We start from the raw sequence: 72089 nt of genomic DNA on the forward strand, positions 1-72089 counted from the left end.
GGAGCTATAACTTGCAAATATCATCATTTGAAATGAAAACGATAGCCTCTTCTCTTTTATTAGATGACTGATTACACATCAGACTTCAGGCAAATGCCTTTTACCACTATCAAGTGCTTTTTTGTTTGTTTTGTTTTCTTAAATTCGTGTTTTACAGACAAGGAAAACAGAGCACAGAGAACTGAATTACCTTTTCCTGAACAACCCAGAGAAGCGGAGTGACTGATTCCCTGCCCACTCTGATGTTAATGGGGTTCAAATACTCGTGTACTCCTGTTCTTAAGAGTTTAGCACACATGCTATACAAGCCCATGGTTCAAAGGATAAGGACAGGTTGCCACAGCCAACAGCACTGTCAGATGGGAATGGGGTGGGAAGGTGCAGACCAGTGCTAACTCCAAAGTCATACTGAGCACCCGTATCACCATCTTAGAGCTCTTCCAGTGATATATCACGGTGTCTCTCTTTGGGACGGACCCTTTGGTCTCTTATTCTTCTAGCCTTTGGCTTTTTGTTTCATTTGCAGTTCTGAGGACTGAAGACAAATTATTATGGGTGAGCACTTTACCATTGAGCTGTACCCCTATCCTTCTTTTCATGTTCTGAATTTATTTTCAAGTTACCTAGGCTGACTCTGAGCTCACCACGTAGACCAGGAAGACCTGGAATTTGCAAACTTCCTCTGTCAGCCTTCCAAGCAACTGCAATCACAACCACCAGCCTGCTGTTCCTCCTTTTCTATTGACTTGCAGGATGGCATCTGAGCCTCTGACCTCCTGGGGCATAAGACCTTTCTCAGACAGCTCCCCAACCAGTGTCGTCTCTGAGAATCAAATAACCCAACGTATCAGTCTGTCATCAACACATGAATCTCTTATAAGGTTTAAGCTATGGACTTGGGGGCCATTTCCCAGGACAGCAGTCACACGGTCAGTTCTGTCCTGTGCATATTTCTATATCTGATTTTATTTCTTCGTTGCCACCAACTCTTGCTCTGTTTCAATGCTAAATACTTTGAGCTTATTAGGTTTTAATGGGAGATACCATTCATTCAGTATCAATAATCTGAGCTTTGTCTAGATAGGAAGGTAAGCCACCTCTTAGATTTATGCCGCTAGACACCTGATCGCCAGTTCGTCGCTTAGTTACAAACACACGTTGTCATTCCAGTTCGTCGCTTAGTTACAAACACACGTTGTCATTCACCGATTGTCACTCCTGGTTTCATCTTTTACTTTATTAAGTTGAAGTATTTGTTTCTTTTCGCCCTCCGTGACTCTGAAATGTCCTTATTTCTTTCATTCCCATTTGTTAAAGGGGTCATTTGTTTTGGTTAAGCTTATTCTTAGGACTTTCCAACTACAGTAACAGCCCCTATCACATGATTGTTCCCAGTATTTCTCCTCTAGCCAAAACTCACTGTTATATGATTTGATCTCAACCATTCTCCACTCTGCACTCACTGTGCAGTGAGCTTCAGACAGAGCCCTTGCCAGCAGCTGAGTGGTAACCGAAATGACCTGGGTGCAAGTGAGAAGGAAACAGGAGTCCAAGTATTTTTGCTTCACTGCTCGGCAAACTGACACCCACCCTGGGCGCAGCACAGCCTAGTGACAGGGTTTGGAGACACTGACAGCTTCCCATCTCAAGCACTACTTATCATCTTTTCAGATGGAGGATTTGCTTTTTTCCCTGAAGGCAAAAGCTCTCACTCGGCTACCTGCAGAATATCTCCAGGGTGCTGCCTTCACTAATTCTCTGTCAACTCGTTCTTATGCAATTTGAAATAACATTAGGTATACGCTATTGCATTTTCATATCCTCTCCTTGAATCGATTCTTTCAGCGTTATGAAACATCTTCAGCAATGCTTCTTGTCTTGCACTTTCTTTGCTTAATATTTATTTAACACCACCAGTATTTTTAGTCATTATTTGTCACTTAATTGTTTTAAATTTCAACTTTTATTTTTCTTTACGTTTTAGCTATACTTTTAGGGGGCTGAGTGTATAGCTCAGCAGTAGGGAGTATCCTTAAGGTGTATAAAGACCTAGGTTTAATCTCCAGGGCCATCTGCACATAAACACACACACACACTGAATATATCTTGTTTCTTACAAACAGTATATAATTGGGTCAATTAGACTGCTGTGCTTTCTAGTCCCTTGTGGTATATTAGTCTGTTTACTTTACACAGATTTTTATCATGCTACTTAAATCTAAAATTCGATGTTTAAACAATTTTGGAAAGGATTTAGCTGTTTGTTATGTTTCTGCAGATGCCTGAAACTTCAACTAAAAGCATATCATCTTTTTACACTAGCCTTTCTATCAAGAAACACTTCCTTGAGGTGTTAAAACCACTCAATAGTTCTTTGAAAGCATTCTAGGTGATCTTATGGGCACTGTCTTCAAGTTTCTAATCATGTCTATTGTTATTTAAATCTGTTTCCAATTTCATGTTCATTTCAAATATGGAGGCTCTGGATCATTTGTCTAAAACATAGTATGATTTTATAATCACTTTCCATGTTTTAATTTCTTTAAACACTGATACCATTCACTAATTCTATGCATCTAGCAATTTGAAAAGTTGGATTTTGTTATTTATGCTAGCTTTGCTGCAGGGTGCCATGATCATTTGTGCTTCCTGAGGTTTCTTTTGAGCTCTGCATTCCTCTCAGAACTTCACTGTGATACAATCTTCAGGCACAGAGCGAGCGTGTCTTCCTCCAAATAGTGATTTGAAGATTGTGTTTTATTTTCCGGATACACTATAAATAAACTCAGCCATAAATCCATGGGAGAGCTAGATTCTGGTTTTGAAGCTCAAGAAAAATATTTTTGTTGTTATTTTTTTCTCTCTTAGTCTTTGAAAAAGGTCAAGAAATTCAAATCAAGAGGATGCTGCTCTCTTCCTCCTTCTCTTCCTCCTTTTCCTCCTCCCCCTCTTCTTCTTCTTCTCTTATCTTTCCATGAAAGTGGAAGTTGATAGCTTAACTTGGTCCTCACATCTCTTGCCCATTGGTTATTTCACTTCCCAACATGGTTCCTTGTAATATAATATTAACTGAATCAGGACTGAGGTTCTAATAAACGTTCAGAATTACCTAGCCAGTAGTACAGATATCATCTAACTTCAGATATTCCCTCTAGTTCTACTAGAGCTGTGGGCTTTAGCAGAGAAAATTGGGAGGGAGACATCTTAGCTCATGCTAATCCCTCATTTGGCATCACTGCTGCTGCCTCCTACTGCATATTCTGTGTAATGGCCAGGTAGTTTGTTGAGTGCAATATTTGGTTTTCCTTGTTGTAGATACCACAAACAAGGGACCTCCTTGACATTGTTCTAATGCCCACCTCTCTGAGCTCACATTCTAAGGGATACAAACATTAATCATTTGCATAGAAATCAATATATCAGCCTGGTTTCCATGTAAAAGGCTAGAGTACCTTTCTCCTAAGCATTAGACATCAGACTTACTGAGATGTTTAGGTACTGAGGCTTAGTTAAGCTCCTCAATTTTGGTATATCCCATGTCTTCTTTTTTTCCTTACATGGGCCTCCTATTTGGTGTTTTCTTCAGTTTAGTCTTATTTTGTTCTATATTTAGCATATCTTTGCATGCACACACCCTGGTCATGAGGCTTAGGGGACACTGAGATCTTGGATATAGTTGGTACTATACCACTTTCATGTGAACATCCTGGAAATAGCTGAAATTTCAAGTAAACACCATATATCACAGTGTTATCTCAAGACAGGTAATAAATGGGCAACACATTCTATTGCAGTAGCTCACAGAGAGTGGCCATTCCTATGCGGGCTGAGCTGTTCATACTTATCTCATGCAGAACCATGGCTTGGAATGCTAAAGCTTGAACTGGGTGTGTTGTTTGCAGCTGTGACATAACATTGGAATATTCAGCGGAGTCTAACTTCTGTTTCTTGCAGACTTGATGGAGATACTCAGTGGGATGTCTTCAATGATCTCCATCTTTATATGTCTGTGTCATGATCTCTTTCTATAAAGACAGCAGTGATACTGTAATAAGGTCTGCCCTAAGAGCTTCAGTTGAACTTAGTCAACTACTTACAATTTTTATCTTCAATTATTATAAAGATTATTATCTTCAAGTAGTTACGATCTTTGATACTAGGCTTAAGAACTTCAGTAAGAGATCTGAGAGGGACATACCTCTGCCCAGCAATTGTACATTTATGACCATAGCTACTCTCTCCAATCATGGGAACATCTTCTCGTGTGTATATTCTGCATAGAGGCTAAGAAGTTTCTTGTGCGTAATATGCGGTAGGCCATCTGAGGGCATCACTTGGCATGGGCTGGAATTTACTTCTAGAAGGGTCAGTGTGGTGGTTTGAATGAGAATGGCCCCCATAGGTTTATAGATTTGAATACTTGATCACCAGGGGGTGGCATGATTTGAAAAGATTAGGAGGTTAGAGGAAGTTTGTCACTGGGGGTGGGCTTTGAGGTTTCATAATGCCTATTTTAAGTCCAGAGTTTCTTTTTTTATGCTGTCTGTAGATCCAGATGTAGAACTCTCAACTATTTCTCTACTACCATATCTGCCTGCCTGCTGGCATCCTTTCTGCCATGATGAAAATGGAATAAACTTCTGAAACTGTAAGCAAACCCCAATTAAATGCTTTCTTTTATAAGAGTTGCTATGGTCATGGTGTCTTTTCAAAGCAATAGAACAGTGACCAAAACAGTCAGCAAAGTGGATAAGTGTCCCATTCCACTGCCATATTAAGAAGCATGAGGAACAGTGCAAAGCTGAACACATGGACTCACCTTTACATAAAGTGAGTGCAGGGAAAGACACCAGCCAAAGGAATAGACATTATGGTTTATAAATGCACCAAGGTGGACTCACTGACAAATATTTAGAGGAGCACAATGAGATGCCCAGAAGTGCAACAACTGGAATGCTTGCTGGCCCTAAGTCAGGGTGGAAGGGACAGACAAATCCCACTTAAGCTCTAGCTGATTTGTGGCTTATTTTGCAGTATTCTGTAAGAAACACAAAACTAACATCATTCTGTAGCAGGTTTTATCCTGCTCTAAACCTAATGCACTGACCATGACCAGGGCCCTTCAGAAATTGGCCCATGCCCTCCTTTTCAGTCTTCTCCTGACTACCACTTCCTTTATTTATTAAGGTGCAGATTCACTAGTCTTTCTCAGTGAACACTGTATTCTGTCTGCTTTGACATCTTCATATATAGTACACATTTTGCCCATTTTCTAGTGGGACTATTCCTCCTTGTTTTTCTGGTCTTGGCTTAACACCTCCTTGGAGTCTTCCCTGAGTCCACAGTGTAAGTGCCTGAAAATGAATACTAGCCTTGTTGATTTTTAGTATGCTGTTAATCTGTAGTGTAGTGGTTTTTACGTGTACATACACTTGTGTATTATATATTTTTCCCTCAAATATTTGGCACTCAGTTCTCTCGCAGAATACCTGTATCATGTAAGTCATGTGCTATTTGTTGTTTATAAAATTCTTTTAAAAATTATGAAATGCCACACAGTAATTAATCATTCTCATTATCTTCTACATTCTGATTTGCTGAAAAACGTTTATAAAATATGAAGATTCCCAAGAAGAGAGGAAGACAGAAAAGCAATTCTGGGTGAGGAATTCTCTGTTTATGCAAACACTTGCTTACAGTACCCACTGCTCCCTAGAGTAGGTGAAGAAGTCAGCTAAGGCACTGCTGTCTACACAGCTTCTCCATGGCCCAGAGGCTACACTGCTGCCATTCACCAGGTGACAATGGCTGGAGGGAATCTGCACTTCAGGAAGAAGTGAGAATGAAGGAAGAGTGGGCAGCCAAGCAGTGCAGGCTGCCTGTGAAGAGCCATTGCTGATCTGGTTCTCAGCCACATGTGCTAACTCTTCCTCCCCCTGTTTCACAAAGGAGAAAACTAAGAAATGATAAGCACTCTTGTCTTAGAACTCTTACCCGTGACAAGGAAGGTTAATCCCTTTATCTCCAAAATTGAGCCATAGACATTCATTATAGGCCTGGGTGGACTGCTTGGCTTTTCCTATTTGTATTCATGGTCCTCCAACCCCTGACAAAACTTCTGCTGTGTAACCTGTAACCCTCTCCAATTTGTTGAGTTGATTGCAAAAAATCATTCTAAAATCAACACATTCCTCAGTCTCCCTACATCAATTCTCTTCAGTAGACGTTTAGTTCTAACACAGAGATGGTCTGTTTTTCCCCCAAAGCAACTTAAACTACCCCTAATAGCTTCCTTTATTTCCACATTTAGGCTAAATCAAGAAAATGATGGGGAAGGGTGAGGAGGTAAGGAAGCACTGAGGGAGGGAGAGAGAAAGAAAGAAGTAGGCAGGGAGAAAATGTATGGAAGGAAGGGTGAAGGAAGCAGGGAGGGAAGAAGGAAGGAGGGAGGGAGAAAATAGGGAAAGACGGAACAAGGGGCTGAGGGGAGGAGGGAGAGAGAGGGAAGGAAGAGGGAAAGAAGGAGAGAAATGGAGGGAGAGAGAGAAGGAAGGAGAAAGAGAAGGAGAGAGGGGAAAGGAAGGAGAGAGGGGGGAAGGAAGGAGAGAGGGAAGGAAAGAAGGAAGGAAGGAAGAAAGGAAGGAAGGAAGAAAGGAGAGAGGGAAGGAAGGAAGGAAGGAAGGAAGGAAGGAAGGAAGGAAGGAAGGAAGGAGAGAGGGAAGGAGATGGGGAAGAAGGGAGAGAGGGAAGGAAGAAGAATGAAAGAAGGAGGGAGAGGGAGACGGTGAGTCAAACTAAGGTTATTAGAAACTGGGGAATGTTTCTGTTGGAGGAGGTCATTAGTTTGTTCTCAGCTGCTCAGAACTGAAATAATCACACAGAAACTGTATTAATTAAATCACTGTTTGGCCCATTAGTGCTAGCTCCTTATTGGCTAACTCTTACATCTTAATTTAACCCATTTCTAGTAATCTGTGTATCACCATGTGGCAGTGACTTACTGGCAAAGTTTCAGCATGTCTGTCTCTGGCAGCGGCTCCATGGCTTCTCCCTGACTCTGCCTCCTTTTTCCTAGAATTCAATTTAGTTTCCCCTGCCTATCTAAATTCTGCCTTATCAATAGGCCAGGGCAGATTCTTTATTCACCAATGGTATTCACATCATGCAGAGAGGAATCCCACATCACTTCTCCTTTTCTGTTTAAATGAAAAAGAAGGTTTTTACTTTAACATAGTAAATTTACATATAAAACAAGTATCAAGCAAGAATTATAGTTACAATATCTATATCTACTTTATCTTTTATCATAACTAAGAAAAAATATAACTATCTATTCTTCAACTCCATCAAAGACTCCAGAAGGATGTAATATTACTTAAGTTAAAAGGAAGTGTGTTGTCAGCAACTTCCAAAACTCTAGAAATGACATCTCACTGTGTGGACAGTCACCCAAAGTTCTTCTGTATTGTTGGGGCATTCATCTTCAGCCTACAGGCCCATAGTATCCTGCAGACTTTTTCATGAAGCAGGAAATTTCAAAGACAGTTCTGCCTATATAGGCAGTTTGTCGGTGACTTTCTGTGTCCTGCAGAATGTCTAGCAGACTCTTTCATGAAGCATGAACCTGAAGGATCATCTCACATTTAGGCAAGGTCATAAGTCATTTCTCTTTGGGTTCTGCATGTCCAGTTCATCAAGCAGTCCAGGCAAGAGCAGTTTTTTGCACAAATTGCTAACCAACTCCATAAGGAGCCTCTTTGGTGCCCATCTTCCTCTTGAAGTAGCCTGGTGCTGCCAGGAGCAGATGTGTCTCACTGTCATGAAAAGTTCTAAGTTGTTAAAACATTTTAAATGCTATATTCTGAAGATCTATGAAAGATTTGAAGAATGCCTATCCATTTGAAATACATGTCATGACTACAAGCTTGACTATTGTAGATGACTATTAACCTATATTTCTTAATTATACATTACATTTTAAATGCACAAACACAATATCTTACTCAAGAGCAGAAATATATATATAACAAAATTGACTTTAAATTTGTATCAATAGAGCAAGAGCAATACCAGTGCAGATCTCTATAGCATGTCCCCTTTCCAGGACCTGGAAACAACCTAGATGCTTCTCAACCAAAGAATGGATAGAGAAACTCTGGTAAGTTTACACAACAGAATATTACTTAACTGTTAAAAACAATGACAACATGAAATTTGCAGGCAAATTCGCGGAACTAGAAAAAAAATCAACCTGAATGAGGTAACCCAGACCCAGAAAGACAAACAAGGCATGTCTCACTTATGAATGGATATTAGCTACAAAATAAAGGATAACCATACCACAGTCCACAAACCCAGACAAGCTAAGTAACAAAGAGGGCTCAAGAGGTGAAAAATGGATCTCCCTGGGAAGAGAAAATACAATACATTTTTCAGGTGGACTGGGGGCAGGTGGGGATGGGAACAGGAAGAATCAGGTTTGGGGGGAATGAATCGTGAGAGTTCCAAAAGAGAGAGCATTTCAGGCTGAAGAAGAAACCTAGTGCAATGGAAGGAAACTCCCAGGAATCTACAAAGGGGACCTCAGCTAAGACTCCTAACAACAGCGGATATGGAGCCTGAATCAGTCATCTCCTGTAACCAGGCAAGAATTCCTGTTGAGGGATTGGGTCACCAACCCAGCATATGATCTTCAACCTACAATTAGTCCTGCCCACATTTTTGGGGTAAAGGTGGCACAGAAATTGTGGGAGTCACCAAACAGTAACTGGTCCAATCTGAGACCCATGCAACAAGAGGGAGGCCGCCCCTGACACTGCCTGGAAGGCCAGGACCCAGAGGCTGGAGAGCCCAGAGACCTAGGATAGAACCAACCATAACTGGCAAAAAAAAAAAAAAAGTCAATGTAATGATGTCCAGTGACATTCTGCTATGCTCATAGATTGTCATCAGAGAGACCTCACCCAGCAACTGATGGAAACAGATACAGAGATCCACAGTCAAACATTAGGCAGAACTCAGAGAATCCTGCAGAAGAAAGGGAGAAAGGATTTTAGGCACCAGAGAAGTCAAGGACACCACAAGGAAACCCACAGAATCAACTAACCTGGGCTCATAGGGGCTCACAGAGACTGGACCGATAACCAGGGAATCTACTTGAGACAGACTTAGGCCCTCTGAAAATGCATTATAGCTGTGTAGCTTGATCTTATTGGGTTTCTAACCGTGGGAGCAGGGATTACCTCTGACTCTTTTGCCAGCCTTTGGGACCCCATTTCCCATATTGGGTCACCTTTCCCAGCCTTAAAACATGGGAAGGAGCTTAGTCTCACTGCAACTTGATAAGCCATGTTTGGCTGATATTCATGGGAGGCCTGTCCTTTTCTAAACAAAAATGGAAGAGGAGTGGATGGGGGCAAGGGAGGGAGGTGGGGAAGGGAACTGGAACTGGGAGGAGAGGAGGGAAGGGAAACTGCAGCTGGGGTGTAAAATAATAATGATGTTTTAGAGGGAATCATGAGCAGAAAGTCATAGAAAGCCCATACTGCCCACCATGATGTTTGCTTTGCCTGGGCCAATGCTATGAATCCAGACAACCTTGGAATGAAATCGCTGGAGTCATAAGCCAACATAAACCCTCCCTTAAGTTGGCTTTCTCAGGCATTTTTGCACAACAGAAAGCTGACACCCTTAGCATCCAATCCACTGGATGTACTACTCATGCCTTCTGCCACAAATACCTCTTTCTGGAAATGCACACGGTTTAGGCATATGCTTTCCTGTACAGTTTTCAGTCAGATCTTGAGCAGCCTACAAGTAGCTCTTAAGCCTATTTTATGCTCAGAGCCAGTATAGTGTTCAGCTATCCTTAATTTAGTTGCAATAACCAAGCTATGTCTCCTTAGGGCCAGAAAAAACAACCAGGTCTCCAAGCACCTCAGAATCATTTGCCTTATAATTAAAACGAGAACTCATGGTTGGCTCTGAAAGTGTGTGTGTGTGTGTGTGTGTGTGTGTGTGTGTGTGTGTGTGTGTAGGGGGGTACTTTATAATTTATGCTTCTATATAATTAAGAGGAGTAAATCTCTCTTTAAAAAAAAGCAAAGAACTCAAGTGAACACCCTGGTTCATGTAGCAACCATACAATCATACAATGCTAATATCTTTCTCAGTCATAAATTAGCCATACCATTAACAACAAAAGTTCAGCATTAAAAGTAGATGCAATGAAAATCCTAACAAGGCACTAAGTGTGAGTACAAGGATACATATAATACCGCATTTTTAGAAGGAAAATAACACCAGTCCTGTCCGGGGAGGCTCTGGAGTAGTCTCTAAAAAAATGAGCATGCCACTCCAGCATGGCTTCTTGTCAAATATTGGAGCACTGGTCGCTCATATAAAACTCACTTCGCGTTTGGCGACATATTCGGCAAAAAGGAGAAGACTTTTATTTTTTCTCTTGAAAAGTCATTGTCCCTAGGGCAGAGTACCACGCGATGAAAATCTACGATAGAGCTGCCTTTCACCACCCTGCCCGTTTCTCTGCGACCTGGCACATCTATTTCCAGTGTTCCTACGGGTCCTGCACGGTTACATTATGTGTAAAATCCTGCAGATACGGATGTTTGTGGTTGTGGGGGCTGAGGGTCCACAGCTCTCATCAGATTCTTAAGTAACAGTCGCCACCACCAACTACTGTGAAGTTCCCCCACTTGACACTTTTCTAAGAGCCTCGCCTACACTGATTCACTTAATCCCCGCCATAATCCTCTAGGTAAGTTTTACCATTATCCCCCTTTTACAAAGAATGGAACTGAGCCCTGAGAAGTTGATAATCCACCAAGAGCACAAATGGGGCTTATTATTGTGGAATCCAGAAGAGGAGCCCCAGAGTCTGACACCTCACCTCGGGCTATGTTCTGAATTAGGCGGCTTTCCTGGATTCCTGAAAGACTGCTTGGCTGTGATTAAGATGTCCAAGCAGAGCTGGAGTGGGAGGGAGGTTGCCAGGCTCTGCATCTCTTGGCAACAATAGGACACTTAAGCCATAGCATTTCCAGCACCACCATCAGGACCACCACCACCACCACCCCACACACACACACAGAAAGAGAGAGAGTCACGTACATACTGCTCAGGTGTTCAACTGGGTCTTTATTCAGCTAATTCATTACTTACAGTTTTTACTTTTGTGAACTGATGAGACTACCAGTGTACCGCACACTCTTCTGACAATGTGCTACTATTCCTCTTAAGATCTGAATGCTGAACTTGCTCTTACACCCCCCCACACACACACACAAGGCTTCAGATTTCTCCATCCAGCTCCTAACAGTCTCTCAAGTGGTCCAGATTCAAAAGGCCAGGGCCTCATCACCCAGCTTAGCTAGGAACTCCACCTCACCCCATAGAAGTTTTCTCAAAGTGACTGTTTAGATGTATCCCAACTTTCTCCGGGCATGCTTCTACATATTTTCAATAGTGTACTTTGCTGTGCCCTCTGGGATATAACAGATAGCTGTTACTAAATCTGTGGCAACTCTCCAATATATGAGGAGAACCAGACTTTGCCACCCAGTTTCCTCCTTACTCTTTTTTTGCTTGAGTGTGGTGGCAATTGTTTAATAAACAGGGTCTGATGTTTGCTTATTGGCTATTCAGTGGCCACTGGCTTATTTCTAAGAACTGAAACAGTTGTTGTCCCCATTAAGCCAACAAGGCACAGAAACCATCCTCATCACTGCAGTTTAGGAAAGGTTAAATGCTAGGGAGCTGTGAGTTGTTTTCATTGATGCAGATCAGCTAAGAAATTGAAGATTTAAAAAAAAAAAGGCTTTGGATTCTGTCAAATCAACCAGTACACAAACTTCAAGGTATCCTTTGGAATCATCAAACTGGGTAATTCTACAAAACTAAAAACACAGATTAGAGTGTACAAATAAAGAGCCCAAAGTGGGCATATTTGTGTATCATGGGTCCAATCAAAACCAAATTCGAATAAAATAGAATGGCATAGATAAATGTCCCATACTGGTGCCTCAACATGAAAAAACATACTGATCCTTCTGGGTCTACATCCCCTGACTTCACTGGTTTAGCGCCAAACTTTTGGATTCTCCTGTATCTTCCTGTGATAGAAGCTTGATCTTGGGGGGAAGGGGGACCTTTGATATTCCAGTGCTGAGAATTGAACCAGGGGCCTTGCTCACAAGGGGCAAGTACTCTACCACTGAGCTACATGCCCAGCTCTTCTCATTTGAGAAGTGCCTCAGTTGCTTTCCACCGAGAGATTACTGCAATTGCAGGACATTAAGTAACCCTCAAGCTTTCCTAAAAGCCACAGAACACTGCACCATTTAAGAAACCATAGCTCCCTTACCTGCTTGTCCCCTAAACTCCCCCAGATCCCTTTATGTAGAGGACACCTAGACAACAAGGCATTGACTGTCCCATGACACCTGGGCTTCAAATCAAGTCTGAGGCAGTTCGCCAAGCTGTCATTGGAAGAGATTCTCTACCATCGGGGACCATTTGGCATGGTCAGCTCTGAGAAGGAAAATTTGAAACCGTATGAATCGCCTAGAAAAGCAGGGCTAATTGGAAGACCTGAAATATGGCCAGGTCAACTGACTTCTCACAACCATTCCCAAGGCTCAGGAACTTTTGCTTCGGTCTCATCTAATGGGCACCAGCTCACAGAATAAGGCTGCTAATTCACCAGCAAATACAGGCCCAGGTTTATTTCTTTCACCCCGTCTAAGAGAAACAGCTGCAGGTGAACCAATTTGCAAGGTCGGGCTCGCGCGCAGTTGATGAAAACTTACCCTGATTCCAGTTTTAACAAAGGTTGAAGACAAATCTGACCCACTTCCCCGAGTTCGGCCTCCTGCTGGGTGAGGTGACTCCTCCTACTTCACTGCCAGCATCCTTCCCTACTCCAGCAAAGCCTGCTTTGGACAGGAAAGAGACTTTCTCACAGTTTCTCCTTGCGTCTGCGTGAGCCTCTTCTGCACCTGGGTCCTCCCTGGGGCTTCTCAGTCGACGTCTGACTAAGCCTGACCTCACCTTGGTTTATGAGGGTAATGAAACCCCAAGCCCCAAGTGGAAAGGCTGCAGGTGCACTTGGACGGCCATTCGGAGTCTTGTTATTTCTACAATCTGTCACGTGCTGTCTCCAGCTCGGGGTCGTGCATTACAACTTAACGAAAAGTATTTTTCTCGGTAAGACAAATCTCGGTCCTTGCCAATCCAATTACGTTTATGAAATTCACCTGGAGAATCTTAGCGAGGTGGGCTGCAAAGTAGTTGCTTTGCCCTCTTTGTGGTTTTCTCTTGTTTGAAGCTGCGGAGCCGGAACTGGGCGTGGCTTGGTAAAGCAGAGACTGGTGGGAAAGGTTGAAAGATCTAGTTCTATTACATGGCTCTAAGTAACTATTCTCTCTATCCCTTGGGGATTTGGTCCAATATTAATAAAAGTATCGCATTGATCCTATTAGTGTCGATAGTACCTTTCCGTTTGTCACTCAGTGCTACACCATAGCAGATGTCTGCCAGACAGTACTGCAAGGTGGGTGAAAGGTCAATTGTACAAAGCCGCCAGTCTTCTCAGAAAACAACGGCCTCTAAAATCTGCATGGACACTTCCCAGATTCATAACCTACTTTCTTTTGAGACAGGGTTTTGGGTATCTGAGGATTAGGGTCTTAGTTAGGGTTTCTATTGCTGTGAAGAGACACCATGACCACAGGAACTCTTATAAAGAAAAACATTGCTGGAGAAGTAGCCTAGAGTCCTATCTACATCTTGCAGGCAACAGATAGTCAACTGAGACATTGGGAGGTATCCTGAGCATAGGAAGCTTCACATCTCGCCCCCACACTCCCTTCAAGAAGGCCAGTTATACTCCAACAAAGCCGCACCTAACCGTGCCACTCCCTACGAGACTCGCAACTACGTTCAAGCTACCACAACTACCTCATCATCCTCCATAGCTGGGGGTGACCTTAAACATCTGATCCCCCTGCTTCTGCATCTTCAGTGCATCCCTGGGGGAAGCTATCATACATCTGAGCTGAGCAGTCTCTTTGAGAAAGCTTCTATGAGGCAAGGTGGGGTTCTAGACAGACTAACAGCTAGGGTGGCCATACTGAATCCTCTTAAACCACATACTTTCCCCCCAAAAAAGTGCCAAGGAAACTTGTGTGTTTCTGAGAAGGATCCTACAACACACAGAACTCGGCCCCTTGGAGCTCGGTCTCCTTCCAGGTCCTGACTCTGTCATGTCAACTAATTTCATCAATATTTCTTTCTTTAAAGAATACTATGCTGTTTTTCAACCTGCCTCAAAAGGATATTTGAACTGAGCTGTCCAACCTTTTATTATGAATATTAAAATTAATCTCAAAATTTTGTCACAAAATATTTTAAAGATAAAAGCAAAAGTCTTCCCCATTAAACTATTCCAACTAAATTCTTCTTTAAGTTAAAAGGTTTACTGAAATAGGATATGGGGTGGAAGAATAAAGCAGTCAAAGCTTTATTCTTTTTAAGTGAGTTTCTAAAATGTAATAGAGTCAAAGGAAAAGATCAGTACTTAAAAGAAAAGCATTTTTCTATTGTGACAAAACTCTTATTTTACTTAACAAAAATGTAATTATTAATTTTATTAACAGCAAAACCTATTCATACGTGATATTTTTCCAAACTGAAATTGCTAGGGGCAGGGAACTTGACTCTGTCAGTAGAGTAACCATTGCCTAAGCCTGAGAACCTGAGTTCGGGTGCCCAGCACCCACAGGTTTTAAAAGCAGGTATGGGGGTGTGCGCTGGAACCCTGGTGCTGTGGAAGCAGAGATGGGAAGATCCCTGGGTCTCAGTGACCAACTAGTTGTGTTGATCTGTGAGCTTCAAGATCACTGAGAAAGCCTGTCTCAAAAATTAAGATAGAGTATGACTGGGGAAGATATCCAATATTGACATCCATATTCATGCGAACACACACACTCATATGCACATATACACACACTCATAAGAACAAACTTATGCTTGCAAAGTAGGAATACTGTTATTCATACATATATATTCAGACATACAAATGTCAATAATTTAAATAGCTCCTTCCCCACTCTGGTCCATCTCTATATATTCATAATTTTGGGGATTGTTTGTTTACTACCTCAGACTTCAAGATCTTATTTTATTTCTCAAAAATATTCACTTTAGTCCCTTGTCATTATGCCCAATGGCACACTGCTGCTATATTGAAAACAAAATAGGACCATGATACACAAGGTTTCCATTATATGTATTTTCCAATACTGTCTCTGTCATTTAATTCAGGTTCTCCAAAACAAACGAGAAATTAAATTTAAGTGCCCATTTCTAAGGAATAATAACAATTATACAAGCCAGAGTTTACCTGAGAAAATTTGTAGAATATTTAATATTACTGATTTTATCTAGATAGACCTTGAAATGTCTAGGTTATAATAGATTCTCTTGGGTAAAGTGGTAAGTGATGAAAATAAATAAGTTTTACAAAATAAGCCTTTTTTCAAATGACAAATCTTCAAAACTTGTTTCTTTGGGGCTGGACATTGCAGCAAGAGAGCTGGCCCCAACCCTCACCACAGATGAAAGAAAGGAGATGCAAAGGGATGTTTTGTTGTTGTTTTGTTTGTTTTGGGGGGTCGCTCTTGTTTTTGTTTGTCTGTTTGCTTGGATTCTCATGTGTTTATTAGGGTCAGAAATATGTCAGTAGAAGTGCTGCTGAGGGAAACGGTTGTCTGTCCAGGTGTGCGGAAGGAACAATATCACAAGATAGGATGCCCTCTTGTAATCACTCTTTCAGTTTCATGCTAAGGACACACCATGTGCCTGGTCTGGGCTCCACTTTTGGACGTTGGGGAAATCCCTTTTATCTTGGTTTTGCTGGAAGTCAGCATTTCCAGGTCCTCCTATGCCTCCCAGTAGATCAGACCAAGTTAACATCTGGCAACTAGAAGGAGCGCTAAGGAGCATGGAAGCTAAGCAACAAAAGTAAAAGTGGTTAGAAGTCTTTCATCTGAACCAGATATTGGCAAGCTGTGTTCCGCAAGCCAAACCCAGCCTGCTGCCTGTTTTCCATGGCCAGCAAGCTAAGTGTAAAAGGTGAAGACAATTAGTCTTCAGAGAACAGTTGCCTGATTTTGCCTCTTGGCCTGCAAACACAAGACAATAATTACTTGTTAAAAGCCTAAACAGTAGACTAAACCCTAGCGAGTCCATGCAGCTCCCCGAAGCGTTGCTGTCCTCTCCCAATGACTTGCATCTCCTGAACTTGGACCACTTTGTAGGAGTGGTGCCGTCAGATGCTAGCTGTGACTCTTCCCTTTGACAACGCAGGAGAATTTGCACCTGCCACAGTGATGCCATTAGTTGCCAAATGCTTTCCTTTGGTCATCCAGCCTTCATCAGATTCCCAAGATAGTCCTCTGGCATTTTAGACTCTGGAATTGTACAACTCTGTAAAGTTATGTTACTTTGACTGTCTAAAACACCTGATTGGTCTAATAAAGAGCTGAATGGCCAATAGCAAGGCAGGAGAGAGAAGTAAGTGGGGGCTGCCAGACAGAGAGAATGAATAGGAGAACTCTAGGTTCAGGAAGAGAAAAGGGAGGAGTGAGAAAAGGAGGAGAGGAGGATGCCAGGGGCTAGCCACCGAGCCACACAACCAGTCATAGAGTAAGAAGGGAAGAAAAACATACAAAATAAAGAAAAGTAAAAAGCTCAGATGCAAAATAGAGAAAAAGAGAAACATATTAATTTAGGTTAGAAGAGCTGTCTAGACACAAGCCAAGCAAAGGCCAGTCATTCATAAGTAAGAATAAATCTTAGTGTATTTATTTAGAAGCTGGGTGGCGGACTCCCAAAGAATAAAAAGCAAAACAAACAAACAGAAAACCACAACAGCACTTAGGCCTGTGATGAGCACACTGCCATGCACAACCAGAATGTCACTTTTTACCAGGGCTGGTCAGAATGTTCTCTAGAGCTGCTCCTCCTGGGTTTTAATTCTAAATGCTTAACTAAATGGATCACAAGACCTAAATGAGGTCAAAAAAATCTTTGGGAGGCAACGCTCCCTTCTAATAGATGAACTGCAATGAAAACCATTTCAGAGCTGACATTCGGGAGTAATGAATCCCCTGTTTCCAATCATTAAAGTCAAAATTATAATAGATAGCATTCGGCTCCACTGTTCATGAGATTTAACCCTTCAGAGGTCATTGTAGACACAGCCTGTTAAATAATGCAAGCCAGACAGTGCTGACCGAATAAAACCAAAATGTCACTTGGGGTTTAAATTGATTTTCTTATTTGAAGACCTCTTAGCTTGCAAATCAGAATTGCCTTAGATTCTCACGTCTGATGGAGGTTGGCTTTCCCAGGATGAGTTTCAAAAATGCAGATTGATGGAAAGGGTTTGTGTTGGGTCATGGAACGGCCTTCTCTCTAGGAATTGAATTATTCATAAGCGTTCGCATGTTTTGTGTCTCTTGCCTGACACTATAGAGGGTGGAGATGGAGAGGAAGCTGCACACAGCTTACCTTCTGAAAACAGAGTTGGCAATTAGAAGAGGGTGGGGTTTGCACAAGAATGGGCCAGGGGTGGGTCAAATCTTACAGGAATTCGGATCAGTAACCCTTGAAGCGAAACAACTAACAGGCGAGGGTGATCTAGGCTTAATTTTATCTACCGTTCGTTTTGACAACTGCGGTCCCTCGCGTGCACACCCCTGGCTTTGTCTGTGCACTACCCATCTCTTGGGGCATACTGGAGATTAAACCCAGGGCTCACACATGCTAATCAACAGCTCTAGGCCTGAGCTGCGACCCACAGCAAGCGGTGTACACTGTATGCGAAGGCAGGGAGTTATAAACCTGCCAGCTGCCACCCTCCAGCCCCTCTGATCATGAATATGACGACTTTGGCGGTCTCTTAAGATGACCTGAGGTTTCATGACTGCCTGGAAAGGAGCAGGTTTGCTACAGGAAGACACAAGCCAAGAGAGCCTGGACCACCCCAGCCTGCCCCTCTGGCTCCAACGCTGGAGCACGTCTCCATCATTTCTGGACGTTAGACCATTCTTCTAGAAAACCAATCATTTCAGGGCTCCTTTGAGGTTTTGAAAAGAAAAGTTTAGATGCAGAGCACTTTCCTTGAGCAAGGCATTCCCTCCAGCAGGGAAAAATCAGGCTGCTGTACTGAACCAGGGACAGGAAAGTAAAAAATCAAACCTGCCATTCCCCTGAAAACCAAGAATTCCTAGGTGTGTTCCCTGACCTCTGTGATGGACACAACTCTCTTCCAGAGAACCTAGGGAGGGAGAGAAGGATTGATATTAGGAAATACATAGAAGAAAGGATTCTAGGATTGTTAGACCCCAAAAGCAACCGTTAAAACTAACGTAATTTAGAAGGAATATCAGCTTACACCAACAGCTGAGCACTGGGGGCTGGGGGCAGGGATTTCTTTATGCTCATTTTCCTTGCTATATAAATACCTGTAAGGAACCAGCTGCTTTCTCTAAGGCCAATGACAACATTATTATAGTCATGTAATCTAGGGTCAAGGAGAAGTTGTCTCGGGTCCTCTGGGTCCTTACTATGTTCACAGCTCGGGAAAACAGCACACTTTTATAATTTTTCTTTTCACTTTTTTTTTTGGATTTTTCGAGACAGGGTTTCTCCATAGCTTTTGGTTCCTGTCCTGGAACTAGCTCTTGTAGACCAGGCTGGCCTCGAACTCACAGAGATCCGCCTGCCTCTGCCTCCCAAGTGCTGGGATTAAAGGTGTGCACCACCACCGCCCGGCTAATTTTTCTTTTTGACAAAAAGAAAACATATCACATTTGAGCAGAGTGTGGGTGTTATCTGAGGAATCCGGCCAAGAAAACTATCCAGGGACAAACCTGCTTAAACTCCAATTACAGTAGAAAAAAGACAACAGAATGAAAGTCACCATGACTAGTGACCTTAATACAAAATGCAAAGAGATGGTGGATCCTACAACCCAAATCAGGAACGTCTGAAGTTCAGTTCGTCTGTTCATACTGTTAACTAAGGGCATATGAACAATGGCCTTAAAAGTATGGCATTCCTCGAAACTGGGGGTGGGGGGCGGATAACGACTGGCTCTCAGGATAGCCAGTGAATGGCCCAAACCTGCACTGCTTATATATGCAATTACCCCAAAGTTTGTTATTTTACAAAGCTGAATTCTTCCCTGCTGAAGTCCAGCGCAAAGTAATTAAACACAGAACTGTACTCCATTCCGTCACAGTGCAGAATAGCAGAGGTTATGGAAAGCACTGCGCTCCTGAGCCGTTAATATTCCAGTGCTGTCGGCAGAGGTTAGCAGAGGAGCACAGCAGGTTAGGATTGTACGAATCTATTCAGCCCCTCATAATGAGCCTGGGGAAGAGCGGCTCGAATGTCTGATATCAGTCACTGAGCAGAAAGGGAGGAAACCCTCGTGCCTGCTCTCTGGGCTTTGAAAGAACTGTTTATCTCATGAATTCTCACGGGCTTATAATCATCCCGACTGTGGCAAATTGCTAATAATTGTCAAGCTAAATGAACTCAAGTTCTCTCCCTAGAAACTTTCTCCACGCGTTTGCTGCCACAGAATCTCCACGTTGTAGCTTTCTCGACTGAGGGAATTGGACACAGTCTGCTGGCCAGGAGACTGAGATCCTCCTCCACTTTAATTCTCCACAATACTCGCCTCTCCCGAGGCTCATGTTTATGCCTCTTGAATTCAGTAGCTAGGTGTGATGCTTCAGGTCTTTTTTTACTTACTAATGTGCACTAATTGTGCATAGCAGTGGGGTAACATGATATATTTCTAAACATGCATATCAAGATGTCTGCATCAAGCCCACCACCCTTTTCCACCGTCCCTACCCTTCCCAAATTCTATGAGGACGTTCACATTTCTGCTTTCTTTTCTTTTAACATCATCTTTTCATTGATTATTGGGGAATTTCACATCATGAACCCTGATCACACTCACTTCCCAGTCCTCCCAAGTCTGCCCCCGCACAGCCTGGTGGCCTGCTCCCTCCCCCACCCCCAAGTGTTTTTGCCAAGACTAGGGTGTCTGCCAAGCTTCTATCTAATGTAGAGGTATCATACCTATCTAACCATGAACTAATTAGAATGATTTGGAAAACTCCACCAAGTATGCTGGGTAGTCTTATGTGAACTCTCAACTGAGAAAATGCCTCTATAAGATCTGGCTGTAAGGCATTTTCTTAGTGTTGGATGTGGGAAGGCCCAGTCCATTGTTGATGCCACCCCTGGGCTGACTGTCCTGGGTTCTGTAAGAAAGCAGGCCGAGCAAGCCACATGGAGCAAACCAGTAAGCAGCACCCCTCCATGGCCTCTGCATCAATTCCTGCCTCCAGGTTCCTGCCCTGTTTGGGTTTCTGTCCTGACTGTTTTTCATTGATGAACAGCAATATGGAAGTATCAGCCAATTAAACCCTTTCCTCCCCAACTTGGTTTTTGGTCATGGTGTTTCATCATAGCAATAAAATGCCTAACTAAGACACCAAGGAATAAATGCCCTTTGACAATGAACAGAGTGGCTACCCCAACAGGGAGAAGTTCCATACATAGAGTGAGTTGGTCTCTGGAGTCTAGTCGTATCTGCATAGGCTTCACAGATCCCTGGGGCTGTAGTAAGGAGCCGCACCCAGGTGAGGCCTAAACCACTGTCAGTCTGTCATTATGCCCCCAAGATGCAAAACTATTGCCTATTTGATGTGATGCCTTCCTTTTTGCTCCTATGCACTATATTAGGAGTGAGCCCACATCTGGAATAAAAACTTCTAGGCTAGGGGGCTGGAGAGATGGCTCAGCGATTGAGAGCATTGCTTGTTTTTCCAAAGGTCCTGAGTTCAATTCGCAGCAACCACATGGTGGCTCACAACCATCTGTAATGAGGTCTGGTGCCCTCTTCTGGACTACAGGCATACATGCAGACAGAATATTGTATACATAATAAATAAATATTTTAAAAAAACTTCTAGGCTAGAAGAACTTAAAGTTGTGTGAACAGGAGGCAAAATTTTTTCTTAGTGATTTATGAGTTGTATTACTTCTGGTATACACTTCCTGTCCTACATAGTATAGAATCATCAAAAAACCAGGCCCTAATCTTCTCTGCCTCAGTCAGGAAATCATAGTGTACACCTCATGAGGCTATAGGTGCTTGCTTGGGAACAGAAGGTCCTGTAACAAGAGTGAAAATCATAACCATTTGGAAAATTTCTTCATGTAACTTTCTTGTGCCCTCAGGACCAGCTTGGGTCCAATTGCATATATATTATTTCCATTTGATAATTGATTGCCGCTGTACCCATCCTGTTTTATGGTTTCATGGGTCAGATAATAGCCAGTTCATGATGAGCAGCTCAGGTTACATGGTAACTTGGTGGCCCATTGTTAAATGTTTAGTTTCCACTAAGGCCCAACAGCAGGCCAAGAATCTGCCCTCACAATCTGGGGCAGGAATACCATGGAATTCCTGGACAGCTGTTAGCCTTCAATCTACACTAGAATCCTGAAGACGTAGGTCCTAGTATAAACAATGGAATTTCTCAGCAACAGTATAGATGATTGAACAAGATGGATTTAGGGTGAGTCTTCTGACCCAGATGTAGGGTGACTCCTCTATCTCACATAACCCAATGAAGAAAATTCCCCCACAAGCATATCTAGCTGTTCAGTTTTAGTAGATCCCAAACGTAGTCAAGTCAATGACCAAGACTGCCCACCCCACTCAGAGACACTCAGTCCCCTCCTTTGCAAGCATGACTTTGCATTAGATCTCTCTTCTTGGACAAGCTGCTTTGACTGGACCAGTCACTGCAACACTGAAATTATATGACTTTAGCCAACGTTGAGCTGAAAGTTGTATCAGCGCGATCCATCAATGTTTCACCACCTCCGTCAGATCACCGCTCCCTTAGGACGAGTTTTGATGGACCATGGACATTGTCCTATCAGGCATGTGCTCTTAGCCAGAGAAACAGGACCCTACTTCCCTCAGGAGTAGCTCACAACCAGCCAACAGCTTTCAGGAGTAAACAAACTCCCTACCTCTCTGCTTCAGCTGCACTAATTCCCAGCCTTGTGTTCAACGCTATTTCCGTACCCTCTGAGTAAAATACCATTGGCCCACCATGGTGACCGGCTTCACGGGGCACAGGCCATTTGGCACCTTGCCTTCCCTGCCTCATGTCCACTCAGTGCAGCCCAAATGAACCATTTATATTAAGTGATGTCTCAGCGTAGGCTTCTGAGGAAATCGGAACCAAGAACCAAGACACACTTATTAAACTAAATTGAAAGTAATGTTTCAAGCATTTCTATCTCTTCCCTTCTTTTCATTTCTTTTAAACTCTAGGGACCAGAATGGATAATGACTCAATATTCAGGGAGGTGCCTGGATAAATTGTATGTTATCATCTGACTGTCTTCCCTGCAGAGAAGATAGCCTAACACATCAATATATAAAGACACGGTGCAGCTGCATCACGCACCCAGGAAGTGTTTCATACACGCTCATTTTACAGCATGCTGTGCGATTCAGGAAGGCCTCAGAAGAGCCGAGCCTTGTCATTCACACAGCAAATGCAGTATTATGCCTCTGACTGGAAAGAAAAGAGACAGATCAAGAATTTTCAGCTAATAAAGCAAGATGTTCTTCATGTTCATAAAAGGTAATAATCCTGAGACCCTGAAACATAATGCATTTATAATTTTCTTCTTACTTAATCTATATATACTTATTGGTACTAGAAAATCATATTGCCCCAAGCAGCAACCCCCAAGCGGACAGCTGTTCAGTCTGAACGGCTGGAATGTAGTTGGTTTGAAGAGATGTGTTGTAAGAAGAAACTACAATGTGGCTCAAATACCCAGTACAATGAAAAGTATGTAAGATATTTTTTAACAATTTTTTTTTACTGATTCCTTGTTTAACTTATAAGACTTTGGATATGTTAATTTAACTATTTTATTTTTGTTTCTTTTTTGAGTTTTTGTGCTTTGCCTGTGCATAAAATACGTGCCCCACATGCATGCCTGGTGCCTATGAAGGCCGGAAGAGAGCATAGGATCCCCTGGAACTGGAGTTATGGATGGAGAGGAGCTGGGAAGTTGAATCTGGTTGCCCTGGAAAGCAGTAAGTTCTTCTAATCACTAAGCTGTCTCTCCAGACCTGATATGTTCATTTAAATTTGTTGTTAATGTTCTTCTGATGTTATTCTTTTCCTTTAGTAATATTGTAACACATAATTACCTAAATGGCTCATATTATATGTTATAATGAGACTTAACTTGCGTTATTATGCATTAATAACATGTAACTGACTTCTCAAGAGCAAATTATTCAAGAATGGTTAATTTCTATTCAGGGTCCGTATTGAATAAGTTCACATATACAAGCTCCTGGGAAGAGGGGTGCTCCATGTAATCTCTCAGGGATCTAGGCAGTTGGGGAAACTGTCATTTTGACCAGGGATGTAAATAAAACTTCTTTCACTCATAAAAAAGGAGAGAATGTCGTGTGATCCTGACCTGGTCTAAAAGGCCGTGACTTAGGAGGAATACAGATTACATCTACTCATATCCCACTGTCGGAACATATAAAATACCAGCTGCCAAAGGACAAGGAGAGGGCAAAGAAAATGCCACTGTCCGGTGAATCAGATGATGTGCCATAATGGATAGAGGTGTCCTCTCTAAATGTCCACCACACAGCTTGATTGACCTTTCAAGTGCCAACATCATTCATCGCAGGCTAAATCACAGCAACCTAAATCTGTCCAGGTGGTACTGCAAGATGTTAACCATCCTCGACACCTTCACGAGCAACACCTAAGCGTCCTTTCCGGAAGACTTTGAGACCTGGCAGATGGGCACTGTCAGGTGAGAGAGCGAACCTGCTCTGCATCCGCCAAGTGAGAAGCACGGAGGGCGAATTTTCCTAGCCACTCAATTTCTGTCTGGCGGGATCCCCGGCTGTGATATAAATTTCAGTTGAGCAAAATGAGATCAAATATCACTTAGCAAAGGCCAGGCGTTGGCTCTGACAGAACATGAAGGGTGAATTCTAAAATCTAATTATCAGGTAGCCTTTGTTGGAACACTGAAAATGACTCCCTCTCTCGGGAACAAAGCCATATTTGAACAGAATTCCAATATAGTAGTTGAAGATGGCTTATTATTGGTCTGCTTTGTATTACCATGACAAAACACTTGCTAAAGCTAACTTAAAAAGAAGCCAAGTTTGTTTATCTCACTGTTTGGCAGGCTAAAGAATCCCCCATGATGCAGTCTTGCCAGTTTGGCCTCTGAGAAGCCAATGGATGAAACACATAATGGGAGAAGTCAGTATAAGAAGCTGTGGCCATAGCTTAAGGCCAAGTATATTAGTTACTTCTTGCGGCTGTCATAGAATAACATGGGCAAAAGCACCTTAGAGAAGAGAGGGGTTACTTTTGCCTTATAGTTCCGGAAGAATAGATTTCACCATGGCAGGGGAGATAGGATAGGACATAGCAGGGGAAGCTAGCCAATCACATTTCATCTACACACAGGAAGCAGAAAGAACAGGCAGGGAAAGGAAACATAAACTCTCAAAGTCCACTCCCAGTGACGTACTTCCTCCAGCAAGGCCCCACTTCCTAAAGATTTCATAACCACCCCCATCCCAAACCAGATCCAAATGTTCAAGTACATGAACGCATGGAAGACTTGTCTCCCTCAAACCAACACATCAAGGAAAGGGAGAAAAATGATGCTCACCCATGATTACTGAAGAGACCCCCTCATCCCATGATGTATGAACAAGCCACTGAGGCCTCCCTCTTAAGCTTTCAACCACCTCAAAATAACATTACCCTGGGGACCAAGCTTTCACCGAGTGCACCGTTGCAGGACACGGTATCTGACTTTGGTAGTGGGACAGAAAGACCGTCACTCTCAGACTCACAGGCCCCTCCCCTTATTACAAGGATAAAATTTTAGATAGGAAGTTGCGACTGCTTAACAACCTGAAATATAATCAAATGCCAGGGGAAACTCAGAAATACTTCCCAAAGGCAGAGACTTGAGTTAAGTCCAAGTTTTATAGAACTGGGCCAAGGAGAATGATATTCAAATCTGCTTGGCTGGGACACCACTGGAAGCAGACACCTCAAGCTCACAATGACCCAGAGTGCTATCTAGTCTATGTTTTTGAGACTGAGACATCGCTACCATGGGATTTCTCTGGAGTATGCCCAAGTAGCGAGGTTTCAAATGTGAAGTGCGTTTGCATCCATCCTGGCTGCCTCTCTGAGATGACTTTCCAGAAGGCCTTGAGCGTCCTTCAGGATATCCCCACCTCCTCGAGATGCCTTCGTTTTACTGTGCATTTCTGCACTTGCATTGTGTGTGCTCTCACTATTGTAACTCTGGGGCGCTGCTTGCCTTTACAAGCTCTCAATGGCATTTGCTCAGTGCCTCATAACATAAGGCGCTGCCTGACTGGGTTAATGCGGTTTCTTTATTTCCTATTTAAAATTATGCCGCATTTGGGCTTGGAGCATTGATACACCGACAAGGGGAGAAAATTTAAATTAGTACTAATAATTTTAGACTGTATGAAAGATCTAATCAAGCCAATGATCTGCCTTTCGCTTAAAAAAGTTAATGAAGATAATTTCCCTTTCAAGTTTTTCTTCAAATGCTAATTCATTTTTGCTGAAAGGTATTAAGATTTTTATCTAAATAGAACGAATTAATCAACTGTCTGGCCAGAAACATCTGCCATGCATATATCTACAAGCATTTTCTTTTTTGAAAAAAATCGCACAGTTACGGAGAAATCCTCTGTTGCTTGTGGCTTTTCAACATAACAAAAGTAGGTAAGCGTATTCACCGCTGCAATCACTCCAGACAGAAAATGAACTTCTAGGTATATAGAAGGTAGGTCTGCAGGTATAGAGCTAATGTGAGTCATATTTACGAGTCACAAGCAGTGTTTAATACCCAAAACCGATAGACAACCTCCCTAAAAGATAAATGCATCCTTGGCAGATGTACGACTACTGGTGGCATTCATCCTTCTGACAGTTGTAGAGTCAAACAGAGGAGTCTTAGCAGGACTATTTCACTCTAAAAATCTTGGGTGAAGCACTGTCCTTCGTGGGTCTTTCTGTTTTTAACACCAAGTATACCAAGACTCCATCAAGAGAGCAGTTCTGATGAAAATCCACAGCGAATCCCAGAAAACCTTAGCTATATAAAATTGTAAGATAATACGCTAGCTAGTTTTGTGACAATTTGACACACGCTGGAGTCGTTTCAGAAGAGGGCATTTGAGAAATTACCCTCGCCAGATTGGCCTGTGGGAAAGCCTCTGGTACACTTTCTTAAACAGTGATGGATGTGAGGGAGCCCAGCCTGGGGGGTCCACCCCTCGTATGGTGGTCTTGGATGCCATAAGAAACAGTGAGGAGCGATCTAATGAGATGTACTCTTTCAGGGACTCTGCATCTGTTCCTGCCTTCTTGATGTTCTGCATTAACTGTCACAGTGAGGGCCTGGGATGTGAAACTGTAAGCTGAAATAAACCCTTTCCTCCCCAAGTTGCTTTCGATCATGGTATTTTATCACACCGACAGAACCCCTAAGTAAGACAGATGCCCAGGAAAGGTATACCCAATAGAAACCACGACAGGAAACTTGGCATTATGGGGAATGTGTCATAAAGAAGAGGCGAGTAGACTTTGTCATTTGTTTTCAAGTATTCATCCTTAGCAAAATATTACTGCAAGAAAGTATTGGTGCACTAAATAGAGAAAGTATGCATTTATTCTCCTTTGGGATCCCCATACACACTTGAGTGTACCAGTAACTCAATAAATATTCGTTTACTCAATAGTTACCATTTTTCTGTTCCTAATTATATCCTTGTCACTGCATACATAATACAAAATGAGATACATAATACAAAAGTCTTTGTGTGGTTTCCAAACAATAAAATATACAATTAGATCCCACTATAGTTACAAAAATAAATTACAAAATTAGTCATATTTCTATATTCAAGCAACACATAACCTTAAAATAAAATTCAGGGAAACATTCTACTAACAACATGATCAGGAACAAAACAGTCCTTAAGAATAAATTCAATGCTGGGCGATGGTGGCACACGCCTTTAATCCCAGCACTCAGGAGGCAGAGGCGGGCGGATCTCTATGAGTTTGAGGCCAGCCTGGTCTATAAGAGCTAGTTCCAGGACAGGTTCCAAAGCTACAGAGAAACCCTGTCTCAGAAAAAAATAAATAAATAAATTCAATGAGAGAAGATTTATACTCTAAAAACCACAAAAACATTTTTTAAAGAAATTTTAAAAGAATTAAACAAATAAAGTGAAACTCCATGATCAAGGATCAGACACCCTAATGTTTTTTTCTTTTGTTTTGTTTTATCCTTGTGGAAGCTGCTATAGCTTGTGGTTGATGCTGAGGCTACAAACTGAACATGGTCTCACACAGGAAAATCATTTTCCTGACGAGTAAACTCAGCCCATAGAACCCTTGATACTACTAAGATAGCAATAATTATCAAATTGATCTTCCAATTCAGAGCACACAGAAACATCTTTCAAAATTTGGCAAGTTTTTCTAAAAGCCTTCTGGAAAATCACAGAAACAAAATAAGTAATGTGGTCTTGAAAAAAAGAGAAACAATGATGTAGAATTCACACATTCCTGCTTAGAAACCTACTTCCAAGCTAAGGAAATCAGCTCAGCATAGAACTAAAACAAGGTTGACATATACATCAGTATTAAAGAATTTGCAACATAGAAACAAATACTCATCTTTATTTGTCATTAACAAACACGGTACGGGAATTGGATGTTCAGTAAAATTATTTTTGGAAAGTGTGCTAGGATGAGCTAGTGAAGGAAACACACTTTTCAACAACTAGATAACAAAAATGTATGATGTTCAACTTAGTGAGCATCACTGATAATGATGTGTTACGACCTTGAAATTACTGAAAGGGCATACCACAAAAAATCATAACTATGTGAACCAACACATCCTACAAAGTATACACATTTTATAACATATTTTGCACAGGTATGTGCAATTGTGTTTACCAATTGAAATTAATTAGTTAAAATTTAAGCTAGAATGACTTGGGACCTCTTCTCATGTCATATAGGAAAACTACCTCAAAATGGATCTTACATCATATCTGAAACTATGAAAACATAGAAAAAGATAAGAGAATTTTCATGATTTAGACCTCTAAGTCATAACAGCTATGTGCCACATAATCACATCTGGCCGTCAGCAGAATATGCACACCACAGCTGGAAATTCCATTATCGAGCACCTCAGAGCCAGCTCAGGTTGTACACATACAGTTTATGATTTTTTCATAACGATGAAATCACCTCACAATGCATTTCTCAGGCTATATTCTCACTATTAAATAATGCATGTTTATATATGCATATATACGACTCCATCAAATCTTAGAAATTGTGCTTCCAAGGATATTATCAAGAAAGAGAAAATATAATCCACATAATGTGGTTTACCCATCCTACATCTCATAATGGTTTAGTTCCAGATAGATGGATCAAGTTCATATAAGTCAAAAAGAGAAAAACAAGTACCCAACAAAATATAAGCCAAAAAAAAAGCCATAGGCATCTCTCCAAAAAAAGATGTACATATGGCCAGAAGAAATGCTTAATGTCATTAGGCACCAAGGAAATCCAAGCCTAAACCACAAAGATGCCATTTCAGTCCTGCTACAAGTGGCTGAAGTTGTCAAGGCAGACAATGACAAGCGTTGGTGGGTTGTTAAGCAATTGAAACTCTCATCTATTAATATATGCTGCTGGGCCTTCAATCCCAGTACTTGAGAGGCAGAGGCAAGCAGATCTCTGTGTATCCGAGGCCAGCCTGGTCTACACAGCAAGTTCCAGCACAGCCAGAGATGTATAGTGAGAACGTGTCCCAAACGCCATAAGAGAAAAGTAAAGGAAGAAAGAAGCAAAATGCAGAGATGCGCTGTGTCGTTCCAGGATGGCAGAATCTGTGAGAGTCTTCCCTTCAACATCAGTGAGCAGGCATGGTCCAAAGACTCAAGAGGAAAAGCAAAGCCTATCTTATTACCCAGGACATTTCAGATAATTAGGAACTGCCTCTTAGGACCCAGGAAAAAAATCAGACCTCTCTTTCTGTGAGGCTACTTTCCATAGAGCGGAGAATTATGTCTCAACAAGGCTATTATATCTTTAAAGTGACAGAGCAGCGACTCCAATTCCTAAGGCTGTCTATATGCATTATAAGATGAAAATAAAAGTGCAAGTCACTTTTAAGAAAGTTTCAGTCAGAGATTTCAGAAGGGTCATTTTTATTTTTGAAATGGTGCCAATAAAACAGAAATCTAATTCATTGGGAATTAAAAAAAAAGACAGAATGGTTGCAGAATTGCTACAATGGAAATACAGACAGACAGCCATGGAACATGAGACTTGTGCGTGGCAAGAGGCTCCCAAGAGAGGCTCCCTGAAAGCGCCAACCTCAGAAGTATCTACAGTGTCAAATGACAAGTTGTTAACAGTACACACAGCATAGGAATGAGCTCACTGAAGGCACCATCACCAGCCCAGAGCATATTCAGAGAATCCATATGGAAAGTCTGACATTGCTGAGGGAGGGCAGTCTTTAAATCTCTAGACTTTATGGAGAGGACCCGTCCTAGAGTCAAGGCAGGACCCTGTCTCCAACTGAAGAGCAAGCCACTCCATCCATTATGAGTGAAAGGCTCTGCTCTGTGCATTGTGAAAACTAATGCACTGTGGATCCATTTGGAACACTTGCCTAGTCCCAAAGGAAATTATTTCAGTCATTGATTCCTCTCACAGATATGTGACGATAAATTCTAGGAACAATGACTTGGGGCAGGTTCTTCTTAAGGACTCTATGTGTGCGTGCGTGCGTGCGTGCGCGCGCGCGCGCGCGCATGCGCGCACATACACATACACGGATGCATGCTTGCACCCAGATGCTCAAGGAGACCAGAAGAGGGCATCAAAGTTCCTGGAGCTGGAGTTCTAGGTGGTAACCTAATGAGCTGACTAATGTGGGTGCTAGCAATCAAGCTGAGGTTGTCTGAAAGACCAGCATGGGCTCTAAACAACTGAGCCAAATCTCTGACTCTAAAGAAAGAACTTTAATGGACAGATTTCAGTTAGGAAATCAAAAGTCATATGAGCCCCTGCTTTATCAGAAACTAAGGGACTGAGGAACACGTAGGTCCAGTGCCTCTTGCCTACATCTGAATGGAGTTTATCTTCTCAAGAGTGCTGTTTGCTCTTAAAAACAAACATAAAGGGAAAGTCATTAGTAGAAGGCCTTCCTTACTTCCGTGGTCAAAGGCCTATGATAAATATGCAAAAATAAGAGAGATTGTGAAGTAAAAGTAAAGGGGGAATTCCCTTTACTCAACAACAACAAAGACCTTCCTTTATGCAATCCCAAACCGTAAGACAATAATAAAAAACACTGACCTGAACAATCCTTTTAAAATAAAATGGGCTTGAATGATTGCTGAATTAGTTAAAATATAAATTTGAACATCTACTGATTGTGTAACATTCATGTAACAGGTATTGACACCATGCCTATGAATTAATACTTCATTTAGTCCTTGGTGACACGGAAGTAAATAAGCTAAAAAAAAAACAGAAGTCTATATTTAGAAATTTTATAGCTTGGAGACAACACAGGTAATAAGTTGCAAATGCATGCACTTGTTGGGCATCGATATGTGTTAAGAAAGTAGATTCACACTGTGACATGTCCATCAAGGAAAACAGGTGAAAATGCAGTTCGGAGTGCCCGTGGAGGGGAAGCTCAGTCTAAAATGGGAAAGCCTTGCTGGAGCAGTGACATTTGGATGACATTTCCCGTGGAAGATGGCCAGGCAAAATCGGAGGAAGTGCTTCAGGCAGAGAAAACATCAAGCGGAGCCAGCCAGGGATGGAAAAAAGATGGGGATTTAGAAGCAAAGACAGAGAGCAGTGGCCAAGGTCAACCTGCACAACGCTCATAGGCTACAGGGCAGAGGAGTGAGGGTTTCACTCTAAGGAGCGACGTGATGGACCAGGTACATGACGGTCCCTCTCTGACCTCTCGAGTCTTGCAGTTGTGGGCTCTTCTTCATACACACAACCCATCACAATAATCAAAAGCAACCCACAGACCAAGATACGCTTTAGAAAAAAAGTGCAACCTAGCCTGAGTCTTCATATCCAGGGTACCAGATTCAATTTGAGGCTGGAAGCCGCTTGCAGGAAGTAGACTTCATGGTGAAATTCAAAGGGGAGTTGCAACTGGTTATATTAAATCTATTATTTTTAAAAAATAGATTCATAAGATTCATTCACTTTAATTAAAAATTTTTAAATGGTGACCCTTACGAAGCTTCTGACAAAAGAGAATGACAAATCTCCCCTCAAACTCACCAGGTCCCATCACACATGAAAATTTTATTATCTTTGCAATGACAGATTGATTCACTATACAGGACTTCATAATATTTGAAATTAGGAACATGACATGAAAGTTCATGAACTGATTACCATAATTACAGTTCATTTGATCTTGATTGCTTTTGTAGGGACTCCTGATTAAATCTGTCTGCCCTTGTAATTCTTGAAGCTCGTTTCTCACAAATTAAGAATTTCTTGAGATAATAATTCATGTTCCTCGTCTGGCCCGTCTTTTATTCCCACACCACTTTGTGACAGTTGTTTTAAGCATGGATATATAATTTAAAAACCTAGGATTCTGTTAGTCCTCATTGGCTTACAAAGATTTTTTTCTGAATCTGAAAACAGCTTAGGGAAGACAAGCATTGCTCACTCTGTAAGGACACAGAGAAACAGAGAGAGCAACAAGGCAAAGGGAACCACCCACTTTCAAAGTCACAGGTGCAGAAGAGGCACAGCTGTGCTGGACATGGGTCTTAGACTCCAGCCCCTAGGAGCTAGAAGACACATCTGGTTGTTTGCTGTCATGCTTTCTTAAAGCTATTCCATCAAACTGACACTCTACATAAGGACATGTCAATCAATGTCAGACTACATACAGAAAAGTGGTCTCATTAGACTGTAGTAAACCTGAAAAAAAAATCATGTTGCCTAATAACCTTGTAGCTATGATCACATTTATTGTATGGCACATCAGACTCTATACATAGTTTCTGTGTCTGTAGGGACACTGGTATTAGCAAACAACTACACTGTGGGCTATACAGCAGTATAGCAAGCAATACTTGATAATGAGTGACCATGTTAGCGGTTTATGTGGCTACTATATCTCAGTTACTTTTCTACATTCATGATAAAATACCCTAACAAAAGCAATTTACAAAGAAGGAAGGGAGGAAGGAAGAGAGGAAGGAGAGAAGAAGTTAGGGAGAAAAGGAAGGAGAGAGGAAGAGGGGGAGGGAAGGAGGGATTAATTTGGGTTAGAGGTGGAGAATACAGGGAACATAGCAGAGAAGGGAAGGCAGTGGGAGCTTGAAGCAGCTGGTCACATTGTATCTGCAGTCGGGAAGAACTGGGTGCTGGCTGCAGGCACTCAGCTAGCTTCTCCCTTTATATGCAGTTTAGGACTCAAACCCAAGGGATAGTGCCTTTCTTTTAGGTGACGTTTCCCACTTCAATTTAGTATAAATAATTCCTCACAGGCATGACTGGAGGCTTGTCTGTCTCCTAGGTCATTCCATAGTCAGCCAGTTTGGTAATCAGCTCTAATGCTCATACGACACTATCATTTTTCCATATGTATAGTGTAGTGTATGTGCATGCATGTTTTCATATATGTGAATGAACATGTATATACAGATGTGTATGCATGCTTGCATGTGTGTGTATGCGTGCGTGTGTGTATGCGTGCCTGAGATTGGTGTAGGGAATCTTCCTCAATTGTTCTTCCACCTTAATCTTTGAGGCAAGGTCTCTTCATCAAACCCAGAACACGCCATTACTACTAGTCTTTCCCTAACCATCTTGCTCCAGGAATCCTGTCTCAACCTGAGTTTGCAATCACAAGTGAGCTGCCATGAAACTACACTAATCTTACATTTTGCGAGAGGAAAGACCTAAGGAAATCCCAGTGCCTAGAAAGCAATTACAAAGGAAAGATCACACAAACATAACTCAAGAAGAGGGCCAGGTTCCCTCCAAAGTAAGCTGCAAGGAACTTGGCAGCATCAGTCACCTGGTTCTGGCTTTAGAACCATGAAAGACACAGGAGTAAAGGGGTTGTGAAATCTTCCTCTCTGGCCAAGGAAAGTCACCAAAGCCATGCATGGGGGCACAAGAGGCCACGTGTGAAGCTGTAAAGGTGAAGGATTGTGTTGGAACCCCCAGGATGTTGGAGGTGCCACAGCTGTGGGATATCTGCTGAAAAGAGCTGCATCAGGGGAATAAAACCATCCCAGAAGAGAGACGTGTGTTACCGTCAGCCGACGTGGAAGGGTGGTGCGATGTAAGTCTTTTCACATCAGACATGGAGTTACAGAATTCAATGTTTACTCTACTGGGTTTTGGTCTTGCTTTGGTCCAATATTTTCTCACTATGCCCCCATTCCTCCCTTTTGGAATGGTATTATGCTCTCTATGACACTGTATGTTGGAAGTATGTGATTTACTTTTTGATTTTCATGGGGTTACAATTAAGAGATTGCCTTGAGTCTTAGAAGAGACTTTGCACTTTTAAACAGTTATTGCCCGTGAAAGACTTTTTTTTAAAGTTGGACTCAATCAATTTTGCATTATGATATGGCCACAAGCTATTGGGGCCAGCAAGTAGAATGTGGTACCTTGGTTGAGAATGGCCCTCACAGGCTCACATATTTGAGTGTTTGATCCCCAATTGATGGAACTCTTTGGGAAGGATTGGGTATGGCCTTGTTGTCACTGGAATCAGGATTCTGGGTTTAAAAATGCCCAAATTATTCCCAGGTAGCTCTCTCCGTTCTTGTTGGTGTCTCAAGATGTAAGTTCTTAGATACTGCTCCAGCACTTTGCCTGCCTGCCTGCTTCCAGGCTCTCTGCCCTGATGGTCATGGATTCATCCTCTTGAACTGTAGGCTCCCAATAAACCCTGTTTTAAGTTGCTATGGTGGTTTGAAAGAAAATGGCCCCAAAAGAGAGTGGCACTATTAGGAGGTGTGGTCTTGTTGGAGGAAGTGTGTCGCTGTGGGGTTGGGCTTTGGGGTCTCTTTTCCCCAGCTTTACTCAGTGTGACAATCAGTTGACTTTTTTTTTTTTTTTTTTTTTTTGCTGTTGAGTCAAGACGTAGAACTCTCAGCTCCAGGGCCACATCTGCCTGCATGCTGCCATGCTCCCCATCCTGATGAACCTCTGAAACTGTAAGCAAACCACCTCAACTAAATGTCTTTATTTATAAGAGTTGCCATGGTCACGGTATCTCCCCAGCAATAGAGCAATAACTAAGATACCTACCCATCATTTACTTTGGTTCTGGGGAGCTGAGTTCCTCTAGTCCTCTCATTTGTGCTTCAACTGCTTTGCCATCTCCGCTGGTGCCCAATAATTAATGCCAGCTGATGAAGGGCAGAATAAGGGCACCCAGGTCCTCAGAGGGGAAATTCTGCTCTGCCCTTCCTGGCCATCTGTTCAGTTGAAAGGTGTCTTTCAGGAGACTTGAAAGGAATACTGAATTTTAACATGTACTTCTAGTTATGGAACAGAAAATAATTAACTTTTCACCTCTTTTTGCTCTTCTTAAAGTAAACCTATCCTAGCATCCTCCCATATCTAACCAACTACATTTCTTGGTCACATCATTTTCCCTTGCACTGAATAACCTTACATTGTTATACTCATTGTGGCCCCAGGAGCAATAGGTGCAAGCCATATGAATACTGTACACAATATACAATATGTATGTCAGATGCTCAGCTTGTAGCACCTTATATATATAAGGTTTTTGTGGGTATACTCAAAGATATGTACAACAAATCACCTACTGACTTTTTTCTGTTTGTTTCCTCATCATTAAGTGACATACAGCTAGCTATATTCAACATATATATGACTATTCTTATATATATATATATATTCAACATATATGTGACTATTCATATATATATTCAACATATATGTGACTATTTTCTTTTAAGTCTCTAAGAAAATGAGAGTGTTATTATAATATACACCCCACCCTAAGTGTATTGGGAAAGAGAGATATCAAGTTTGAGAGGCTTATGAGACCCTTGTGTGGGGAGAGGTGGTAAATATGAAATGTGCTTTCTCTCTTTGGTTCCTACAGATTACCTGGTAGAGAGAGACTCGCCTCTCAGTAAAACTTATCCTTCCTTCCTCCTTCATAGTCTGCCCACAAAAGACCATAGCATTATTCAAGTCAACTGTCTCATGTGTATTTGTGGAATAATAGTTAGCCAGGCTATTCACGTCCTTACGAAAGTCCTCGGTACAGGTGGGGGGTAATCTCAGAGACAATGGAGATTAAATGGATGATTCTTTGGTATTGATTTTACCGTCCTGTACTTTTTTTGCTTTTATTTTTGTGTTCAGGATCAGAGCCACGGTAACTATGCAGTTCTCAACTGGCCTAAGTTAGACTTCAGATTTTCAGAAGCACGGGAAGTCAGGCAGTCACTTGAGATATATTGAATGAGAGGTAAAAGAAGAAAAAGAACTTTCGAAGCTCTAGAGGAATGCTGAAGCCACCCATGCTGTGACAGTAACCGGGCTCAGGGCTCCATTCTTTTTTCTGTGTCTCCTAAAGGACAGTCTCCGATGAACAGGTGAGCAGACGGGGCCCAGTGGAGGCTTCTCCTCTGGGGAGCGGGGAGCCCTTACTCTGCCCTTGGCCAGCTGGTATTAATCACTCCGTACCACAGGATTCAGCGAGCCATCACTTGGAGATTTAATTATCATTTCTTTACTCAATTTTCATAATGAACGATTCCAAGAGGTTAATTTGTCATTCTCGATGGGGCATATGAGGGCTACCTAGTCGGAGGTTCTGCTGTCTTTAAAAATTCCATTCGTGCCTGGGGCATGTGGAGTGGATGAACTGTGCATTCTCAGATTAACGTGCTGAGAAGCACTGGGCCTTATATTCAAGGTCTCCTTTGCTTGTGCCCACATATTTGTTAGCATGAATGTATCATACTGGCATCCCAGAACACTGGAGTATGATGTTCTCCAGGGCCCACGTTCTTAAACTATAGATTGTAGCTGCACATGGATTCTTGTAGCTGAATGGTGGGGATCATAGGAAAATGAACAATAATACAAGTTTCTGAAGTGAATAAAAACATTCAGTGACCAAAAATTAACTATAAAGCAAACATATGATGAGTCTGAGGTGTTTCCAGAATCAATCATTCGGGGTGTAACCCAAAATTGTCCCTCAGCCTTGGCTTTGAACAAACAACTTGCACAACTACAATGTGCATGCCACCATGCTGTGCAGTGCTACAAAACCCCGCCTGGACATCCTGACTCATACTCAAGACGATGGCATGTTCTAAAGTGCAGAGTACCAAGTTTTCTGCCCTTCATAGGATGTAATAGAATATAGAAAAAACAAAGAATAAATATCTCGCCATCTTCTTTCCCCAGTTTGTAAGTATCAAATTTAGTATACCTTTGGAAGATATTGTGTTTGAAAATCTGATCTTAATATTGCTCTTTAAATTGTAGACTTCATGAAATTAATTGTAGCTTGTGTGTTGGCTAGGTTTTTTGTCTGCTTGGCACAAGCTACTGTCATCTGGGAAGAAAAATTTCAGCTGAAAACGATACTTCCATCAGATTGGCTTGTAGGCACGTCGGTTGGACATCGTCTTGATTAATGATTGACAGGAGGGGCTAGTCCACTGTTGATGGCCCCAGCCCCGAGGCTGAAGATCCTGGGAGGAATAAAATCATAAGCTGAGCGAGTCAATAAGTACCATTTCCCCAGGGGCTCTACTTCAGTTCCTGCCTCTAAGTTCCTGCCTTGCTTAAGGACCTTTCTTGACTTCCCTAAATAATGGATTGTGACTTTGAACCCGTAAGCCAGAATGTCCTCCGGTTGCTTTTGTTTGTGGTGTTTATCGCAACAATAGACAGCAAACTGGGGGTTAGAACAGAATTTCCAGCGAGTTCTGAAATGGCCCTAAATGCATTCCTGCTGTTTTGTACTACAAAATAACGTGGAGCAGAGTTCTCAGCAGTGATGATTATAAAACCCAGATATCAATTAACTCTAAAAACTGTGGAAGATGCCACGTGCCCTGTAGTATCACATATTCGGTCGAGATTTAATTCTTCGTGTAAAAGTAAACAAGTACACACATCTTTCTTTTCTGAAAGTTTGTTTTCTTTTTTAATAAATTACAAGTTTATGAATTGTTTTAAAATTAAATTTCCTTGTGATTTATTATCATTGCACATTTGATCTATATACCTATTTGTATGTGGCTGGACTCAGAGTCACACACACAAAATACTGGAGCCATTTCACAAATAGAAAAGTTAAGAAGCCTGTGGGGGGGGCGGGGGTAGCTTTTCCAAACAGACCCAAGGAGCTGTTTCCTCTTTTTTCTAGTTGCTACATGTGCATATATGTGTCTTGGTGAACCCATGTGTGTAAATACATGTGTGTAACTTTGCCAGGTTACACACTAGCCACCCAGCAAGCTTTCAGGGAAATCTCTCCCCATCTCATGTCATGGGGTTACAAGCACCTGCGACCACATTTGGCTTTGTATGTGGGCACTGGTTGTCTGGACTTAGGTCCTCAGGTTTACAAGGCGAGTGTTTTTCAGAATGGTCATCTCCCCAGCTATCAGCTTTCTATCTAATGTTCTCCGTGAGCATCATGGCTTCTGACAGTTCAAGACTCATCATCTCACTCTTGCATGACACCCTTAGGCTTCGAGCCTTTCGCCTGAGCCCAACAAGACCAAAATACCTGCAGTAGCTTGGTACATCACACCGGCAAGTCCTTGTGCTCCGCGTGCTCTCCTCTCTGGATCAGGAATGGTTTCCTACATTTGTTCCATCTTGTTCCAACAAGCTAAGTACGAATCTTCACCACAACGAGCATCCCAAGGCTCAGCCCACACTTTCCTGTTTCATCTCGTTGCTTCTTTGTACTAGACTATTCCTTGTACAGGACAGTTCAGCAAGAATACGCTGATGTGCAGTCTGAGTAAAAGCAGGTGTGAGTGGGTTCAACAGAACGAATCATGGATGCCGAAGTGTATGAGTCCATTGGCAAGTTTGGTCTTGTCCTAGCAGTTGCTGGAGGTCTGGTAAACTCCCTTTTACCTAACCTACTGCCAACTCTGATTGACTTCAGAGAGTACAGGACATCATGGTAGGGGAAGGGACTCATTATTTCATCCCTTGCGCGGGTACAGAAACAAAGTATCTTTGATTGCTGCTCCCCAGTGCAGAAGACACCAGTCAGCATTGACAGCAATGAGTTGCAGGATGTCAGCATCACACTTCATACCCTCTTCCGGCCCCTGGCCAGCCAGCTAATGTGGATCTCCACCAGCATCCGAGAGGCGGTGATGAGCAGCACCACCGTCCATCATCACAGAGATCCTCCAGTCAGTAGTGGCTCACTTTGATGATGGAGAGCTGGTGACCCAGAGCTGGCTGGTCTCCGGGCAAGTGAGTGATGACCAAGCTGAGCAAATAGCAGCCTTTGGGCTCATCTTGGCACTCCTAACTTTTGGGAAGGGGTTCACAGAAGCAATGGAAGTGAAACGAGTGGCTCAGTAGGAAGCAAAGAGGACTGGGTTTGTGGCAGAAAAAGGCTAAGCAGCAGCAGGTGTCCATCATCTCTGCCAAGGTTGAGTCCAAGGCAGCCGGGCCAATCACCAACTTGCTGGCTATCTCAGGTAACAGCTGGTTAAAGTAGTATGAGCTACAAGCACTGTGGGTAGTCATTGCTTCTTAAGACCCAATAAGGATACCCTGTCTGCACTTCTTTGTCTAAGCTGACCAAAACCCCAGAACCCCAATCATTGTGGATGCACTTTTCTTCTGCCCTGCCCCAGAAGTCACTGTGAAATCTGGTTAGCTTAAAGTAAAAAAAATAAGTGTCTGTCTGTCCATCTGTTTCTCTCTCTCTCTCTCTCTCTCTCTCTCTCTCTCTCTCTCTCTCACACACACACACACACACACACACACACACACACACACACACAAAGAATATTCAGCACATGCCAGGTACGCTGATTCTTCTCAATTTTCTTAGTAATTATAGCATCAGGTTGCCTCTAGCACAGTGCCCAGTCAAGTAATGTCTTCTCAGAACACACAGTGTGCCTTGGCTCCAGGGCCTATTCTCTATTCTCTAGAAGGATTCCTGCTTACAAATATATTCCAAAACACATTTATTAATGAGTAGAGTGACCTTCCTACCCACATAGGATTGGACAGTCAATATTTCAGGACGAAAATGTTTAACCTTATTAGAACTACTCAAACCTAATTAACACCACTTAAACCATACAAACACGTCCTACCACATCTTCTGCTCAATGCCCTTGAAGAAAGGACTGCCCTACAGAGCCAGTGAAATGGCTCAGGGGTAGAGATGCTTGCCCAGAATGCCTGGTAGCCTGGGTTTAGTCCCTGAAACTCAAATAAAGGGGGAAAGAGAGACCCACTTCCGCAAAGTTGTCCTTTGACCTCCTCACGCTCTCTATGGCAAGCACGCCCATATGCATGGTGCCCAATCACAAACAGCAGTAATGATGGTGGTTATATAAAGAGAAAGGGCTGCCTATGAATCTTCAGTGCCTCTGGGTTGCTTACACCACTTGAGGTCTGCTATACAGGATGAGAAGATTTGACAAGCGGGAGTGCTCAGGAAAGAAAGAAGATAAAATAATCAACCTGTCTCATCTGTCTTACAATGCATAATGACTTACCATTATGACGCTGGGTGTCCAACTTCTCATCCCTCTTTGGTTTCAAGCATTTATCCCAGCAGAATATTATTTTTTTCTTACAAATTAATTCAGTAGTTACAGTAGCTGCATATGTTGACTGAGAAATAATTTGTAAAATAAATCAATTGCTTATGAAACATTATTGGCCTTGAAAATTAAGCCTATATATACATATATATGTATATATATGCAAAACCGAAATTTCATTGTGTATAAAGCAAAACTGAAACTTCGTTGTTTAAAGCCTCTCAATTAACAACAGAGTTGGGGCACAGGTTTCTTAATAATTAATACATGTTTGTCCAGCGTGTGAACAGACTATATTACATTTTTGATATTTATACATAGGGATTATGTGACTCCCCAAATGGTCAGGCACCATATCACCCCTACTTCTCCTTAAGAAAGCAAGATTGTCAAGTGTGAGCCATTACTTCACCGCCCTGAGAAAATCCACGCCACATTACATCTGTGGAAAGTTGTAGATTGCTTTGCTAGTCAGTGCAAGGCTTTCAGGTTGAGGTTGACACATTTGCATGTGAGCAGGTTGCACTGAGAACTGATGATATTCCAATCGCTGCGACTGCTTCCTTACAAGCTGACCCCGGCCACACATTCACACCTCATCTAGTTCCACAGCTGGGCTGCTGGAGTTCAAGTCATTTCAAGTCTCCTGGGTTCCCCTCTTGCTCTGTTTCTGCAGTTATAAACGCATGTTTCTAAAGGTATCTTCACTAGCTGCCCAAATGATCACACGCCCCCGGGAATACCCTACCCTGTATCTGTGTATTTGTTGCAATCTCTTGTGATTTTCCGTCTTGGAAGGTAAAAGAATAAAGGCACTTGCTAGAAGAGTTTTTCATCTTCTAAAAGACATATCAGTTAATCAAAGGCTCTTTAGCAATATAAACCTTTGCCCTGCTTATTTCATTTAATGGATTATGCTCCATAAACGTGCAGGATATGGGCAAAAGAAATCTTAGAGACGGTTTTCATGCTCTGCAGAGTAACCTTACAGACAATGGCATCCACCCCCCAACTTTCCCTCTGTCTTCTTCCTTTTATCATTTTGTCTAATTTTATAACATTTTATCATCTTATTCTTTGAGTGGTTATTGATTTGGTCTTTAGCAGATGCTCTAAATCATCTTGGATGTTTGTCTGTATGATTAGCTTTGTGTGGTTCTTCTTCCGGGGGGCTCTCAAGCCAGGCAAGTAGTGGAAAGTAGAAAGTCCTCTTTCTTTCAATGGGCTCTACACTCCAGGGGAAAGTGTGACAGTTGTCTTCCTGTGAGATATCCTGCACCTGGAGGACAGCAGGAGTTTGACACAAGCAGTCTAAATGGATGGACACGTAAACACTAATCTACGACCTCAAATAGTTTTCTTTCTCCCTTTATGCTTTCTCCTTTCCAAACACCAGTAAGATAGAACTTGTTTGACTTTAAAATAAACAATTATAGTTCTGTGATAGCATTCAAATTACCCCCCTATACACACACACACACTTTTTGGTGGTAATGAATAGATACACAATTTTATTTAATTTCAAGTGTGTGTGTGTGTGTGTGTGTGTGTGTGTGTGTGTGTGTGTGTGTATGGAGATCAGTGGGCAATCTCATATGTCAGTTCTCATCTTCCACATTGTTTGAGACAAGGCCCTTGCTCGCCATTGTATGCTACTGGCTAACTGGAGATTCTTCAATATCCACTTTCTATCTTGCCCCAAGAATGCTGGAACTACACACCTGATTGTATCTAGGTTCTGAGTATCCACACTCAGGTCCTCAACCTGCAGGGTAGCACTTGGCCCACTGAGCCATTTCTGCAGACCTCACTTGGCCTTTCATCTCTGTCCTAAGCCATTCTTTCGGATTTAGGGCACACATGACTGATGTAGTTTTGCAGTGGAGGATGACGTCACAGCTCCCTGAATGATTCCCAAACCTTCTCTCCCCCAGGAACATCTGCATCCAGCCTCAGCACATCCATCCTTCAAAGCCAAGATTAGAATTATTTTCAACCCAATTTCACTTGCTTGGGATCAATCTTGCAGGCTATTACAACTGACTCTGATCCCAGCTCGCAGCACACTCAAAGGGCCATCAGAGACGCTGACAGTGTCATACGCATTACAGTAAGCCCTTGATAGCAGACATTAATGCTTCCTAGGATGAGGAATGTGTTTCAAAGATAAAGAGCGGGCAGGCGAGCAGGCCTCGGCCCAATCAACTTCATTTCACACATGTAAAGCAGCTGATGTGTCTGCAATGAGATGAGGCAACGCTCTTGTGGGCAAACTCGTTATAACTTTTTCAAATAACAAATCCCTCATCAGTTTACAATGTGGCTTTAGTGCATGCAACTAAGGAGAGGAAAGGAAGTACAAATATAACTAAGTCCCAGCAATCCCCCATGGAAAGTCCACCCTTTTCTTAAGTTGGGAGCTTAGGCCCCAGCCCCTTGCATCTTCCTAGCCCCCAGACCCTGAGAGTTAGCACTCTGGACCCCAAATCCCAGCAGGGCAGGTCCTGACCGCCCTCCCTGGGTGGGGGTGGGGGGGCTCAGGACCACTCCCACAGAATATTTAAGTGAACTCCCAAAAGAGGAACATGTGGTCTCTTTTTCTTCCTCTCGGTGGTCGTGTTCCAGCACCTCGGGGAGCCACCCGAGAGCGCAGAACTCCCATTAAACCTGGATATTTTTTAATTTGGCTTGTTTTGATTTGGCTTGATTGGGATTTTGTGTCAGCAGAGGGCTCGCGTTAGGAAATATTCCTAACACCTTTACGAAGGCAAATATGAGAAATGTGCCCACAACAGAAACTGATCTATCTTTTATTCTAAAAGAGTTGGGAAAGAGTCAAGCAGGGCGATCTGCCCCTTGCTATTTTTTCCCCCTTCACAGCTAAGAAGAAATCTTAGGGTATCACAGACTGTGAAACCACAGCGGAGTGGATGCTTGCAGCACCCCCCGTGGTAAGCCTCCTGCTCCTCAGCTGCTGCTTTTCAGACAAAGGCAAGCTCTACTGAGGACAGCAAGCCCCGGATAAAAATAGCCAGGAGAGTCACCTGTGCCTCTGAGATAGAGCAGAGCAGGGATGCAGGCAGGCCAAGGTCAGAAACGTCTTGACGCTAGGCAGGATGGACTCCCGCTGTGGGCAAACAAAAGGAAAAAAGCGTGATTTGTGAAGCCATCAGATTTCGAGAAATTGGCCCCTATCACAAACCTGGATATAAAGGGAGCATGCTGGGAAGACAAGAGCAGCCACGCATACTTAGAATGTGTCTTGAATGCTGATCTCCAGGAGAATTCAGAGAAAGAATAATTGGATAGGACAGAATGGGAAAGGCCTGGAGGGAGGAAAGGCATGCTTGGGGGGGGGGGGGGGGAGGAAAGACGTCAGCCCTGACAGGAGAAAGCAGGAGCACACTGCAGCATACTGTGGTCCCGCACCTGTACTAAAGCCATAGACCACAACAGAAGACAGACTTGCAGGGGAGCATGATTGTAGTGGATTTTTATTGTAGAATGTGTGGCCTGTGGTGTGTTTATTTGATCCTAGGTATCTGTTGCACATCCCCTCATTGAGACAAAATAATTATATGCAGAAGCCACCTGTAGTACAGACACACACCCCTCCCGTGTGTGAGGTGCTTGCTTTCACCAGCACTGAGTTCTATGCTAGCTGCAGTTCCTCGTATGCCTAACAGGAGAGGCAGTGTGAAATCTGAATGGAGCATTATCTTGCTTTATGGCTGTGCTTCCTAATAACAGGAAGAAGTCTCTGAGTCATAATTAATAGCCGTCCTTAAAGATCTCTTTAACTCCCCACAATCTCCAAGGAGTTCGCGTTGCATTAAGTATTCTAGAACGAGCGTACTTTACATTATTAAAGTGCTGCAAGGGAGAGTTTCCAAATTATTCCTAAGCTAATTATTTAAAAAATGATTACTCAAAAAGCTTTCCCCCCACTTTAAATTGTACCTTTAAGTGCCTCGCAGCAAATACGAAGACAGAGCTGAGCCGTAGCCCATAGAAGGAATCTCTGCTTGTGATGTAGCCAATTCCATTAAGTCAATCTCCAGTGTATTCTAAAATGTGCTTTCCTTACAAGTTACGGGGCGCGATACCATGGGAAACAATATGCAAATCAGCAATATCAAACATGCCAGGTAAGATGAGCCGAGCTAACCTAATGAAGGGGGTATAGCCACTATAAAGCTATGTTTTGCTTTTCTTGAAAGGTTAATTAGACTGCCTAATTATCCCAGGCTGGGAGAGTATTATTCTCTTAAGTATAATTAACTTTGAGAGGCTTCCCCGACAAGCAAAAACAAGTAAACAGAAAGCCTCCAATTCAAAGCGGTGAACTTCCACTGAAATCCAAAGGATGGCTTACCGTTCCTGAAAATAATAACAACACACCAGAATCCCACTCGAGGGTGCACATCACACGACAGTGATGCTCTCCTTGTGCTTTTTTGTTTTGTGGTTTCAGCTACCGAGATTCGACCATGATCTCACTAGGTAATTCCAAAAACGGGTTAGAGAAATGGCTCAGTGGTCCAAGCGTTTGTTGTGCAAGAAGAAGGACCTGAGTTCGTATCCCTAGAGCCCAGTCAAAGCTAGATGTGGCAGCTCACGTCTGTAATTCCAGCACTCCGTGGGTGAGATAGACAACAAAGGCAGGGAAATCTTCAGAAGCTTATAGGCAAAGTGAGCCAGACATGTGCAGTAGGAAAGCAAGAGCCTATCTCAGACAGGATGGACTTTAAGGATTGACCCCTGATCTTCTAACCTCCATGTCCATGGCATGGCATGCATGCACCTGCACTCATATGCATGCACACACACGCACACACGCATGCACACACGCATGCACATGTGCACACACGCATACACACACAGGTGTATTTTAAAATAAAAGAAAATATCAGAGATATATAATTCATGAGTTTCAAAATCATTGTTGCCCCCATGACAGCTAGAAATAATTCTAGAGGACGACATCCCCTCTCCCAGTAAAGTTTACCCCTGGGTTTAGGGACATCATTTAGGGGTTGGGAGGTTGGGGGAGGAATTTTATAAGCTCAGGGATCATTTTGAAAAAAAAAGGGAATGATGGGATAATAGATTTATAATTGTGAGTTACTGATTTTAGACAAATATATTGGTATCGATTCTTGTATATTGATACAAAGTTAAATTATATTGATGTATTGATATATATATATATTGTATATATTTACCATATTGCAGTGTACATTTCTACCTCTGATTAAGATACTTATATAATGTTTGTGTACTGATATATATTTACCATATTGCAATGTATATTTGTACAGTGTTTATAGTTGGAGGTCATTATCCTCATTTGTTACACAGTTGTTTATTGTCTTAGTCTTTAAGTTAGATAGATATTGAGAATTATATAGATAAATAGTCATCTAAGTTTGTCATTTATAATTAAACTAATCAGGTTCTCTAGATATATAGAGATTATACTCAGTATAGATAGATAATCTTCGACCTCTTCAAAGAGCTGTAGAAAATGGCCTTTAATCTAACTCAGAGTTTCGTGATAGTGAGACACAACTGCTCCAGGCAACACCGCTCTATTCCTGAGAGAATGTTGAGCACCAAAGACACTCCACCTGGAGCCTTTCTATTTGGCAGAACTGGCCTTTGGGCAAAGAAATGCCCATACCTCAACCACTGACAGAGATACAGAGCACGCATCAATGGATAAAACAGGACTGTCATATCCTGCCAAGACAGGGTAAGATAGTTTTGAAAAGTTCCTTGCCTTAAATAATGGTATGTCAGTTATGTTAGGCCTTAGCCAAAATTGGTTGACTCAACGTTGCAAACGAGACTTTGGGTGATTGCCCAGGTAGTCAGTTGTCTCTGTCAATTGTTGCACATTTTGGATATATCTCGTTTGTTGAGTAGTGTTTATTCCCTTCTCAGATCTTTGACGGAGTTGAAGATTATATAATTGTAGTTACTCTTTACATTATTTGGACTCCTTGAGATAGAATGTTTAGCAAAGCTTTTGTTCTCAATATTGTTTGTTATATTTATTATTTGTTGTTATTGTATGTAGTTGTATTTGGTTTAGTTCTGTCTTATTTAGACAAAAAGGGGAGATGTAGGGATAAGTCCCGCCCTTAGGGGGCATGTTCACCTCGGGCTAATGTCTGCCTATAAATTTGGCCAGTGTGCTCCCAGCTTCGCTTCTGCTTTCCTGGTCTCCGCTGGAACAGTGGTTCTGTAAATCTCATTCGACATTAAAGCTATATATATTGTTACAATCTGTCTGTATTCGTTTACACCGCTACAACTAAGGAACCAGCTCTACTTTAGCTATTAAGGGGTGGCCAACCTATAATTTCTAATCCATGTAAATATTCTCTTCAAGACCTCAGACTATTTCTAGAGAAGTTATAATTGTTAGATAGTCGTTACCTTTGCAACAAACCCCACAACTGTCCCCTTTTCCGTGGGATAATTCTCCCTCTGGGGAGTTACTGCTCTGCAACACTTCTTGCTCAGTCTCACCTTCCTCACTCCCTCAGCGTTACTGAGACAATACTCCAGTAAAAATGGTCAGAGTAACAAGAGAGAGTCTCTTTCCTAAGGAGGTCATCACACGGGATTGCTACCAAGATCGGTCCTAGGGGAACGAATTTTAATGGAGTTTTGGAGTTCTACCTCTCTGGCTGGCAGACAAAAAGGATCACATCAGTGATAGCATGGAGCAAGGAGCCCCTGTTTGCTATAGTGGACGATGCATGAACTTGCCCCAGTGTGACCTGCACTAGACCATGGGAGAGGGACTAGGTGGGTACGTGAGCACGGTGCCTGCCGCAGCTACCTGCACACTGCTAAAGCAGCAGTGAGTAGGAGAACAATGAAATGCATGGCTTTTCTATTTCTGAATCTGAGGAAAACAAGGCAAAGCTGATGATGATTAGTGACTAATTTATAGCCAAGCATGGAAGCCAACGGGCCTCTTGGCAGCATACAAAGAAATTCTCATCTGCTGTGGCCAGAGGCCAGGAAAACCTGAGGATCTGCCCCCAGAATTAATTATAATTATAGTAGAGCTCCAGAAGTTGCCAGTGAACTTTGGAAAATGGATTAAAACTAAATCTGGAATGCCGACTAGGAAAGAATAAGACCCTGAGCCTTAGACTATAGGTACCTTAGAAAAAGGTATCAGGGCAAAGGATTTGTCTGTTTGGTCAGTAGTCTTCAGGGACAAGGAACTCTATGTATGATCCATACAAATAAGTATGCTGGTTAGTAGAAAGAACAATACTCAACTTTATATGGAAAAGCAAAAAACCCAGGGTAGCCAAAACAATCCTGTACAATAAAAGAACTTCTGGAGGCATCACAATCCCTGACTTCAAACTCTACTACAGAGCTACCGTACAGAAAATAGCCTGGTATTGGCCTAGAAATAGTCAGGAGGACCAATGGAACTTAATCAAAGACCCAGATATCAAGCCATGCACCTATGAAAACCTGATTTTTGACAAAGAAGCAAAAAATATAAAATGGAAAAAGAAAGCATATTCAAAAATGGAGTTGGCATAACTGGATAGAAACACATAGAAGAATGAAAATAGATCCATATCTATTGCCATACACAAAATTCAAGTCCAAATGAATCAAAGCCCTCAACATAAAGCCAGCCACACTGAACTTTATAGAAGAGAAAATGAGATGTACACTTGAATGCATTGGCACAGAAGACCACTTCCTAAATATAACCCTAGCAGCACAGACAGTGAGAGAAACAATTAATAAATGGGACCTCCTGAAACTGAGAAGCTTCTGTAAAGCAAAGGACATGGTCAACAAAACAAAATGGCTGCCTACAGACTGTAAAAAGATCTTCACTAACCCCACATCAGACAGAGGTCTAATCTCCAAATTATACAAACAACTCAAGAAATGGGTCCTCAAAAAAAACAAATAATCCAGCCGGGCGATGGTGGCGCACGCCTTTAATCCCAGCACTCGGGAGGCAGAGGTAGGCGGATCTCTGTGAGTTCGAGACCAGCCTGGTCTACAGAGCTAGTTCCAGGACAGGCTCCAAAGCCACAGAGAAACCCTGTCTCGAAAAACCAAAAAAAAAAAAAAAACAAATAATCCAATAAAAAATGGAGTATGGACTTAAAGGACAACCCTCAACAGATGAATCTAAAATGTCTGAAAGACACTTAAGGAAATGTGCAAAATCATTAGTTATCAGGGAAATGCAAATCAAAACAACTCTGAGATTCCATCTTAAACCTGTAAGAAAGGCTAAGATCAAAAACACTGATTACAACTTATGACGGAGAGGATGCGGGGTAAAGGGAACACTCCTGCATTGCTGGTGGGAGTGCAAACTGGTACAGACACTTTGAATATCAATGGCAATTTCTTTAAAAAAAATAGGAAACAACCTTCCTCAAGTAATATCACTTTTAGGTATATACCCAAAGGATGCTCAATCACACCACAAGGACATGTGCTCAACTATGTTCATAGCAGCATTGTTTATGATAGCCAGAACCTGAAAACAACTTAAATGTCCCTCAACTGAAAAACGGATAAGAAAAATTTGGTAACTTTACACAATTAAGTACTACACCGCAGAAAAAAAATAATGACAAAAAAAAATAATGACATCTTGAAATTTGCCGGCAAATTGATGGATCTAGAAAACATCATATTGAGTGAGGTAACCCAGACCCAATATGTTCTCACTCATAAGTGGCTTTTAGACATAAAGCAATGAAAAACCAGCCTACAATTCACAAACTCAGAGAATGTAGACAACAATGAGGACCCTAAGAGACATACATGGATCTAATCTACATGGGAAGTAGAAAAAGACAAGATCTCCTGAGTGAGTTGGGAGCATGGGGATCATGGGACAGGGTAGAAGGGGCAGGAAGAAGAAGGGAAGGGAGGGGAGAAAAATATATAGCTCAATAAGAACAATTTAAAAAAGAAATCAATTGCTGGTTATGCCAGATGCTATATTGTTAGATACACAAAAGAAAGAAAAAGTCTGCTGGTTAGACACAAACTGTGAGGAACTCTGTATTGTAGGTTCATGCTCAACAGAGGTATACACTATGGAAGCTATGAACCAATCAAGTAGACAGAATGACTGCTACATAAAGCAGTTGGTTATTGCTTAGTTTTCTCATTGCTGTGATCCCATACCCGACCAGAAACAACCTAAGCAGGGACATATTCCTTTTGGCTCACAATTTGAAATGATACCACCTGTCATGAAGGGACCACATAGCTACTGTGAACTTGAGGCAGCTGGTCATGTTGTCTCTGCAGTTAAGAAGTGGAGTGGACAAGAACTGAGGCCCAGCTATCAAACCCCACGGCTCATTTCTGGTGGTTCATGTCCTTCAGCAATGTTCTACTGTCTAAAGCCTCTATAGCCTTCCAAAACAACACCACAAGCTAGGGATCCAATAGCCAAACACATGAGCCTATGGAGAACATACAGGAAGTCATTAATCACCCAAGGACAGGCATAGCAGTTGCGAGACGGAAACTGATGAAGCAAGAGCAGAGGCTATGCACAAGCCCAAGTCTCAATATCCAACTCATTGATTCTAACCACTGTTGCTGATGGATCTGTGGTACAAAAACTACTGCTGAACTCCCCAAATAGCACCATCAACCAGGGACTCCAATCAGTTCTTAGTAGTAAGCTGAGGATACTGCATCTCATTTACCGAGAGGATGCAGCACTTCCTGTTAACTGGATTTGACTTGAATTCTCAGTATAGGAAGACACCCAGTACCAACATCTGACCTCTGCATTCAGGCACGCACACATGGGTACACATTCGTACACACTTAGATATGTGAATGCACACATACACATGGTGGGAGGAAAGGACAATGGAAGGGGGGAAGGAGGGAGAGAGAGAGAGAGAGAGAGAGAGAGAGAGAGAGAGAGAGAGAGAGAGAGAGAGGGCGCTCTTACTGCTGGCAGAAAGGCAAAAGAAGTTCCTCTGTTACATAGGATTCTTGGCTCTGATCTTTTTCTCATTTGGGATGGGAGTTTAAGAGACCATAACTGGATCATACTCAGGAGTGGATGCTATGTCCTTGATATTTTTGATCCAAATAGAACATGGATGCAAAGTGTGATAAGCTGAAATAAATGAACGAGAGGGGTGAGAACCTGTTGAGTTCTTGATATCAGTCTTGATCCCAAGAAAGCCTGAGTGTTACTGTTAGTGTGTGGGGTAAGAAGACATTTCGTGGCTACCTGGTGGCACTGTGGAACATTATAATACCTTCCTTTCCACCTCTCCCAATAAGTGGGCAAGAAAAACAACCATGACCTGGGAAGGCCATAGTGACAATGGTTTTGATCACTGGGAGATTAGTCTGAGTCACTCACTGGGCAAACTATCCCAAAGAGGTGTCATCAGAGGTGAAGGGTGTCACAGTGGGTAATACAAAAGGGAGGTGAGAAGCACTCCTTATAGCCCAGTAACAAACACAGGGGCGATTGTTGTAATTTGTCCCACTGACCTTCTCCTTGGAAACTTTCCCACAGAGAGACGCCTAGAGTTCTGTATGGGCTGCTTCCGATGGACTGAACTTACATGCAGCGAATGGTCCGAGCAGAACTATCAGTAGCATGTGTCTGAGTGCAGCAACCCAAATTACAACTGAGTCAGAACTGAGTTACACAGGCCCCAGCTGCTGGGATGCACTTCATATTGACAGCTTAAGCATAAACTCTCCCAGAATTGCTTCTAGGTAACCAGAGCTTGATCAAACATGAGTCTCCTCCATCTCAGAGGCAACTTTCAGTCAACAATGGACAGATATGGGAAGACAAACACGTACCACTGAAGGATCACCCTAACTTCACAGCTTCCCCCACTACCATAGAGCAATACACATGGAGAACACAGTTCTATTTATACACCAGTTAACGTGGTAAAGCTTTGCAAAGTAATGGCTGCCCCTGGTGTAGATGGGTTATCATGGAATAAATTTTCTTTTCCTTTTTCATTAATGAAACCATCTATCCTTCGATTCATGCTTTTAAGTGGGTGTTCATGTTCTGTGAAGAAATATTTATAAGATATGCAAATATAATGCAGGAACAATGTATGTTCCTGGAAGGGGTTCATCATCAATGAACCTCATCAATTTATATCCCTGAAAGGCTATTGCAATTACAGAAAGAAGAGAAAAAAAGGGTTAAAGAGAAAGATGGAGCATGACTATAGAGAAGTTGTGCAATGTCTTAGGTTTGAGAGAGAGAGAGAGAGAGAGAGAGAGAGAGAGAGAGAGAGAGAGAGAGGAGGGAGGGAGGGCAGAAGGAAGGATGGAAGGATAAAGGCGAGGAGGAAGACAAGAAGGGATCTGAGAAAAATGGGAGTTGGGGAAGGGTTACATCAAGTCTAAAATTTTGTTTTGTCAAACTGACACAAGTCGGGATCATTTGTGATGGAGGAAGGTCATTGGTTAAAAAAATAAAGAAACTGCTTGGCTGGCCCTCATAGGTTAGAACACAGGTGGGTGGAGTAAACAGAACAGAATGCTGGGAGGAAGAGGAAGTGAGCTCAGACTCCACAGCTCTCCTCTCGGGAGCAGACGCCTCAGCAGAGACACCATGCCCCGCTCCCGGGAAGACACACGCAATGAAGCTCTGACCCAGGATGGACGTAGGCTAGAATCTCCCTGTTAAGCCACCTCGTGGGCTAGAGCAGAATATTAGAAATGGGCTAGTCCAGGTGCAAGAGTTAGCCTAGAAGAGGCTAGATAGAAATGGGCCAAGCAGTGATTAAAAGAATACAGTGTCCTTGTAATTATTTCGGGTAAAGCTAGCTGTGCAGGTAGTTGGGTGCCGGGGACGCAGCCCCACCGCTCCTACTACTACAATTTGGGAAGAGAAAATCTCAACTTAGAAAACGCCTTCATCAGATTGGCCTGTGGGCAAGCCTCTGGGGCCCTTTATTATTATTATTGGTTGATATGGGAGGGCCTAGCACACTATGGACCATGCTGCACCTGGGCAGGTAGTCCAGGTTTGCGTCTGAAAGCAGACGGAGCAAGCCCAGCTAGGGAGCCAGTAAACAGAGTTCCTCCATGGCCTCTGCTTCAGTTCCTGCCTCTAGCATCTTTGAGTTTCTGCTCTGACTTCCCTTCACGACGGACTGTAAACTGTAAGGTTAAATAAACCCTTACCTCCCCAAGTTACTTCTGAGCATGGTGTTTATCACAGCAATAAGAAGCAAAATAGGAAAGTGGCATACGAGGTGTGTCTTCAAAGATCTAATCTCATTTTCTGCCAATTTATCCTATTGAGTATCTGGCCACAGGGCACCCTGTACTCCACCCTCCCCAGTCCTTGAATCCCTGGTAAGTTATACGAATAAATACTGAAGTTAATTCCTATACTCAAGCTTTTCTATCATCAACTGATAATAACAAGAAGCATGTGGCTCCTGCCCTTGACTGTTGAGAGCTACAATCTAAATATAAATCTTTGCTGGTTAAGGATGGCTGCTCCCTGATTACCAATGTGATGCTGGCTGTGGGTCTTGACGTTACTGCAAAGAGATGAATGTTAAGATGCTCAGCAAGCTCAGGGAAGAATTAGAGATTGGTTTCCTCAATGGAAGGAAGAGTCTTACTGGACTTTGTGTCTCCTCCCCTGCAGAAGGACATACAGGGTTCTATGGCAGAAGACATGGGTGTTCATGTCCCCAGGCCAGGGAACATCAGCTCTGGTCCTTTCCATCTTCTGTCGTGAGGCAGGACAGCACCCTGTGGCATCTTATGTGAACTTAGAAACAACCCAGTTTTCTAGGATTGATGCTAGCACCCTCCCTGCCACCCTTCCTCAGCAAACTACCGTTTTCCAATACTGAGAGAAATTTTCTCTACATGGAGTAGCATGTCCTCCTATTCTCCTTCCTTAAAGACTAGTCTCCTGGCACCATTTACTGATCTCAGTAAACTAGGCACAACAACCTGAATTGAAGAAGTTGAAGTGATGGTTTCTATAGCCAGAGGTCAGGTGCTGCTCAACACCAATAATACAGGACATTTGGGGACAAGAACAAGTGGCTTCTCACATTGACGGGGAATTCAAACAGAGTCGCCACATTGCAGCAACTCACCTCTTACACCTTTCATCAGGAATCTATGCCCTGAGTGAGGAAAAGCCCTCCTACAACCTAAACCCAACCTTGCAGTCCACCAGTGGCTTTCAAACATTGGCATGCATCAGAATGAACTAGTTAGTTCCTTACACCCAAACCATAGACTTCTCCTGAGTTCCTGATTCAGAAACCTGAGACAAGTCCCAAGGATTGGCTCTTCTACTGAGCTTTCAGCAAATGATGTCCCTTCATCCCTTTATTTCCCCACTCTGTGGACCCTGGTGTGTATAATAGTAAAGCCCCCACTGCGGATGGAGCCACAGATTATAACCCAACCAAATGCTTCACCACTGACTTCGTTCAGATGAGGATTTAGAAGTCCCTGTCTGGACTATATTTAAATTGTAATGTTACCACTTGGGGATTTTTGTCTAAATATACTGTGATAACCAAATCAACATGAACAAAAGTGAGAGAAAGGGGCAGAGGGAGCTGAGTGAGAGACCCAATGATACTAGCTTTCTGATCATATCCCCCCGATCTACAACAAACCAATGGGCCAGTTTCAAGGGGATCACTGTGACAAGGGCACCTCAGTTAACATGTGCAGAAGCAAATGTGGTTGCCTGAATATGTGGGGGGTTCTGTAATCTTATCAGCCAGGCTCTGGCAGTCCGGCCAGAGAAAGGTTTTTGATTGTTTTCATCTACTCTGAAAGCAAAATGCTGGGTCCAATGAGAACTCCATCGATTTGTGAACAGTGTTTACCTCCTTCCCTTGTCATCTCAGTCAGCCAATTGATTGCATTAAAGATTAATTAACGGGGAAGCTTGGGCACTGACTGTCAAGGAGAAGGCTTGTCCTTAATTAAAAGTTTAGCAGCCCTTTGTCCTGGGTATCCAGTCCTTCCGAAGGAAGGTAGAAAAGCTTTTTGAAAAGCATCCGAGAAGGCTGAACTGCAAGCCATTCAGCAGCGCCCATCAGCGTCGACTTCGGTGACAAGAGGTTAGCTCTCATCACCAGGGAAGTCACAGGTTTTCTGGGGGTACCCTTTATTCAAGTAGAGCGGCAGCAGATACAATCAGCTCCCTTCCTGCTCCTTCCCTACACTGTCCATCACATCTTATGCCCTTCAACATCTCAGTCTCAAGCCACCCTTTGGGAGCTGAAACTCCCTCACCACTGCAAGCAGTCTACCCTGGACTGAAGTCCACACTCCACGCTCCTCTATCTGCATTCTACCCATGAAATACTCCCTATGGCCTTGCGAAGTGGCTTGATCTTTTCCAACAAACGAGAAAACTGAGCCTAGGCAAAATGACTTGCCTGAAGTTTCCTTGTGAGCAAATAGAGGATTGGTATTCTGCATGGAAGATGTTCACTTTTTGGAAAGTATTTCCAAAGTCCCACCCACGCATGGCCATTTATGCTACAATATATTTATAGGGCTTGTCAGTCATTTGATGGGTGTGGGTAAATGAGGCATTTGGAACCGGCCTATCAGCTGAAGGACTGTTCAAAATCTTCAGCGTTAAAGCCATTGCTGATCTTTTCACTAGACCATAAGGCTGAATGCAGATGGGAATGAGTCAGGATGCCTGTTGGGAAGCGTAATTCATCTATTGGATTCACCGGGCAACTAACTGATCTGTTAGCCTCTGCCTGCATGAGGCTCCTTCCTGGATACAAAGAATGAGCCAAGGGGTGATACAGATCAGTGGCTCAGGATTTGGTAAGCATGTACAAGACTGAATACCCACTGCCGAAAAGGAACAACACAGCAAGAATAGCAAAAATAACCAGACCTTTGCCCCTAGTGAGCTGCACTATTGAGAAAGACACGATCCAATCAAATAGTCACACAGATTGTGGCAATCATAACAGGCCTGCAAAAGAGGGGCATTTCCAACCATAAGCACTGACCATAAAAATGCCTTTTATATTTTGTTTGAGTCACGTTTTAGAGTAACTGACTGTTAAACTAAGAACAAGAGAAAGGAAAGGAAATTGGGTAAAATAAAACTTGAGGAGAAACAATATTCTGGGTTGGTAGGACAGATATGTGAAGACCCAGAGGTAGAAAATCAGAAGACAAGGTGTAGGAAGGAAGGAAGGTGTACCAGGAACTGAGAAGAAGCTGTAGGCTGAAGAAGAGGGAAGCTGGGGCCAGACCACAGCAACTCTATGGGGTTCTTTGAGCGTGGAGAAGCTAATGAACATTTTAAGCAAAGGCATAATGGAAAGATGTCTCATTCAATATTCTGTTGCATAATAACCTCAATAATTCAAAAATAAAATATGCTTTTAATGTTTCCATGTCTACAGGTTAATTGTGATTCCTCTAACTTTTAGTGGGTTTGGCACGTCAAACCATATAAATATGTTGAACTATTTGTATCAAGCCTAGACATGATGCTTGAGTCACAGATTACATAGAGAGTCCAACTTTAACAGAGAGGAGATGAAAAAACAATGATTCCAACCCTCATGATTATCATTGATCATGGGTAAGATGATCAGTGTACACACTGAAAAGCTTTACTTTGTCAATGAGATCAAGAACCTACTATCAGGGCCTAAGTCAGGCAGCATTGACCCCAGTGGTGCAGAGATATTCATAACTGACAACATGGGATAAAAACTTGCTATGCAGGCAGAGGTCATGAAAAATTTGTCCATATGGAATAACATAACTTCAAAGCAACTAGCCACCTAAATAATAAAGTCATGTAACAGATAACTTAGAGATCATTCAAGTAACCATAATTCCTGATTCCAACCAAGGACCATTCTGAGAACAATAGAAAAAAAAGCAATGTGAGTCACCTTGTAATCTTCAGGACTGCAGGGAACTTATTGCCTGGATATTCTGAGCTTTGTGATGTGGGTGCCTTCTAGATTCACAATTCTAAATGTGTGATCTGCGAGGCTGACACAAACTGCCTAGATACTCTTGCCCAAGAACATTCTTCACTGCAAAGCTTTTATAAAAATTAACATGAGACCTATTCAGTCACAAAGGAAGAATGGCATTAATTTAAGCATGGGAGAAAACTGAGTGAAGAAGATGACATTTGTTTTGAACTATGAAGGACCAGAGGATGCATTGGATAAGACAAGATAAAGGATATTTTTAGGTTCAGGGAAATGACTCAGCAAATGATAATGAATACAACATTATTGATGTAGGAAATGTGAATTATACTTGGGGAACAGTGAATAGCATTTCCTGACTTTCATAGCAATTTTTCCATCTCAGAGAATAAATTAATGCTGAATTTACAGTAAATTTATTAGCATATTATAGAATTTTGCTTAGCATGGACAATTTTTTCAAGAAGGTAAATATTTATGAAGTTGTATTTCACTGAAGATAAAAGATAGACACTACTCTAAGTATTATTCAATATAAGAATATGGTACTGATTTAAAAAGTCATTGGCTGTATTGCTTGCTAACACTCAGTGTAATTATCAAGAAGGTTACTGAGCCAGCAAAAGATGCTACTCATCAGTGAAATTCTAGAGATGGAAATGGCTTGGAACTGATAAGCACCATGCTGGAAACAGCAGAGTAAACACATCATTTGGATCCACTGATAACAGCACCCTTCTTATACCATCAAATGCTACAGTTGACATATTTAATTCACCAATCAAATTTACGATACAGGTTGGCAGTGGGGCATGAAGAGATAGGCAGCCTGATTCTGTGCCTTGATGAATAGGAATGTTCCAAAGATGCTGACCTCACCAAAGAGAGAAGAACTTAAGATAATCTTGCAACACAGGTTCAATATGTAAGACGTAAATGCAAAACTTGTGAGTCTAGTGTGAGGCTGAGAGGTATCGGACCCTAGGAAGAAAGGGTAAAGGTAAAAGGATACACATCTGGGGAGATGGTTCAGTAGGTAAGAGTGCTTGCTGGGGTTAAAGAGATGGCTCAGTGATTTAAAGTACTTGTTGACTGAGCAGAAGACTTGGCACCCACATGATGGGTCCCAACCATCCAGAACTAAATTACAAGTAAATTCAGCATTCTCTTCTGACTTCCATGGGTATCAGTCATGAACATAGTCCACTTAAAGATATAAATTATAAAACAAAGATGGCCAATTTTCAAAAGTTTCACAGAAGTAATTAGAAATATTTAAAATATAGCAATTTAGCCAAAACAGCAAAAATCCCCAGACAAGGTAATCACCATAATGCGTACAATTGTGTTTAAATAACAACTTGTTCTCTTGTCTCCATACTTCAGTTTTAAACAAAAATGCTTGTGAAAATGCTAAACCTACAATTATAAACAAACCTTGCTTATTGTTTGACAACTTCACATTGATGACAGACAACTTAATGAGAGGATAGAAGACATACACAGAGCAGCAATTTGTAAAGAAACCTTAATCACTAGTAAATATATGAAAACTTGCTAAGCATTGCTCAATGAGGGAAATGCAACTTAAAACGATAAGAGTTTCATTTCACATACATCAGGTTGGAACAAAATTAATCCTAGTAACACAAACAAGCATTGGTGGAGAGGTGACAATGGGGAGTCCCACCCTATACTGATAATTGGAAATTGCCACGTTTAAATTGCAAAGCAATTTATAATATGTAATCAACACCAGTACTTCAACTGAACATTTCTGTTTGTCACTGGTTAAAAGCTTATATGAAAAGATGCAAGAGAGAATTTTAATACAGCATAATTTGCAGTAGTCAAAGAAAAGGCTAAAATACAGTAATCACTCATTAAGAGAAAAAAACAAGCAAGCAGTAAGTGCTTTATTCATTCATTGCAATTTGTGGACTAAAATTGAAATGAAAAAAAGAGAGCATCAACGTGGTTCTATTTCAAAATTTGTTAAAATGACACTTCAAATTAAAATGATTACTTGCACCATACTGCTCACTAAAAGTTTTAAAGAAATAAGACAATGGCATATATTTCATGGACGTATATACATGTAGAGTAAAAAAAAATAGAATTTCCAATGTGGTTGAAAATCAGAAGCATGGCTAGTTCTGGCAAAGGAAGATAAGGAATTAGTTAATATGAGGATATGAGAATTTAACTGTATCTTTAATGATTTATTTCTTGAAATAAACCCAAAGGGAGATGTATAGAATAAAGGAACAAGATCAAGGTCTCAGAAACCAATGTAGACATACACCATCACGTGGTTACCTGGAGACACTGCCTCTGTGAGGTGAGAACTCTGCATGTGCTGGATGGTCATAAGCAGATGGAGCAAAGAGAAGCACGCGTCCAGTTTAACAGTAAACACAAATCCCAGTGCCCGATAGATTACAGACATACCAGAAGACAAAGCAATTGCATTGTAAGAGGAAAACTACCATAAGAGAACACTGTTGACAGAGGTTTTTCTTTCACATTCGATCCCACAGTCATTCCATTCCAAAGAAACACACAGAGGTCTATATTAGTATAAACAGGTTGGCCTATTAGCTCGAGTTTCTTATAAACTCTTACATCTCCAAAATATACAAAGAACTCAATAAATTGGACATCAAAAGAACAAATAATCCAATAAAAAAATGGGGTACAGACCTAAACAGAGAACTCTCAACAGAGGAATCTAAAATGGCTGAAAGACACTTAAGGAAATGCTTTGCCATCAGATATATTCAAATAAAAACAACTCTGAGATTCCATCTTACACTGTCAGAATGACCAAGATCAAAAACACTGGTGACAATTTATGCTGGAGAGAATGTGGGACAAAGAGAGCACTCCTGCATTGCTGGTGGTAGTGCAAACTGGTATAGCCCTTTTGGATGTCAGTATGTCGATTTCTCAGAAAATTAGAAAATAACTTACTTCAAGACCCAGTAATACCACTTTGGGGTATATATCCAAAGGATGCTCAATTATACCACAAGGACATGTGCTCGGCTACATTCATAGCAACATTATTTGTCATAACCAGAACCTGGAAACAACCTAAATGCCTCTCGACTGAAGAATGGATAAGGAAAATGTGGTATATTTACACAATGGAGTACTACACAGCAGGAAAAAAACAATGACATCTTGAAATTTGTGGGCAAATGCATGGATCTAGAAAACACATATTGAGTGAGGTAACCCAAACCCAGAGAGACAATTATCATATGGACTCACTCATAAGTGGCTTTTAGACATAAAGCAAAGAAAAACCAGCCTACAATTCATCACCGCAGAGAACCTAGACAACAATGAGGACCCCAAGAGAGACATGCATGGATCTAATCTACATGGAAAGTAAAAAAAGACAAGATTTCCTCAGTATATTGGGAGCATGGGGACCATAAGAGAGGGTAGAAGAAAAGAGGAAGGGAGGGGAGTGAAGAAAAATATATAGCTCAATAAAAACAATAAAAAATAAAATAAAAACCTTAGCTTTAAATTTAAAAAAAAAACAGAGGGCAGAGGGGGATATAGTCTAGATGTCATGAAAATCCCAAAGAGAGAAGTCCAGCCAGGGATTATTTGCCTTCTCCTGCAGGTTACTTCATATGCAAGCTTTCAAGCTGGTTCCATCCCTTGGAGCTCTCAGCTGACTCTATGCTCAACTTGAGAAATAGAATGTTCTTAAAGTTGACACGTGCTTAAAGTAATACTCAATACTTTTTTTGGATGCAGGTAAAGTCTGTGAGTTGAAAGGTCCTTTCATGTTCTGTGTTGATGGAGGCCTGTGGCTCTTTCTATTGATAGTGAAATGTGGCCTTGGCTTTATCCCTCTTAGGAGACGTTCAACTGCTCAGCGACAAAGTGGAAAGCCCTGCATGTTCTATGGTTAAAGCCATCCTTGAGAAGTACAGAAAAAGCTGAGGCTCTCCCCAGAATTCCTCACTAAAGCCGGCTGCCTGAGGCAGGGTCAACGTGTGTGTTGATTTATGCAAAACACTAAAGCTGAAGTTCTTGCTGCTACTCCTTTCTCTCTTTACAAAGGCCCACAGAGCACTCCTTCAATCCTCTAGGTTTACAGAAGCACAATTTAAGAACTACAGCGAAAACCAGGCAGCGTTTGTTAGACAGCGACATGAACTCACTTCGTCAGCAGACATCTCCTGGATGCCCATGTATGGGGCTATCTACCAGGGGTGAAGCCTGTGGAGAGGTAACCCAGTGTCACACCGTTGATGCTGGAGCACCAGCATTCGAACCCAAGTCCCTGACTTCGATACATGCCATCTCCAAGATGACAGACTCGGGTCTTTCTCGTTCGTATGAAATCCAGGACACACTTGTTGTTTGGTTTTTATCAGATGAAGGTAGATTTATTAAGAGGGTGGGAGGGGACTCCAAGGGAAAAGTGACTGGGGTCATGTTCTGATGCTGCCTAAAGATGCTCATGGGTAGAATCCCCACATAGTCAACTGGATCAACAATTGGATAAATTAGGAACTGGAGATATGGCAAGCAATGTCTTGATTGTTTTCCTCACTCACATGGGGAGAATGGAAAAAAGAAAAGGTCTCTGTAGCTTTCGTCACCTCTGCAATGAAGATCCCAAGCTGGAGAGAGGCGCTGTGGGGTCCAATCAAAGGAGGGATGGATAGCAAAGGAGCCATACTAAACGCTCACTCTCAGGTTTCAGGCAAGACGATGTGTTTTCCAACCCCCCGTCTGATTCAGTGTGACATTCTCACTGATACCAGATAATTAGAAATCCAAGAATACATGTGGAAAAACAGCTACAATGTCACCTTGAAGGACTTTGAGGCACACACAGCTCTTTAATACACTTGACAAGTGGTAATGCATTGATGAACAAATTTGCTTCACATAAATTCTCTATTAAATTAAGCCAAGTTCCCTCCCTGTAATTTGTGCCCTCGTTCTAAATTATGCCTTTGAATGAAACATATCACAAGTTTAATCCTCTTCACTTAGGCAGTTCTTCAAGGACATAAAATCCACAAATATGCAACTCTCTCAAACTACTTCTTGTCAGAATTAAACCTCTTCCCCCTGTGATTATTTTTAATTCTCTAGTCATTATACTACTTTAAAAGCCAGTTAAGTAAACAGACAACCTTCATTTTTAGCTTATAAAAAAATCAACATTTATTATAAAGTAATTTTAAAATCCAAACAAAGATAAACACTATTTTTAAAAATCACCACCAGGCATGTATATGATTCACATGCATATACTCAGATGGACACACATACACATACAATACACAAAACTAAATCTTTTAAAAGATTAAAATCACCATGAATTTCCCAAACAAAAATAACTATTGCCTATATCTCACTGAGTATGTGTCTGAAGTACTTTTCTATCCACAATCGCTGTAGAATTTGCAGGTTTTAAGATGGGTCCACACCATACTTCCTCAGAAGGTTACTCAGCATAAGTGAATTTTTTTTTCCTTACCAAGTAGTAGATTGAAAAGGAACATCATCTGGGAAAGGATGAAATACCTTGACATTTTACTATTCATAAATGAAACTAAATGCCTCTGAAATTATTGCTTAGGCGACTGAGTTAGCGCTCTGAATGAGGGCAAGAAACGACAACAAGCAAGGGAGCCTGTGACCCCAGGAATGACCACGGGGTGGCTTTACCAGCTGTCTACTGCCTTCCACGCTGGTCTCTCGAGAGACCTATATCCCAAAGCACCATCAAAACACGAGGAAGCAAGGAATCTCTACCTTCTCTTGCTAAAGGACTGGGAAGTTGCGGAAATCTCAGCCCCTCTGCAACAGCAGGTACTGTTTATGTTATAGGTCAGGAAAAGAATTCAACAATCCTACTCACCTGTGAATTTCTCTAACTACAATAATACAAGATATGCTCACTGGTGCAATAGAGACACAGACATTGTGGGAACAACCAACTACTTTCTCATTGGATTTAAACCGCACTCCACAAGATGGAATTTGTGGCCTGTATTGTTAACTAGGGCAAAAACACCTGACTATCTAGGTGATAGGTCCTAGCCTATGAGAGAGAACCTAGTACTTGGTAAATGGACATGGTATTGAACTGCCCCTATGTTCTTGTCTTTATCCCCATAGATTGATTCTACATGCTTCTCATAGAAGCTTCCTTTTGCAGTCGATGGAAATAAAATATTCCAAGATAAAGGAAATTCAGCAGACTTTATTGCTAGCATGCTACTTTCGAACAATGGCTAACAAAAAGATAATTATAACAGATGCCATAATATCCATAGGGAAAAAACATTACAGGTTTCAAAAGTAATTTCACCTTGTGATCTTCTGGACCTGTATTACTTATATTTGAACAATGTGAGGTGTGTGCTCAATGTATCGAAGTTCTTAGGACAATTATATTTGTTAAAAGAAAAGATAGAGCTCTAAATAGAAGTACAATTTTGACACCTGAAACAGTAAAAACATCAGTACTAATCAGTGGAACTAAATTACTGTGCATATAAACGAACATGAATATACATATATATAGATACATATATATATAATTCTGGGTTAGTTAACAATATGTATAAAGTGATACATGTAAAGGTACAAGGAAATCAAAGTAGATCTCTAAAGCTTTTTTCAAGTATCCCCCAGGAAAACAAGAAGAAGAATTAGAAAAAGAGGAAACAGAAAATAAATAATAAATGGCAGACTTAAGTGCTAATGTATCTACAATTGTTTTATTTTTTTTAATTTTAGCATATTTACTTCTTGGTGGAGATGATAGGGATAGTGATGGTGGTGGTGATGTGTGTGTGTGCATCTGTATGTATGGTGTGTATGTATTGTGTGTGTGTGCATCTGTATGTATGGTGTGTATGTATTATGTGTGTGTGTGCATCTGTATGTATGGTGTGTATGTACTGTGTGTGTGTGTGCATCTGTATGTATGGTGTGTATGTACTGTGTGTGTGTGCATCTGTATGTATGGTGTGTATGTATTGTGTGTGTGTGTGTGCATCTGTATGTATGGTGTGTATGTATTGTGTGTGTGTGCATCTGTATGTATGGTGTGTATGTATTGTCTGTGTGTGCATCTGTATGTATGGTGTGTATGTATTGTGTGTGTGTGCATCTGTATGTATGGTGTGTATGTATTATGTGTGTGTGTGCATCTGTATGTATGGTGTGTATGTATTGTGTGTGTGTGTGTGCATCTGTATGTATGGTGTGTATGTATTGTGTGTGTGTGTGTGCATCTGTATGTATGGTGTGTATGTATTGTGTGTGTGCGTGTGCATCTGTATGTATGGTGTGTATGTATTGTGTGTGTGTGCATCTGTATGTATGGTGTGTATGTATTGTGTGTGTGTGCATCTGTATGTATGGTGTGTATGTAGTGTGTGTGTGTGTGTGTGTGTGTGTGTGTGTGTGTGTGTGTGCATGCCAGAGCCCACCTGTAGAGGTCAGACTAAAACTTGTAGGAGTTGATTCTGTTCTTCTATCATGTAAATCCTGGGGATTGAACTCGGTTGTCAGGCTCTACAGCAAGTGCTTTTGCCCACTCAGCCCTCTTACCAGCCTCTATAATTACCTTAAAAAGAAATGCTCTTCTGGTTTCAAAAAAAATGAGATCTGAAAATAATAGCCTGATTAGTTCCCTGATGATCACCCACAAAGGTCTGACTAAAGCAATAATCATATGTCCAGTTACTTCTGAGGGGAAGGGGTATTAGGGAACATGAAATATGGTAACAGAGACACTTTGTGAAATACTATAGACAGAAATAAAGACTGTTATTATTAATAGCAATGGTCAGAGAAAATATCACTCGCCTATTTGCCTGAAGCCTTGATGGGTGGATGAGACGTAACAGGACAGTGGATACGAACCAGCAAAGGGGAGCCTGTGAAGCCGATTTGGGGGAGCTGGTACCTAGGGGCAGCCTGGCCTCTGAAGATGGCATTAAGCATGTAGTTCACATCTGGCCAGTGTGTGTGGCATCGAGAAAGCAAGCCTACTGAGGAGCGAGGAGAAGCTGGGTATGTTAACAGGGGAAGACACTCGGAAAATAATAACCATCCTGCTCCCTCGACCTCCTTAATCCAATGTAAATCTTTTTTTCTGTCCATCTCTAACTCAGAACAAAATGTAAGGAGAGTCAGGGAAATGTAGATCATTTTCTAATGCAACCATGTTGACAAGACAAAGGGTGGGCTACAGTGGAGGTAAAAACAGCACACAACATTGAGAAGTAAAGGGCAGAAAGGCATGACTCCAGAGCCATTGATATAAATGTCCAGGCTCCAGAATTGTCTACTTTATTCAAACACTTAACTCTATTGGGAGTTATACTGGCTTTAGAGAAAAACAGAAGAAAGGGCTTCATCTCCCTCAGCATTTGGTATGAGCTCAAGTAAGACACTTAGCTTCTACGAGACTTAATTTCCTGAGCTACAAATGTCTCTAGAATCATGAAAATTACATAAGAAATAATCATTCCTAGCTTGTAACACACCAACAGATTCTGCCCGCCATTTTTCCCATTCTGTGCCCACATAATGTCTCAGATCTTCGACCATGGTGATCACATAAAATCTTGTCAAATGTTTCAAAAAGTAATTTATGAATAAAGCATGTGTGATTGTTTGGATGAGAATCATCCCATAGACTCAGATATTGGAATGCACTGTTTCCAGTTAGTGCACTGTTTGGGAAGGGTTAGGAGATGTGGCCGGCCATATTGGAAAAGACGTGTCACTGGAAGTAAGTTTTGAGGTTTCAAAAAAATCTATGCAATTCTCAGCTAACTCCCTCGTGTTTGTGGATCAAGATGTAGGCTCTGAGCTACTGCTTCAACATCATGCCCAACTGTCTGGTACCTTCTCCCCACACAATGGTCATGAGCCCCCACTGAAGTCTTTCTTCTGTGAATTGTCTCAGTTATGATGCTTTGTCATAGCAATTGAAAAATAACTAAGACATCACCTGTCCTGAAATTATTTTTTAAACAGCATATATTGTATCTTAAAAGCACCGCAGCATTTCTAGTGTAGCAGAGAAAATAAAGCCTTTTGTAGGCACCAGGTTTGTAAAATATATCTGAGGATAAACATAAGGACTAGACTCAGGGAGATAACTCTGTCAGTCAAATGCTCATCTTGCAAGAACCCATGTAAAAATGCAGGGTGTTGTTACCAAATCCTTGTAATCCCAAGGGTTTGCAAGATGGGGAGGATTACTGGCCTCGTTCCTTAGTTCAGGAGACTCTGTCTTTAAAGGGACAGACAGCATTCCTAAGGGAAACAAACAAGGTTGTCACTGCTCTGTTCTACACACATACGTGAACACACACATACACACGCACACAAGGAAAATATAAGAAGGCAAGTATTTACTTCAGGTGTTTTCATTGAGCGACAGTCTCCCCCTTTTCTTTTTCCATGACCCCTTTGTTCACCACTGAGGTTTGCATTTGTGCTCTGAGTCCCTGGGAACTTGCCTCAACCTGGACTTGAGTTATTCAAGATGTCTGGAAAGAGAGATTTCCAAGTGTAGGTGCAGATAATCAGAATCAGGTGGGCTATCCCCTTCATTCACCCCCATCTCCATCTGCTTAGTTCCTTGCTTGTCATCTGTCATGCTAGATAATTGACTCCAGATTGGAGTCATTTTCTCTTGCATCTCTCCCCATTGAAGGTGCAATGGAGAGCCTAGCTCATACTTTAGATCCCCCTCCATCTCTCTCCACTCCATTTTATATTATGACCACCGGACTCCCCTGGGATAAGCAGGCTGTAATAGGAAAGAAGTTTTTTGTTTTTGTTTTTCTTTTTTTTTAAGATGGGAATCAGACTTGAAACCAAAGAGGGCACCTGGTGGGAAATATTAGCACATGCGCACAAACCCTTTAGAGAATATTGCATAGCCTCATTTGGCCAAGTAGACAGAATTAAGGAAGGAATTGCGACTGGCCAGGTTTCTCTTGTAATCTATCTGGATCCGGAATGACGTATTATGGATGAACAGAGTGATCCACAAGCTAGCACAGAACAAGCATTTGTTGGTGCAGGTTTATGACAGCAGAGCTGATGCTCACAGAGCACATGAGCATCACAAGTTGGGTGTGATAGAAGAAACCGGACACACTGGGGAGAGGAGATGAATGTGGAGAATGCCCCGAAGCTCACATCTTCCATTCCTTCGCACCAAAGACTGACAGCTCTCCATGTATGCACTGGAATTTTCAAGGAATCATAAAGCAATAATCGCACGTTTTTTTCAAATTCTGTCTATGCAAATATAAAACATTATATTATAATTTATTTACTAATTATTGAAACTAGTATTGAATCATCAGTACTTACTAGGTTTGGGGGGATAGATCTATTAATAGAATGTCAGTGAGTCGTGTTTAAATAGCTTCTTGAGTCAAAAGGTGTTAGAGTAAAGTCACATTGATTACTGTCGGTTCCTTCCTTCTATGTTAGGGCAACTGAAAAATATGAATTTAGACAAGAGTGCATTTAGGGCAACAACTCTAGAAATAGTTGTGACTGCTTAAATCATGAATACTTGCAGCCTTCTGCTTTAGCACCCTGTACTCCAAACTAAAGCAACTTGCCAAGTACCATAAGAGTGGCACCCCACGCCTACCCAACTTAATTTTAGACCAAGAACGGTCATGTGAATGGCCTTGTGGTAGACACTTTGGTTGCTGAGCCTTGCTATATAATGCTGACATAATTCTTTTGTTTCCTTTTTTTCATTATTAAAAATTTCTGCCTCCTCCCACCTCCCATTTTCCTCCCCCTCTCCCCCTCCCTCCCCCTCCCTCTCCAGTCCAAAGAGGAGTCAGGGTTCCCTGCCCTGTGGGAAGTCCAAGGTCCTTTCCCCTCCATCCAGGTCCAGGAAGGTGCGCATCTAAACAGACTAGGCTCCCTCAAAGCCAGTACATGCAGTAGGATCAAAACCCAGTGCCATTGTCCTTGGCTTCTCATCAGCCCTCATTGTCCGCCACATTCAGAGAGTCCAGTTTGATCCCATGCTTTTTCAGTTCCAGTCGAGCTGGCCTTTAAAAAAATACTTGTTTATTTGTTTTCTATACTCAGGTGCTTCATTTGCACGTATGTCCGCACATCAGAAGCGGCCCAAGGGATCCCATTACAGAGCAGTTGTATGTCACCATCCGAGTGCTGGGAATTGAACTCAGGACCTCTAGAAGAGCAACCAGTGCTCTTAACCACAGAGCCACCTCTCCAACACTTAATGCTGATGTTTTGAAAGCATGTGGGATTACTGCATTTAAGAACAGGATGAAGGTTTGTAAAGTGGAACACAATCTAGATTTCTGTTGATGTTGCATTGACCCAATAAGTGATTCCTCATGATTGTTTCTGCTACCATCCCACTCTTTCTATTTCTTCTGCAAATTGTGCAATTAGATCAGCAAGTAGCATAGTTCTTCCAAACTGTAGGCCAGTTGCCCATGTTCTGCCCTCTGCTCTTCTCTAGGCTGGGTATGGCTGACCTCACAATTGCAGAGCGGTGTGTTTTAGAAACCTGTTGAAAATCTTTGTCAACAAAGAAGAATATTTACATATGTATAGTCCAAAAGCTGAGTTGGAAAATTGAGAATTGGAAGTGTTCCTTGGAGTCCTGCTTGATACTACGTTGCAACTCATGTCTTGCATTGTTTTTTTACTTCAAACCCTGAGCTGTCTCATATTAAATTATGCTTACTGATATTATACAAATACTCATGCTTTTGAGTATCTCTGAAATATTTCCCTTTCCAGTTCGTCACTTGGAAAGTGCGTGTCCAATTTTTGAAATTCTGGAGTACATAGCATGTCTTGTCTGAAATTCACACCCCCAATATTTGAATCCATCATACAGTTCATAGTCAATGGTTGTTGTCTTTTTTCTTTTTTCACTTTCTTTATGAGACAGGCAGAAGCAAAGACTAAGAGTTTTCACTTATTTTGAGGATGCTAAAGACTGTCCTGTGCCTACCTATTATATGATGCTATCCTTGAGGAGACATGAACTAATGTCTAACATCCTAAATAGGGAACCAATGGCAAACCAAAGTATGCATAACACCAAAGTCCAACTTGGTGAGCCAATTGAGTTTTTATTGAGGTTAACTACAAAAATATAAGTGAGGGATTGCTTACAGAAGGAGAAATGACTCAAAGACAGCTGCATCACCAAAGCTCACCAAAACGTGGGTTAAAAACTCAAGAAAGATGGAAATTTAAACCATACCACACAACGTATAGGCAGCTCAACAGATTGGACAATGTCCTATTTCAGTTAGTATAAACCTCTTCCAACAACTCAGCTTATCTTGACTTCTTCCAAGCATCTTAGCTTGTCTAAGAGCACCCCTTTATAGATTATATATGTTTAGGGAGGGTCCTAGTGAATCTCATCAGTCTCAGGAACTTCCTGAATTCATTGAGTTGTTTACTTCCTGAGCTTAAGGATCTTCTCTGCAGGATGGACTGTCCTCCTCCCTTACAACATCCTGAGTCTAAATAAGAAGGCTTTAATCGCAGGAGAATCTGCAACACAACACTAGCATAACAAGCACGAGATACATTTTTTATGGAAGGACAGAATAAATGATGAATGCTTGCAAGGATGGTGACAAAATAGAACATCTAGTTCCCAGCAAGTCACACCTACCTGTCATAGGAAGTCATCACTTCCTTAAAATGTGCTATGCAAAATGTTACTAAGCCTCTTCCATCCCCTGTTTCACCTCTCACTTAAGAATGATTCCTATCAGACAACTCAATTCAGAAGTACACAATTTTTAGATTTCAAACTAAAACTCTAAATAAAATAAAACTCAAAGTAGCAATTTTCCCAACAGAATCCATTTTGCTTCTGCAGTTGTATTGTATGTATAAAAAGAAATAACCAGCCTTGATATGTTAAAATCCAAAATATGTTTTATATGTGTGTGTACACATGTGCATGCATGTGCTTAATGTTTTCACTGATACTCATTCATTTGCACTTGTGTGACAAAGAAATATGACCTGTCCTGTTGTTATTGAGCATTTTCATTGAATAAGGAAGACAAGTCTCTTATGATATCTCTACACACTTTTTTTGACAAAAGACTTAATCTGCAGGAAAACATAGTCAACAGCTTTGATCAGTGTACACAACACACTATATGTCCATGAGAGAATTCAAATATCCTCCTACTAACAAAAGGATGGCTTGATGTTAGCTAGTAGTTTAGCATGACTAAAGTGAGTGTGTGTTATTTAAAAACCACACCAAACAATGTCAAAACTGGAAGGTACTTTAACACAGCGCCTACATTCTTATCTCATCCCCTTCACGTTATTTAATACCTCTGTGCCTTGGTGTCTCCTCCCAAGGACTGGAAAAAGTGGACCTGACCAATTCATCAGAGGACTTTGACGTTCCATGAGACAATGTGTATGGGAACGCAGAGGATTTTGGCCGTGCCTGACACATAGTCAACACCTACTAAATTCTAATAGAAGAGAGAGAGGAAAGATACCTCTCCATTACCGGCACATGATCTGAGGTCATGAGGAATAACGTGAAAAATTCAGCTTCACAGTGGAATTCATTTTAAATTCCCCACAGACATTTCTAGCTCAGAGTGTGATTGCTAGTGAACTTATAAACTTCACCCAGAAAAACAAAAACGAGAGCATGCTGGTGATATCAAAGCTGGGGACTGGGCGAATGGGGAGTAAACGAGAGGCTCAAGTCAGAAAGAATTTGGCTATGAATCCCTAGCAGAGAAAAAGAAAATATCAGACAGGAATGGCAATGCCTGGTTTGCTTGCAATTCGTCTCTCCAATTAAAGAAGGATGAAAAGGAAGAAAGAGGCAAATCTGAAATTTCAGAGGAAGGTTTGTCGATCCAGGTTGGTAAGACATTTCAATGGAGTTGTTGTTGGGTTCTGACCGCCTTAGGCCACCAGCAAGCCCTCTGGCTGCTTCCAAAGCATGCATTACAAGAGTCTTTACTTTGTCACTCCAGAGTCCCTGCAGGTCAGCAACTGTGGAGCCTTAATGGTTTTCTTTTAAGCTTTCCCACACTCTTTGCCTTGGCTCAAATCTCAGTGTAGTATCATTTATCATAAGTTAACTATTTGACCTTCGAAGTTGCAGTGGAGCCTGGCAGAGCAGCCAGTGTAATGGCAAGGCAAGCTGGGGAGCCTGTCTCCTCTACAAAGACACATTTCCAATCCTGCTTAAGTTTCTTTCTAAGCAAAAGCAGAATTTGGTTTGAATTTTACTGGCAGTAAATCTCTTCTCTAGAACAATGGATAGATTGGCGAAATTACTCATGTTACCCTATGTCTATTTTAATATTCTTGCATTTACAAGAGGAGGGGCTTCCCTAGTTTCCTAATGCCTGATCAGGAAAATTGCAGATAGTATAGGGGTCCTGACACTTAACTCAACCATTAAGATGGGTTCTTCTCGGAAGAGCATTGAGAAATGAATGAGATAGCCTGGGAGCTCCGAAGCAGGACTCACATTGCCTCATCCCACCACAGTGAGATGGCTAGAGAGGAACCAGGCGACCACAGCGTAGGAGAGAATAGAACAGGTTAACCTGGGCTACCATAATGGAGGAAAGAACAGATCAGGTTAACCTGGGTATCAGGGAGCTGAAGCAACTTCTTACTAAGCATTTCTCTGGCAGAGCAATTGACTCTCAGGTCTGGAAATTGAGTTGAGTAGCAAGGTCCCAAGCAGCAGGCATGGATCTGAACTCCTAGAGTTCAGAATCACCTTTCTTCTGGCAGCTCAGAGAGAAGAGAACTTCACTGAACACCCTTACCCCCAGACTACTTCATTCCCCTTCTGAATGTCCAGATTGGTTGAGAAGAACTTTAGTAGAGCAGAAGCTGGTGGAGGAATGATTGGGTTTCATATGGGTTGCTATGGACATCCAATCAGATAGTGTATGTTGAGCAGTAGAGGATCTGGCCCATAGTGACCAGTTGCCTGCTAGCTTTCTCCCTTGTAAAGATACTACTGTACACCTGATACAATCAGAGAAGACATGGCCTAAAAGATTAACTGGTCAACTGGTCCACAAAAATAAGACTTATCTGTGGTAAACCCCAAAACTAATGCCGCATTTTAAATGTTTTCTTTCAGTTCTAACTAGGACTATTTTTGAAGAAATAGGCTCTTTTTATTGTTTTTATTGAGCTATATTTTTTCTCCATTCCCCTCCCTCTCCCCCCCCCCCGCCCCTTCTGCCCGTTCCCATGATCCCCATGCTCCCAATTTACTCAGGAGATCTTGTCTTAGATCCATCTATGTCTCTCTTAGGGTCCTCATTGTTGTCTAGTTACTCTGGGATTTTGATTTGTAAGCTGGTTTTTCTTTGCTTTATGTCTTAAAGTCACTTATGAGTGAGTACATATGATATTTGAAACCCAGAAAGACCCAGAAGAAACTGTTTTTCTGTATTCCCTTTCAGCATTGTAGAACAGTCTGATGGTGGTAGAAGTTTCTTTATTCTTTATAGCCTATCACATTGCTAAATTTACCAGGACATATATATATACACACACCTGTAGTAACTTAAGCTAAAATATAGAAGTTACAATTAAGCTGAATTAAGATGAACTAAGATAACAACACATGAATACAAACCTAATTTGCATACTGTTCTACAGGGCATGCAGGCAGGCAGAGAGGCAAACAATGGAGATAATGGAAAGATTATACCAAGGATTGAATTTCTCACGGCTCATTTGATATTCTACCTGTGCCATAAGCAAGTCATGTTGCATTACATCAAATCCTGGTTCCACTTCATATCTGAGTATCCCATTGTTGCTTCCTTGCTTTTCGCCTCTTCATTACCGAGCTGTAATTGCAGGATCAG

General features: G+C 41.8%; 1 pseudogene; it reads left to right on the forward strand.

The window, feature by feature from the left end:
- Window positions 1–38380: 38380 nt before the first annotated feature.
- On the forward strand, window positions 38381–44623 carry LOC142837450 (prohibitin 1 pseudogene; annotated as a pseudogene).
- The last annotated feature ends 27466 nt before the right edge of the window (window positions 44624–72089 follow it).

This window comes from Microtus pennsylvanicus, chromosome 18, assembly GCF_037038515.1.
Source record: "Microtus pennsylvanicus isolate mMicPen1 chromosome 18, mMicPen1.hap1, whole genome shotgun sequence".
In the NCBI taxonomy this organism is placed as follows: Eukaryota; Metazoa; Chordata; class Mammalia; order Rodentia; family Cricetidae; genus Microtus; species Microtus pennsylvanicus.